We start from the raw sequence: 71,763 nt of genomic DNA, 5'->3' as shown, positions 1-71,763 counted from the left end.
TTTTTGTTTTACCATACATTGCACAATCTATAGGTATTTTTTCTTCTACCTAAACATACATATATATATATATTTTGTGAAGTGTTTTTTTGTTTACATACATGCATATCTAAGGTATTTTCACTACCTAAACATACATATATATGTTTTGTAAGGTATGACTACCTTCCGAGCTTGCGCTTGTTTTAATTTAAATTCCCAGGATCATGAGCAACTAGGTGCGTCCTACTATAAAAAGTGATCAAATAGCAGGCAGAAATTTAAAAGGTACTAGGTTGCCTCCTAGTAGCGCTTCTTTAACGTCTTGAGTTGGACGCCTTATGACTTGTCGGTCACTGACCTAGTACTTTGCTTACCTTTGGCTTTGGACTTGGTCGCCTATGGGTCGGCCATGTGTCGTAGGCAACGCTCTAACTTTTTTGTGGATGAGCAGAGGTGAACTCTAAAGGTGGTGGCGGTGCGTCTATTGCCCGCTACCGGCCATCCTAATGCTACTGTGGTGTCTCGCCCTGCGTCTGCCTGGGGGCGCAGTACTTCTTGATGAAAGCTCGATTAGTAGGGGGCCTGATGCCCTTGCTGGAGGTGACAGGTACTCCGTAGAACTGACAGAGACCCGTAATTAGAGCTTGACAACTCCAAGACCCTGTTGGACTTCTTCGGGTCCACTGGGTGTCTTGTGGGTGCGATCCCTGCAAACAAATAAATGGTATCAGAAATCAGTTGAACCATATGCATACTTACCCATGTCGGGACGGCACAGACCAACTGATACTTCCGCAGGGGGAGATTGGCATTGCGGTCGCTGGGCAGAATGTTGCTAAGTAGCAATGTCATCTATATCTGTGTAAGAGTGGTCATGTTGGTGCGCATGGTCCGCACTCTTCTCTTTGCAGCGGCACGGGTGAAATCTTGCCCCAGTATGCATAGTAGCTGTGTGATAGCCTCCCTCTCTGGTTGTGCTCGCACAGTTGGCCCTCCTCCAATATCAGGGGGTGGCCCATGAACCGTTAAAAGGAAACTACTGGTCCCTTAACCGGGAGTGCAAGTCTCGGTTAAGCATTTAAGGACAGAGGACCTTAAACTATCTTAAGGTGTGGATATGGAGCCCACTGAAAGTGAGGACGCGTAGTCCTCTAAAGGCGAGGGTGTGTAGCCCTCTGAAGTTCAGGACGTGTCGCCTTTCGAAGGCGAGGGAGTGTAGTCCTATGATGGCAAGGACGTGCAATCCTCTGAAGGTGAGGGCATGCCCCCCTTTGAAAATGGGGAACATGTAGTCCTCTGATGGCGAGGACGTGTAGTCCTCTAAAGGTGAGGACGTGTAGTCCTCTGAAGGTGAGGGCATGTAGCCCTACAAAGGTGAAGGCACATGACCCTTTGACGGCGAGGACGTGTAGTCCTCTGAAGTTGAAGGTACATGACCCTTTGAAGGCGAGTACGTGTAGTCCTCTGAAGGTGAAGGTAACTAGTACCCAAGGTGAGGGCGTGTAGCCCTCTCAAGGCGAGGACTTATAGTCCTCTGGAGGTGAGGGCGTGCAGCCCTCTGGTGGTGAGGAGGTGTAGTCCTCTCAAGGCGAGGACGTGTAGTCCTCTGATGGTGAGGGTAACTAGTACCCAAGGTGAGGGCGTGTAGCCCTCTCAAGGCGAGGACATGTAGTCCTCCGGAGGTAAGGGCGTGCAGCCCTCTGATGGTGAGGACGTGTAGTCCTCTCAAGGCGAGGACGTGTAGTCCTCTCAACGGTGAGGGTAACTAGTACCCAAGGTGAGGGCGTGTAGCCCTCTCAAGGCGAGGACATGTAGTCCTCTGGAGGTGAGGGCGTGCAGCCCTCTGATGGTGAGGACGTGTAGTCCTCTCAAGGCGAGGACATGTAGTCCTCTCAACGGTGAGGGTAACTAGTACCCAAGGTGAGGGCGTGTAGCCCTCTCAAGGCGAGGACATGTGGTCCTCTGAAGGTGAGGGCGTGTAGCCCTCTGTTGGCGAGGATGTGTAGTCCTCTAAAAGCGAGGACGTGTAGTCCTCTCAACGGTGAGGGTAACTAGTACCCAAGGTGAGGGCGTGTAGTTCTCTAAAGGTGAAGGCATGTAGCCCTACGAAGGTGAGGACATGTAGTCCTCTGAAGGTGAGGGTAACTAGTACCCAAGGCGAGGGCGGGTAGCCCTCTCAAGGCGAGGACGTGTAGTCCTCTGGAGGTGAGGGCGTGCAGCCCTCTGATGGTGAGGACATGTAGTCCTCTCAAGGCGAGGACGTGTAGTCCTCTCAAGGCGAGGACGTGTAGTCCTCTCAAGGTGAGGACGTGGAGTCCTCTGAAGGCGAGGATGTGTAGTCCTCTAAAGGTGAGGGCGTGCAGCCCTCTGTTGGCGAGGACGTGTAGTCCTCTAAAGGTGAGGGCGTGTAGCCCTACGAAGGTGAGGACATGCAGTCCTCTGATGGCGAGGGCGTGTAACCCTCTGAAGGTGAGGACATGCAGTCCTCTAATGGCGAGGGCGTGTAGCCCTCTAAAGGTGAGGACACGCAGTCCTCTGATGGCGAGGGCGTGTAGCCCTCTGAAGGTAAGGACATGCAGTCCTCTGAAAGTGAGGACACACAGTCCTCTTAAGGTGAGGGCGTGCAGCCCTCTGTTAGCGAGGAGTGTAGTCCTCTGAAGACCAGGGTACTAGTACCCGAGGGTCCATCCTTATGAGAAAGCAAGAGATCAACTTATCGAGAGAGCCGGTCATCCCAAATTCAAAAGATTTGGACATCTAGATGTAGGGAATCTATGTAGTTAACATGATTTTGAGGGATGCAAATGCATGCAACCTTTGTTGTGAAATTTGGGTAAATGCGGACTTTATATGAAACAATGCAATGTAATGGAAAGTTGTACAATGTTCATGGCATTCTTTCCCTATTTTGTGATTTTGATTTTGATTTGATTTTTTTTTTTTTTTGGAAAACATAGATTGACTGCCCTTTTGAAAAAGGTGATAATTCATGCAACCTCATCCTATCTTTTTGCAAATCTCTCCGGGAACTCCCTCAGAGTGTATGTTCTTTTTTATTTAGTCACTTGACCGTTTTGGAGTGACGGGAATGGAGTCGTTTGATAATTAATCAATCTATTGAAATTCCAGGGCTTGTCCCCCTTTTTTTTTGTTAAAAACCTCGATGGGTGAGAACTTTTAATCGGCCCCTATGTTCACTTGAGGCTCATGAACGGTGCCCCTCATTGCCCCAGTGTAAGGCTTTGAGGTACCAATCGTTGTCTTTCGTCATGACCTTGTAGCTGGGAACCTATTGAGTGAGAACTTCTAATCTGCTCCTAGGTTCACTTGAGGCTCATGCATGATGCCCCTCATTGCCCCAGTGTAAGGCTATGAGGTAACCATCGTCGTCTTGTTTTCACAACCTTGTAGCAAGGGAGAATGAAAGAAGCAGCTGATTCTTGCAAAAAAGAATTTTCCAAGGACGAGAAATAATTGGAGGATCTTTCAGTTGATGGATTAAGTCAAATGACTCCTATGTAGAAGCAAGATGTTTTGATGTCTTGATGATGCTAAAGGATCAAGTGCTTCTAAGTTTTATCCAAGAAAATCAAGATATATGATCAAGTTTGATCTCTTTAGAATCTTTAGGAAGAAGTTTCCAAATTGAAACAAACAAAGGTTTGACCAAAGAATTCTATCATTTCAATTTGAGATTTGCTCTCTGGTAATCGATTACCAGTAGTTAAAAATGTTTTTATTCAAATTTTTAAAACCTGTAATCGATTACGTAGGTCTTGTAATTGATTACCAGAGGGGATTTTCAGAAAATAATTTCCAAGAGACATATCTATTCAAATGTTTTATGAACGGCCATTCAAATGTTTTAAAGAGAGTTTTCATTGCCCAAACAGTTTTATCCTCTCGAAAGATCAAGAGTTTTTCTGAACTGAAATGTCTTATCCTCTCAAAAAGATTCCTTGGTCAACCACTTGCATATTCAATAATGAATTTTGATTGGTCTTCATTGTACAATCTATCCCTTTTAAGAGAGATTTCTTCTTCTTATTTCTGAAAAGGGATTAAGAGACCGTGGGTCTCTTGTAGTAGAGGATTCTTGAACACAAGGGAAGGGTTGTCCCTATGTGCATTGTTAATCCAAAAAGAGAGAGTGAAAGTTTAATTGGGGAATAATATTCGTATCTTAATTCAATCCCCTCTTCTTCTCAAGGTAACTGAGGCCATTTGTCCAACATCCTATTCTTGATAACTCACTTCTCTCTAAAAAGACAAAATGAGGTCACATGAACGTCTATATTTTTACTTGAAAACACAGTCAATCAAATGCCTTTTTATTTTTTATTTTGAAACTTATTTTTTATTTTGAAACTTATTTGTTTCGAACTTTGCTCGTTGTTTTACGGCACCCCCACCAACGTGTAAGATGAGTAATCTCTGATTGAACGGTCTTGAAAGTCAACACTCAGGAGCGCAGGTTGCTTGAGCAAACAGACCAATGGCTTACACTCACATTCCGGTGGAAGTTGAATAAGCAAAGATGTGTTCGTGAGAGGATGTCCATTTTATCTATATCATTTAACATTGTAACTGTGGTTTATGGCATAAACTTGAAAATCCTGATGAGTCATAACAACAGCTTCTAGAATTGCCCCATGTATGGTGTTGCTTGTTAATGTTAGGATTCAACAAGCGATTCTCCTCAAATTTCAGCCAGCCCGTATCAATTAGACCTTGCACCTTACGCTTCAGAGCCCTACAATGCTCAATGGAACGCCCCGGGGCTTCTCCATGACAAGCACACGTTGCGTTCGAGTCGTATTCTCGGAGAAATGGAGGTTGATGAACCTTGGCTAGGGTTATGGCTACCATTGAATTATCAAGTAGATATGGGATCAAGTTTAGCATATGACAACGGAATTTGGGGTGAACCCTACAGGCTTTTTGCTGCAAAATTCCTTTTTGTTGGTGTTTTTGGTTTGTGCTAAAGGTGGTGTTCGTCATTGGAAGTGCGGTAGACAAACTTTGTGGTAGATTTAGGGATGGCCTTTGTGGATACCTGGGTGGTGGGTAAGGAGAAGGTTTGTTATTGGCTGAGTAAAGATATTGTTGGGTTGGTGGGAAACTTGGCCGTACAGGAATGACAGTCACAGCATGGGTTTCTCCCTCATCCTCACCCTCTTTATTTGCCCCAGTTTTCTCAGTCGTCCTAGTAGGATGATCAAATTTGCCTCTTTTCAGACCCACATCGATCCTTTCACTGGCGAAGACCAAATCCGCAAAGCTTTGAGGGTGCGTAGCCCACCATCTTTTCATAGTAGAGTATCGATAATGTGTCTACCATCACGATCATCGTCTCTCTTTCCATCATTGGGGGTACCACCTGGGCCGCCAGATCCCTCCACCTTTTGGGCGTGTTCTTTGAAAGATCCGTCCCCCTTTTTGCAAATGTTCTGTAGTTGCATCCTATCCGGAACCATATCAAAATTGTACTGATACTGCCTAACAAAGGCAACCATTAGGTCCTTCCAAGAATGGACTCGGGAAGATTCCAAGTTAGTGTACCAGGTAACAGCTACCCCAGTAAGACTTTCTTGGAAGGAATGTATTAGCAATTCCTCATCTTTTGCGTATTCCCCCATCTTCTGACAATACATCTTTAGATGGTTCTTGGGACAAGTAGTCCCCTTGTACTTGTCAAGGTCCAGCACCTTGAACTTGGGAGGGGTGATGATATTGGGTTCTAGGAACAACTCTTTTAGGTTAGCAAAGGCATAATCTTCACCTCCTTCAATGGCCCTGAGCCTTTCCTTTAGATGATCTGCCTTTCCCTTTTCGGCCATAGCAGGAGGGGCTCTTCCCACCGCAAAATGCAATGGTTGTGGTTGTGGGCGAAACTGAGGGCTCTCCAAAGTGTTTTCAAAGGGTATACCACCAACTGCTTGCCCTTCAGTGGCATATCCGAGCCAAGGCTCGAAGTTGGCTAGATCGTGGTGGGGAATTTCATGTGTCTCCTCCATGGGTCGAGAGACATGTGCATGATCAGATTGAGGTTGTTGGCTTTTAATGAGTATGGGAGTGAAGTTATTGACATCCCCATTAGGAATGTACGCCACATTGGGTGGTGTATAGTTTGGGAGGCAAGCTATATGGCGGGAAGGCGTGCTTGTTTTGAATTTGCACATCATGGGGTCATCCGCACTTCCCAAATCTTTGCCTACCATATTTGAGGTTGGATGATTCATTTGCTTGAGGCCAGATGGGAGCATCGGGTTCACCTTAGCGATAGCGCTAGTAGCGGCAACTATAACCACATTAGCTTCCATTATCTTCTTCATGCTCATCATGGCCTCCATCATTGTGGCCATTTGCTCTTTTATGGCCTCCATTTCCGGCCTTCATCTTCTCTTGCACCTCCTCTGCTTCACCCATTACTCTAGCTCTGAGTTCGGTAAGGGCGCCGTAAAGCGTGTCCTTTTCTTTTTGATAAGTTCATTTTATTTTATTTTATTTTATTTTTCAAGGAAAGAATGCAATGAGCAATGCAACCAATGAAAAGCATGGATGCATGCGAATGATGTATTCTTGAAGATTGCGAATTTTTATGCAGGATATGGGGTTGAATCAATTTAGATTTTCAACATGGTCCATGACATCTTTGTCAAGGTGAAACTGGAAGTAACAAGGACATCAACAATCCTAAATATGTTTGACAGTAGACGAAGCAGTGATGTGACTCGATTCATCTTTTGCCCCAATTTTGCAAGACGGTTACTTCCATATTTCAACTTGACTTGATGAACCTTTTTATAAAAGCATGAGCTTGGTTCAACCCTATAATCCAAGGAATGGCAATTCTGATCGCCAATACTTCAACAACATCTCATAGGGATGAATGACTCGGGCATACTTTAAGCTATGCATGGAAAATGCAATTATGAAATTGAGATGCCCGAAGAAACACCATTTCCTAGTTAACCATGCATTAGGTACCATGTTCAATTATTTTGTTTTTAAGTGAAACGGGTTTATGATCCCAACATGGTTGGCTCGTGGTGCCTAACACATGAAACTAAGAATGTAGTGTGAAGTTTCACGCTTCCCCCTTTTATGTTTTTGTTTTGTAGAGGAAAACGCAAGGATGAGCAAACATGAAAACAAATGGTATGCAATTTTGCAGATCAAAAAGTTTGTTGAACGCATATGCATGATGATGCCATGACTCATGCAAAATGTGAGGCAGGAATATGATAACGGACAAATGCAGGATATGTCCATTATGATGTTATGAAGAGATGCTTATGCGATGCATGATATGAATGCATTTTACGGACACGAGAGCCCGGAAAATTATCTCTTCTTACTTGCGCATTTGGGGGCGCAGTGCCCCATGTGTACAATTAAGAAGGTGATATGGACCTTCCGGCTTCCCGTGACAAAGGACGAGACCAACATACAATGCATGCTAGAGATAAAATGCGGGAGTGACTTGATTCGCACTGATTTTTGGAGTAAAAACGTGGGATAAACTCATTTTATTCAAAAAGTTATAACTAGTCAAGATCTGAGCGACAATACAAACTTCCTAGCGGTTTCTAATCATATGGTCCATTAAGTCTATCATATGTTGACAATAGCTGAGAAGTCCGTGGATCTTCTTGGGGGCGGAGTAGGTGTCCGCCATTTCTTTGGCTTTGGCTAGCAATCGGGGAAGTTCTTGACTCTTGTTCAAAGTAAGAGCAAATCGGTTCGTCCACATTGTTGCCTCTTGGTGCCATGAATCAATTACCCTCTCCCTTGCTTCGCTTTCTGCTGATATCTTGGCGTACTCATCCTCTAGCCTTTGCTCGTGAGTCGCCGCTAGATTTAGCTTCTCTTTGCACTCATCGATGACGACCCACATATTCCCTTCAGTCTCGCTTAACTGTTGGGACAAATTTCTTTTCGACCTAAGGTAAGCCTTTAGCTCGTCCTTCAAGATCATGCCTTTGACCCGTGACGATTCCTTTCACCTCTTCGGAGCTTGAGCTTACTATTGCTGCCCTATAAAGCCCCTCAAAACTTTGCTGGCACGTGTTCTTCCTTTCGGGCCTTCTTGGTTTCTCGTTCCAAGGCTTCAGCGGTGGCCATATTGACGTCCCTTAGTTCATCATACTCTTTTCAGACTTTGATGGCTATGGACTTGAACTTCTCTTCGACTACTCGGGCTCTTTCAAGCTCTGCCTTTAGGGCTTGTACCTCATCACTTTCTTTCGAAGCTTTAACCTCATCGTCCCTCACAGTCTTTAGATTTGGGAGCCAATCCAATCCTTGTGTTCGGACTCTCAGCCACTTATGATAGCCGCCGATGATCCCACTACTGCTTCCCCTAAGCTCTCTGTCCTTTCTTCACGCCGCATCCCATGCCTTGTGAACTCCTTGGAGTACCCTCGCGTTGTGGTCACTGAAACCTCGTGCGATGAAAGGCGTGATGCTTTCGTCTGATGGCACTCCTCTCATGGGACATCCTTCGCATGAAGATAGAATCCTGATTCTTCCTTCCTTCTAGCGAGGGAACCAATTAACAGACGCCCCCCCATGCTAGCCAAGAGTTGGTCCCAATTCGCCTTTCCTTTTTCGACGCACGAGCGGTAACCTTGTAGCGGATAGACGGGCCTACCTTCTTGGAGAAAAAGGTGTGAAACCAGCCCCCCATAGAGAGCTGGAGTACAGCAAACAATCCTTGCATTGCTTTCTTCACATCTTCGGTCGAAGGTGTCATATAGGTCGGCTAGCATAGCGACAACCGGACCTTTTTTTTTTATTATTTTTTTTTATGATAGGCGAGAAAAACGTCGATCGCTGCTAGGTCCACCAACCCATCCACATTTGGAAAGAGGACTCCCTCGAAAATCAACAGTGTGAGAATATCTATGAATGGGGTCCACTCGCCTTTATCTGCCAAGATTCTTGCTTTTACCTCCAAATATTTTCTCGGTATTCCGACCACCCCATTTTCGACTTGCCTTTGGCGGTCTAATTCCTGCGCCGAGATTTGGACTTTTTTTAGAAATTCTGGCCAATGAGGGGTAGAACCTTGAGAAGAGGTATGGTTTCCTTCCCCCTAGAGGACATCCTAGGATCTCTTCAAATTCTTCCACCATTGGTGATAGCTGGAAGTCCCCAAAGATGAAGCACCTCAACGGCTGATCATAATACTGGGCGAGGGAGGCAATTGGTTCCATGGAGACTTCTACCCTAGCTAGGTCCCAAATGCTTACCATAGGCTTTGCGGAAGGCTTGCCGTTGAAGTTGACCCATTAATTGCCCCAACTTTCGTAAACTGGTGACCTCTAAGCTCTTGATTTTGACTTGATAAAACCTCTTTTTAAGCGAAGGCTTTTGACTTGATCCCATGTTTTACTAAAGTGAAATAAAATCTAGTGCGAATCAAAACTCCGACATCTATCATGGGTGGAATGGATGAATGCATGAAGGAATGCATATGACACGGATGCAATTTATGAATACGGGAGCTCAGGAAATTGTCTCCTTCTTAGATACAACGTCTTGGGGTAGCAAAGTGCCCAACGTATGTATTTAAGAAGGTGACACGGACCGTCCGTTGGTTTGCCCAAGAGAGGGGATTAAGACGGAACCCACACATGATGCACATGCGAAAGGTACAATACGGGGATGTACATAGTATGATAATATTCACTGAACATAAGCAAACGGGTATATGATACTTATGCATGGCAGTGTGAAAAATGGCACGCAGCGTGTTTGCTCCGTGCCCCTATTTAAGGGACCTATAAGGGAGAGAACTAACTAGGCTTTTAGCAATAATCCCCAAGGTAGTCATATCTCTCTTGATGGTTTCTAGAGGTATCATCCCCTTCGAAGAACATATTGCAGCAGTAGGGACTACTAGCAACAATAAGTTTTCAAAGAGAAAAGCTCTAGATGAGGGTTCACTGTAATCAAGCAAGTCGGAGACCTAGCATGATCACAGATTCACCTCCACTCCTTATGTTCCCATGAACCCGGGTATAGGGCCCTTTTTCACTCACAGTGTGTGCAAATAGTGTTAGTGTTTGTGTGCATCAAATGAATAAATATTTACCTCATGCATACATTCTAAAACACACTAAAAGCAACAAATAGTTTATATACACAAGAACATAAAACAAATAAAGGGAAACCAACAAAGGAGAAAGTCATGATAAAACATTGCACAAGATTAAATGGCCTAACTCTCTAAAAAACAGTCCCCAGTGGAGTCGCCAACTGTTGCAACCTACCCTTCGGCGGGAGGGCGACGCGTGACTCGCGGGATGCGTGTTCCACGAAAGGAATACGCGCGGAGTCGCCACCAACGTTTATTTGAGGAAAACGTCGGAAAAACCAGAAAAGACGCGATCTACGAACTTTTAAGTGAAAGGTTCGGGAGTTGTATTTACGCACGGGGGAGGTATTAGCACCCCACACGTCCGCCCCAAGGGACGGCAGCCTTTAATCGAATGTGCAAACATGACTTTGATTTTTTATGTTCCCTTTTTATGTCTCTATATCCTTTATACCCTTTTTATATTTTCTCTTTTTGTGGTCGACAAGGGTGTTTCCCTTTGCTCCTACGTATTCCTCAATTTGGGATGAGAAAATCAGACCTACGTAGTTCTTTTTTATCAAGTGATTCTTTTTACTTAAGACGTGATCATTCTAAGGCGTTGGACCTTAAAAATGATCCATTTTACTTAGTGAGAAATTGAAATGACAAACTTCCAAAGCCTATTTTTGTGGACGAGCTTGACTAGGCGAGTTGATTTTAGCCTTAGTTTCACTTTAGTTATTAATCAATTCGATTAAGAATGAGAAATCCCAAAGAGAAAACGTCCGATTGATTTTCCGCTTTATTTTACTAAAAGATGTTTTTTTTTATTATTATATTATTTTTTACCTCTTTTTGATTTCCAACGTGGTTACGGCACGACCGAACGGTCGGAATTCATTTTAACCGAAGTTAACGGATAATACAATTCAAACGTTCGGTGGAAATTTATTTTATTTTTAAGTTAAGCGAGAAATGACTTAAGTAAAATGGCTTAAGCACGTCAACAGGGGGTATAAAAAGTAAACAAAACGAGAATAAAAATGCACGAAACACAATGTGGACCACTACGGGTACATAGAATGAATCGAAAAGCTTGGTTCGAGGTACTTACCCGTTGAAGATCGAAGAACGATGAAGAACGAATGAAGAACGTCGAAGAACGGTTGAAACCTTTGCGAGATTCTTCACGGAAGACGTTACGGAAACGTTTCGGAAGCGCCTCGGCTTAGATTTTCTTCACGGAAACAATTTTCCCAAGCAAATTCGAAAGAGAGAGAAGTGCCAAAGGGGCTGAACCCTTTTCTTCTTCACTTCCTCCCCTATTTATAGCAAAATAGGGGAGGTGGTTGCCGCCCAGCTCGCCCAGGCGAGCTCAGCTCGCCCAGGCGAGCCAGGTTGCTTCCTCCAGAAGCAACAGCCTTCTGGAGGAATATTCTGGAGGGCCCAAGTGGGCCTGGGTGCTATTTGCACCCCCATTTTTACTAAGTACACCCCCCTCTGCTGTTTTTTGGTGATTCTTTTTTTCGTAAAGTTACGGAAACTTACGAATTTCGTAACGATACTTGTTTTCTTTCCGTAATGTTACGGAACCTTGCGGATTACATAATCATCCCCTTTTTGACTTACGGAATGTTACGGAACCTCACTTAATTATGCAACGATGCTTCCATTTGATTTCCGGTGTGTCACGGAAACTTACGGATTGTGCATCAATATTTTTTTGGTTTTCCGGCATGTCCTAGAATTTCACAAATTGCCTAATGATGGGTACCAAGCACCTCACAAGGACCAAAGAAAGGTCGCATGTCATCAAGCAAAGGTCCCCGGACGAAATTAGGGTATGACAACATATAAGAAAAAAATTAGTAAAATCTGAAGGATAAATAGTTAAGAAAGTTGTTCATTAGCTGCAAATATCCTTCCCTCCTCAAGTGCAAGCTTCTTGCATAGCCGCTGTTGGTGCTCAGAAAATCCCAAAAACAAATCCCTCTTATTACTAGCTATTTTGAATTCTTTAGTTCCTGAATGTACAACCTTCAAATTGTTGCTCGTTCTCCTCTTTCTTTTCTGCAAAAAAGAAAATCAATATCAAAGAAAACATGGATGAAGTCCTAAGGATGCCATGTACATGTGTATTTCTGAAGATATAGTATTTATATTCCATCAAACATACATTGGTTGTTGATTACATGTAATAGACTTTTTATAACATGGTTGCCCCAAATCACAATTAAAAAGCACAACTACCAATCTTTCAGAGTCCTTTGGTTAATTTGTCTTGTCTCCTTATGTGGTGGGGTTTTGTTTAATAATATTATACTTTTGCCTTCCAAAAATAACTTATGGCTGATCCTCTTTTCATTAATCATATTTTGTATGTTATTGTATAACAGATCGTGGGTTCTCCACCTGCCTCCACTCCTCCTCCTCCTCCTCCTCCTACTTTGGACGCATCGGCTTCGACGTCTGCCGTGAAGCGGACACGCAAAGCCTCACGTTTACGATCGTTGTCCACTAGACCACCTGGTATTGAGAGACCAGTGGTGCATGTTGATCCTGCTACCGGGAAGGCCGACGGTCCCCACAAGAAGAAATTAAGAACATATTTGGGGATTGTGGCACGTGATAAGGTGGACATCACCTACGAGAACTGGAAAGAGGTCCCTACTGCTCAGAAGGACCTGATTTGGGAGGATATTCAGGTATTTCTCTTTTCTTATTTGATTTTGTGTAATTAATAGCCAAAAAATACATTATTGTAACAAATAAACTTTGTTTCATGTTGTCAGACAGAATTTGATATCCTAGAGGCTTCTGACAGTAGGACGAAAAGGAAGTTACTACACACCGTGGGGGAGAGATGGAGGCAGTTCAAATCAGACCTCACGAGGAAATGGGCCCTTGCAGCCGATCAGGACAGTGTCGAGGACACTGTCTGTGACAAATACGGCATCAGCAAGGAAAAATGTGTCCAGTTTTTCCAGACTCGCAGAGACCCTTCTTGGAAGGTATGTTCCTTGCCATTGAAGTTGTTTTTCATATTAAACATGATGTTGTTATACTTCATTCTACCCATTTCAAACATTATTGTTTAATTTTTTCAGGATGTGCGTATCAAGGCACAGGCCATCCAGAAGCAGAATACTGCTCCCCATGTTTTGTCTCGTGGGGGTTATGATTATTTGGAGCAGAAGCTCCTGGCTGAGAAGACAAAGAAGAAGTTGTAGGAAGCTACACAGTCAGGAAGCATTGATGGCATCATCGACCCTCCATCCCCGGTCAGACGCCACGTGAAGTGGAAGATGGCCCGCACGAAGAAGACAGGGGAGATGACGACTGAGGCCGCAAAGGAAATTGCTTAGAAGATTGTAAGTCATTTTCAACTAACCATTACAATTATGTTTCAATATTTTGAGAATGCCATGTACCACTGTGTGTTTTCTATGCAGGATTCGTTTGAGGAGCAGGCCACACAGGGATCGTTCGTCCCCCATGGACGTCAGAATGTTCTGGCCGTTGCTATTGGACGTCCAGAGCACCCTGGACGTGTCCGTGCTGCTGGAGCCAGTGTCACCATCAAGCAATACTTTGGATCGGCTCCATGGATGTCCCGCAGCGCTTCCTTCCTGCCTCCTGACGAATTACAACAGTTGACCCAGCAGATCAGGGACCAGCTAGAGGAGTCCATCACAGAGAAAGTGACGAGGCAGGTCATGGCATCCTTCAGCCAGCTTCAGTCACAGATGCAATCTTAGGGACTTGCAGTGCCTCCTGAGCCTTTGGTTGGTCCTGGTCCCTCCAATCCTTGAGTCAGCACAAAGGGGAGTTGTGTTGATCCCTCAGGAAACGATCCTGAGACGGGTGACTCTGACAGGTGCGGCTTGTACATAGAAGCAGATCCTGCCCGCCTGGTTGCCATGGGGAGAGTTTATGAGGGATCCACTCTTGTTCATAACACTCCTTTGTTGCCTGGCCAAGTAAAGGTGAGTGTGGATGAGGTTACAGATGCAGATGCTCCAGTTCCTGTACCCACTGATGAGGTTTCCTTAGTGGGGCAGGCACTTCACACCTTCCTTGCTTGGCCGACACATCTGGTCAAGTCTTTATCACAGCAAGTACTTATTGTCCTTACTATATGTTTCTTCTTTTTAAATTAATTCATTAAGCGTGCCTCAAATTTGGCTATTTAACTTTGTTTTATGAACAGGTAATTGTGTCTCTGCCAAAACCACCTCCGAAGCCCGATCCGGAGGTCGATGATCCGCTTTATCTGATGACATTGATTATCCCAGAGCTTTTCTTGAGGCCTTATCAGGTTAGATGGGATGCCACCGTGTTCGGGGTTGTTAATCCAGATTTCCCTCTGTACATAAAGCACGAAGACCTCTCCGAAATCGCACATGGTGGTCAATGTCTCAGCATATTAGTGTTACAGTCGTGGATTCTGTAAGTCTTTATATAAAAGGCTTTTAATTAATTACCTTATGGCTTTAAATTCATAAATATTTAACTTTGACTTAACATAAACAGACATCTCACTGAAACATGTATGCGAGTGGGGAATTCTGTTATCTATGGATTCCTCGAGCCACAGTCCATTCAGAGGTTTGGGCAATCGCAGTTTGAATCTGAAAGTTACATAAAGAGTTGGATGCAGAGTTCACAACGCGATGTGTATCTTGGAGCTTACTTAAATGGGTAAGTCACAAAATAACAAAATTTAATTAATGTTTACTAATGTACTAACCCATTTTAGGTTCCACTACAGCGGACACTGACAGATGGTGGTCATCCTGCCCAAGGAACACTTAGTTGTCTGGTTTTGTTCATTGCATAACAGGCTAGACAACTACCTTAAGGGGATTATTAATAGGTTAGTGTTCTTTTCAATACATTTGCATTGTAATACCTCAACGTACAACACCAGTTTTTAATTGTTACTTATATGGAACAGTGCTATCAAGGGTCTTGATGATGCTCCACAGCCTAAATCAAAGGCTTCTGCTAGGTGGATTGTCGTCAAGGTACGTCATTTACATAAAACTTCCACTTATATATATTTCTTTATGTGTCTGTACACTAGTTGTTTAATTAATATCCAAATTTCATTATGTATTTAGTGTAATAGACAAAAAGGAAGTACTGAGTGTGGCTACTATGTGATGCACTGGATGCCCACCATCATTTTAGGAACTTTTAGAAATAATTGGAAAGCGGTAAGTTTATTTCAAAGAAAATCGATTTATTTATAATTTGTATTACATTATTAACTTATTATGATTTATTTCATCATGCAGTATTTTAACGATCCTAGACCATTGGAGTCAGAGAGATTAAAAGCATTGCGGATCCAGTGGGCACAGTTTTATCTCCGAGTTAGAGATCAGGCTTAGGATTTAGGGACATTTTTTAACATTTTTTACATTTTGTATTTAACATGAACATTGAATTCATTTGATCATTGTTCTTTATAATAAATCAATTATTTGATGTTTATTATCATTAAAACTGCTTGAAAGCAGAATAAAATGTTTATTTGCTGTGAATTGGGCCTCCTGAAATTGCATTTGACAAGTACAATTTTGGCTTTACTATAAAAACAGAAAATATATATAAAAAAAAAATACTTGAAAACAAAATCGGTTATTAACAAAAACCGATGTTAATATCATAACCAACATCGGTTATTTACAAAAACTGATGTCGATATGAACCTTAACATCGGTTTTCTATTATAACTGATGTTAACGTTTGTATATTAACATCGGTTATTTGTGTATAACCGATGTCAGCGTTTGTATTTTAACATCGGTTATCTGTAGATAACCGATGTCAACTATTGTACATTAACATCGGTTAATTATAAATAACCGATGTGAATATTTGAATATTAACATCGGTTATGTACACATAACCGATGTTATACACAAAGAACTACACCAAATAATATGCATCATCAACGTTGACATCGGTTTTCTAGCAAAACCGGTGTTAAGGGCATATATTAACATCGGTATTTTTAGAAAATCGATGTTAAACTAACATATTAACATCGGTTTTACTGGAAAACCGATGTCAACGTTCATCATGCGTACACTTTTTTTGCTGTTGTTCATTGTGTTTAACATCGGGTATTTAGAGAACCGATGTTGTCATATGTATGTTAACATCGGTTCTCCAAAACCGATGTTAACATTCATACATTCAACATTGTCACTTTCAACATTGATTTTAGAACCGATGTAAAATGTTCTAAATAATCGATGTTGAAAGTGTATTTTCTAATAGTGATTTTAAAACAAATACTAAATTATTTTGTTACTAATATTAGTAACAATATATAAATTTATTTGTTTTAAAATTTTAGTTTTTTAAAATTTAAGTAATTTTTATTATTTATTTCATTTACAAAATAAATAAAATTCAAAAATATTATTAAAAAATTATCTAAATTTTAAATATTCAAAATATATTAAATAAAACAATTTTAAAAAAATATATAAAATATTTTAAATAAAAAATATTTAAAAAGTATATAACATATTATATAAAACCATATAAAAAGTATATATAAGATATTAAATAAAACTAATAGCAAGTAAAATTAAAATTATTTATTTAATAATTAAATAAATAAATAAAATTATTCACAATTTTTTTAAAAAAAATTAAAGCAAAACAAAAGAAAATGAAAAATCCAAAAAAAACTTTGCACTTTAAAAAAATTACGATTTAAAAGTCAGAAAATATAAAAAAAAAATAAACTTACACATAACTTTAAAGTTGTAAATAAAAAATAATTAAATTAAATTCATAACAAATTTTACGACTTCAATTAAAAAAATAAATTCTCAAAAGTTATAACACTTATTATATTTATCTTATTTTTAAGAATAATTCAAAATTGATCTCATATCAAAAAAAGCATAAAAAATTTATATTCATTTGATAAAAAATGTTGAAATAGCATGTGAGACAGATGAATTTGATTGATTCAATCCCGACTCACTCACTTAGTCACTTTCTTCTTATCCTAAAACTCGAGCTCAATTTTCTTATCCTATAAATTAACTCGAGTAAACATTTATCCTTTCATAATATTTTATTATAAATTGAAGTATTAAAGTACGTGTTACAAATATATATTTTGCGCACTTTGCAAGAAATAAATAGCTATATTAACAATTACTGAACATGAGGTAAATATTATTTTGCAAATGCTTATTTACAAAATATGCTTCTCTTTATTTACCAATTTGCAATGCCGATTTACCCTTACAGAAATAAATTACACTGAAATTAATTTTTGAATCAGCTAAAAGAAAACATATATAATTATGGGTAATAAGAAATACCTTGAAAGTTTTACATGTCCTGGCCAAATCCGGGAGTCCTCTGAAAAGTAAATGCCCATCAATGATTACGCCATATTTACCACATAAAACATGAAAATATTAAATAACCATGCAACATAAACCCAATCTGCATGTATATAACGTGATTAAGTCAATCTTTTTTTTTGTTGTTTTTTTTTGGATTTGGAGCATCTTTTAGTTAGAAATCAATAGTTAATTTCAAAAGATAATCAAACTTATTTAACGATTGATTTATCTTTTAGTATAATATATATTTTTATATCAGAATATAAAAGCCCATGAGGGCCCACAAAGCCTATGGATAAAATCCATTAAACTCACGGTTAAAAAGTTATTAATTTAAATGCATTTAAGATATTAAGGCTCATATATTGTGTGGATTGTGAATTTTGCAGGTAGTACATGAAGTTGAGTCCGTTTATCCAACTCTTTTCATATGTACAAAGTAGGGATCAAACATTTCACATATTTAATGAAAATGATTACTTGATAACCATGTCACACCATTTTAATTTATGATTAAGTTAATATGTATATGTATAATTGATTTTTAATTGGAGATGAACTATAATCATCATATACTTAATATCAAAGTAATGATTAAATACATTCTTTATTGTTTAAAATCACACTTTAAAATATTCTATGATTTTATTATGATTAAGAAATAATCTTATTTTTTAAGTATATAATAAGGAGATTGATATTTGTATCCGCATGCATAAAAAAAAATAAACATCAAGAGATGTCAATCTCTTAAATATATTTTTATATCTTGAGAGATTAATTTTTTATTTTTATTTAAAAATAAACTGAATTAAAAAAACACCCGTTTCAATCTAATAGAATTGATATCCAATCATACCTTAAATATTTTTTTAGATTCACAAATATTAATTATTAATTTTTTTTTATTAGTATGAGATATCAAACTCGTCATCTTTTCATCCTTCCTCTCATTCTTAACCATCTAACTATTTTTATATATCCCAATGCTACCTTCAATAAAATAATTTTTTACATCAATTCTTTTTACTACAAATATCCTTTTGACAACAATAAAGCTACGAACAGCAAACCCACAAATCTCACCGCTAAGGTGGTAGTTCAAATCGAAACCAAATACGCCCCTTTCATCATGTGAAAAAAATCAAAAAAATGTCATAGCCCTGCGGTGCACTGCATGTGAGTGGCATTTGGAATTTACACACGACATGACAAGTGCAAGGATGGGTTTCTTGGAAGTCTACAAAATGTTTCACAGACGATGTCCACGTTCTGCTCCCTCCAAATCCACCTTCCTCACTCTCATTATTCCACCTTCAATGAATGGTTCTTGTCCTAAGAAAAATGGTTAGTTTCACTATGGGGTTGCACTAACGTGGTGACTATTATAAAGTATTAAATTCTTTCTCAAAAAACAACATAACTACATATTAAGGTGTTAAGTTAGAAGAATTCAATATTAATTATCCCAATTGATCCACTTGATAATAATATATATTTTTCATTTTTTTTAGTAGTTATGATCTTTTTTCTTTTAAACACATATTTTAATACGTTTGTTTTATAGATATTATTTATTAAAAACAGTCCTATTTAATTTAAATAAACTTATTATAAATAATAATTTATTTTTTAAAATATTTAACTTAATTACAGCATTCGGTAACAATATATATACGTTTGTCAATCGTTAAGTTGTTACCCACTTTTTTCTTTTGGTGTAACATTTCAAAGTGGTGTGGTTGAGTGATGAAGCATGACTAGTCAAAATCAAACGTTGGTTCCTTTTGGGTACAACGAATCTGATCAGATTTAAGTACACCCCGAGATATCAACCTCACGTAAAAAAAGAAAAAAGTAGAAAGAGGGTTAGAACAACTTAACACAGATGGGTCAAAATCAAAACATGTTGTTCAGCTTTCCATTTTCGTAGTGGGATTCTTCTCTTCTTGCTTTCTCCAGTGTCATGAAGAAGAGTTCTTCATCATCATTCCAGAACTTGGGATCTTTCCCAAGTCCAGGGGCACCCTATTATAGGGAGAGAAACATTAGGAGCCAAAAGGGTTGGTGCTCAGAGAGAGTTTCAAATTCAAAGCTTTCAACTAGTGCTAGTAGCATAAGCAGAAGACACACTATGGCAGGGTTAATAACAACACCCTTTTGTGGTGGAAGAACACTGCCATCTAAATGGGATGAAGCTGAGAGGTGGATTTGTAGCCCAGTTTCTGCGTATGCTGAGAGCAGAAGTTGTTCACATGCACAGCTTCAGCGAAGGCCAAAGTCAATAAGTGGCCCTATTGTGCCTCCTGGTGTGGCTTCTTTCTACTCAAATCAGGGTTTGGTTGTGAGAAACTTGGTGGTGGGTTCACCCTTCTCAACTGGGGTGTTGGCACCTGTTGCTGTTTCTGTTCACCACTTTGATGCACATGATGGCAATGTTTTTGGCTATGACTTGGACAGTGGAATGCAGTTTTCTAGGCCTGGGATCAATGAGAATGGCGTGGTGCTTTCTTCTTTGTCCAGTGCTGAACCCACGTGCTCTGAACAGCCCTGTGACCAATCATCTCCCATCTCTCAAGGTAAATCATTGTCTTTTTGTTTTTTAACTACTCTAATTAGGACTTTTGGTATGAACCGAAATATACATATATATGAAGTGCAAACAGTTCTCTTGTTCAGAGAGTAGTAATTGTTCAACATTTCTTATTAGATTTTCAATTTAATATTAATTTTTTTTCTTGAACACTTAAACCAACACTTTTTTACAACTTACACACTTGCAAAATCATAAAAAATAGGTTTAAAAAGATGAATATCTCATCAATTTAAATGTTTTATTATGTTACTCATATTTCATTTCATCTTTGTGTGTGTATGTGATGTTTCTGTGTCATATATTTTAGATAGCCGTGTTAAAGGGTTTGTGTTCATGTTAGAGTCTATGCTTCATACCTTAAGGCTTTGGTACTTTAAATCAACTATGACATTAATGCCCGGTTAAGAACTTAGTCACACTTGAACTTTTCACTCTTTCTCTAAAAATATATTATGTGAAATTGAACCAGAATTTTTTCTTTCCCATAAATTTATCATGTATTACCTGAATTAGTTTCAATAAATACTATAATTACACGAGAGTTGCTATGTTATCCTTAAAAATTTGAGAGTCTTGGTATTTCGTCCAATAGCTCATGAATTAGTTTGAACAAATGTAATAGGAGAGATAATTTCTGTATTAGTACTGTATGTCTTAAATTTTCTAAGGTAGAATTTCTCTAATTACATTGCATATTCCGTATATAGAATATGCTTAATATATGTAATCAATTTGATTAGTATAAGGAGAAACTGTTTCTGACGCGTGATGGCTACTGTTTGTGCCTAGATTTCAGGGGATAATTAATGCGACTGTGCTGTATTCAGATAACATTGGCCAAAAAGACAAATTCATTCATTAAAGAAATAAAGATTTTTTCAAAGTATATGCATTGTTTAATCATTTGCTAATATAATTGGGCAACTTTGGTCTTGGGTTATCCACCGCTAGCCGGTAAATCGGTGAAGTGTTGCAAGTGCTTTTATATTGTTATAATCACTAGGATGAGGTGGTCGCACCGAACTTTTTTTTTAATAATGATAATTAATTTATTTTACTCTCCTTTAGGACATTGAGGTATCTCTATAAGTTTCTATCAGCTTATTATGAAACTCATTTTCAATTGAGTTTCTACTATTTTATCACACTTAAGCTTTATGTCTTTTCTTAATAATGTATTTAGTGAGAATCAAATTTAAATCTTTTCTATAAATTTTGGCATGTAATTGTTAATTGAGTTACGCTAATTAGATTCTACCGCATAATCTATACACCATTATTAGTTGACATTCGAGAATCTACACGTTCAAAAGGATTGTTGTTTGAATTTACAGATGAGAAACAAGGAGCGATGAATGAGGAAAACGTAGCATCTCATTCCTCAAGGTGTGACAAAGGTACCCAAATGAGTCTAGGAGAGGCAGAGAATGATTCACATTCATCTCCTAAATCTTGTGCCACTTCAGTTGTGGAACAACAAGAATGGCATTCTCCTAAATTAGAGGTCAGAGATGTGGAAGTCGACAGCCAATCTACAATTATAAGGTGGTCCAAGAGGCATGCAACCAAATTGCCCAAAAAAGACACTTTACACAGCAAAGATTCAAGAGAGATTAGGGAAGAAGACCAAGCATCATGGGATATTGATGAGCCAAACATTGACACTTCCAAGTATGTGTTGCTTAAATACTAAATACCACAATTTTTAAAATTCATGTTACATTAGTCATTTTGGTTCCTTGGCTAAAAGGTGAAGGTCGACCCAACATAAGTGAGACCTAAAACGAAAATTGAGAAACTTTTTCTACTTTAAAGAAAATAGTGAGATATGTGGGGTCTTTTAGTCAACATATGTGACCTTTTTTTTTTTTACTTTAAAAAACTAATACCAAATGTTGATAAGCTCAAGCTTTAGTTTCTTTATCCTTGGGCTGATCCTGTAAAAGGTTACATTATTCATTAGGTGTTGTTTTTGCTGTTATCCTATCAGAATTGAAGCTTTACATCGTTCATTTGTCAAATCTTTTAATGTAAATTTTGTTATGCAAATTATCGAGATAAAACTTCAATTCTGATTGGAAACAGTACAAACAATAACTAAAACACTATCTAAGTTTTCTCCTTTCTGGATATAAAATCAATTTGGAGGCTGCTAATGAATGCTTTTCAGTTCCTTAGATCATCATGGACATGATATTTGAATCTCTTCCACATTCATTCAGAGAGCAACATGCATATAATGCTAGTGTTTTACTTCTGCATTTATCCATGAACTTCTAGCTGTTTTGGCGCAGGTTACAGAGAGAGGAAGCCAAAATCATCGCATGGGAGAATTTGCAGAAAGCAAAGGCTGAAACTGCAATACGGAAACTTGAGGTTTTTTCTATTCATTAGTATAGTGTATTTTCTTATATCATGTATGTTTGGGGTCTAACACAATCAGTTAAAAGAAGATATTAAATTCATTGAAAGAGGTTGCTATATTGCAGTATAGACTATAGTAAAGCTCAGAAAATATACGTAGAAAGTGTATATATAACACAACACCAGAAATGCTAGGAACACATTTCCTTTTATTGGTTGAAATTTATTGAAAGTCACAAAATTTTGTGGTTCCCACATCATATTTAACAATTCTATCCTTATTTTGTAATTCTTAATAAATTTTAACCAATTAAAGAATGTGTTTAAAGGAGTGTGTTAAAGAGTATGTTCCTAACGGTCTTCAACACAACAATTTAATCTCTTCTAACCATGATAGTATTTAACACAGATGAAATTGGAAAAGAAGAGATCGTCATCAATGGATAAGATTCTAAACAAGCTGAGAAGGGCACAGTTGAAAGCTGAAAATATGAGAAGCTCATTACCTGTACAACAGGGCCAGGAGGTTTCCAAGTGCACAGTATTTTCGTTCTCCAAATATGCTCAGATATGGTCTCCAACCACTTGCTTCAGAAGCCATGATCAGTGAAGGATCCTATGTAAAATCCCTCAATTCATTGAGGTTTTTTTACCACTTTATAAAAGAAAATACTACATTGTCTTGATGACAGACAATTCCACGCAATTGGCATGTGTTAGAAAGCCTTACACCATTATTTGCACCTAGGTACCTATGTATTATTCTGTGTATATAAGAAAGCACAATGGTTGTGACGAACTTTTTTCCTTTTTCTTTTATAAACATTTTTTTTCTCTCGTTTTCTTTATGAACACACCAAGTACTCGTAGATGGTGATTGAGGATAAATTATTGCATTGTCTAAAGAGTACCTTAATCTCAGTTAATCTTTACATAATTGAATTTTATTAACACTTTTTCTTTACATAATTAGTACATGGTAGTCATGTATTAATTAATGGTGACAAAGTCCAACACAGCAGATGTCTTGATATCGTGCTATCAGTGTGTTTTGATATTCAATTTTGTATCGTACTTGTAATTTGTAAACTCACCAAGGATCTTCCACCTCAGAAAAGTCAGCATATCAGTAGTGTTGTATACTTCTTGTCAAGGTGTAATCACGGTTAGAAGTATATGAATTTATTCTGCATCGTGAATGACGATAGTTGTCCTTGCGATCCTAGAATAAATTGAAACCAAAAAAATGTGTATATATACACTTGAAAGATTTATAACAGACGCCAACATATTTTCATCATATATGAACTATACAAGGTCAAACATTTAAAGAGATACTAGTATTCTATCCGTGCATTCGCACGGACGTCCTTTATATTTACACATGTGTACATTTTTTATTATCATCCATGTAGTACTTTTAAGAGTTTAATTGACTTATAATAATGTGTGTAGTGTCTTTAACTCAATTCAATTATCTTTTAAGTTAGATGTGGAATCATATTATTTATTTGGAAAAAATATATTATATATAAGAAAGTTTGTGATAAGAATAAGAGAATTGTCGATAACTCATCCAAACTTAAAACATTATACGCTAAGGTAATAAAAGATAAGAATAAGAGGGTTGCTGATAATTGATCCAAATTGAAGATATTATACCATAACTTATATAATTTATAATTATTATATGTATGTCATTGTAAGTCAGACATGCTGACATTTTAGAAAAACCATTTTAGCAATGGCAAATCAAAAGAGATACACCGATAATCAACACCAAATGTTAAGTGAAACTATTGTTGTAAAACAGAACATTAAACTCAAACTCAATAACTCTTAGTTAACTTTTATCACTCCAATCACGTTTCCCATTGCAGCATCAAAGGTAAAGAGAATTTTGTCTCCCTTCTATAGTTTGTTATATTTGCAGTAACGCTTCCAACCTTTTTCAATCTTCATTGTGTTTTTGTGAAGTTGATGGATCAAGCCTTTGCATTCAGTAATAACTCCACCCAGGAACTCAAGAATGACTGAATCAGACTTAGCTTGCATTAAGATATTCACAACATGGAAGGGTAAGTTCTGGTAAAAATGAAATATAATAACCATTAAAATTTTTGGGTATGCAAAGAATTGAAATAATTGTATTCCAAATTAAAAGTGAAAATAAAATAAGTGAAAGACAAAAAATTTAACCATATGAATTGGCTTCATATTGCTTTGTACTAGGTCAAGGTTGCTTCAAATAAGACCTCTTCTTAGTTGGTTGCATCAGGTGACTGAGGTTTGGGAAATTAATCACATTCTCCACCCTCTTGAGGTTGAAGTTGTTCATTTTTTAAAATAGTAATTAGGAACAATGAGTGAAAAGATATACAACAAAATAAAAGATTAAACCTCAACAGTTGTTCTATTATGAAAATATAACTCAAAAAATTAATCATTGGTAGTCTCGTGTTTTAATTTCCTAACCTGCAAATTCAAATACCTAATTGAGTAAATCATTGTATTGATCAGATTCATAAAATCTTATGAGTAATTCTTTTAGTGATAGTTCAAGATGAAAACTAAAATTAAATTTAATTAAATGAAATAGTACTAGAAGTTGCAGTAGATGTTTAGAACAACTTACATTTTTAGAAGAGTGTGAAACTGATAAATTGGACAAAACATCTCCAAAATCATCCATCACATTCCTGAAAGTAGAACTTGAGAATTGAAGTAAGACTTAAGTCAAAGTAGAATGTACACCTCAATATTAGTTTGAACTACTAAAAGTTGGAAGTCATAACATAAAGTGCTTTTCATGTGTGATATAATCAAAATTTTACCAGTTAAAGATTACGGAACACTTCTTTGAAGACTACATTTGTCGTAGTATTCAATGGTCTTCCTTCCTTATCATGTATCAAGATCTTTAATCCTTGTTTACTCTTAACTCTTGAGACTGCTACATATAGTTGACCATGACTAAAAACTGGTCTAGGCAAGTAAAGTTCAACACATTCCAATGATTGATCCTGAGATTTGTTTATTGTCATGGCATATGATAGCATGATAGGAAACTGCCTCCTAATCAGTTTAAAAGGTTATGGTGACTATGATGGAGACATAAAATTCTAGGAATATATATCTGATTTCCATATTTGTTTCCATCAATGATTTTTTGTTGGATGACATGGTTTGCTGATCTTGTCACAATCAGCCTTGTGCCATTACACAAACAGCCTTGTGCCATTACACAAACCTTCAGATTGATCTATATTTCTTAAAAGCATGATCAGACTTCCTACTTTAAGTTTAATTTTATGATTAGGAAGTCCTGATGTCCCAAGAGAGTTTAGAAATTTAGGAGTAAGTGCTTTCCATGCTTGGTTGTCTGCTGCATTTGATTTGTATATCATATCTAAACTTAAATATTCTTTTTCACCTCCTACAATTATTAGAAAAATGGACAGATTAATGCAGGATGTTTTATGTTTGCAACACTTATTTCTAATTGAATTATGCATAAACTATAATAAATAAGTTAGTACCTGGCACTAATGATAGAAAAAAATCATTTATCTCATCAACAGTGTCAATTGTAGAAGCCAAAATAGCTCTACATTGCAAATACTCATTATTGTATTAGTCCATTAAATTTGGGTAAGTGTTGCTGACAATGCCCTGTATAGGGCCATTAAAATCTAAGATGAGAAGCTCTTGCGAGATCTCTATTATAGCATAACCATCATTTGGTTCAGAAATTTTTCCATCTCCAATATCAAGTATCCACTGGGAAAAACTGTTGAGTTCACTTACAGATAAGTTGTTCATACCAAACTGTAAATGCATGTTTTTTTTTTGTCAAAATCAACACCTCACAATGATCCCATATATATGATGCATTAATCGTTGAATGAACAATATCAAATCGGCTTCCTCTTGGAATAACTGGTAAGATTTGATGAAAATCTCCACCAAAAACAATGACGTTTCCTCCAAATATTGTAGAGATTCATTACCAAGTCCCATGATGTCTCCCAGGCTTTTATCCAGTGCTTCAAAGCAAAATTTATGGGCCATAGGTGCTTCATCCCATATAATCAACTTTGTCACTTTCAATAGCTCAGCTAATTCACTACCTTGGTGAATATTGCAAATTGAGTCATCAAAAGTAGAAACATGAATCTTGAATTTAGAGTGTGCAGTTTGCCCTCCAGGTAACGCCCTCCAGGTAACAACAATGATGTTATTCCACTTGAAACCACTGTTAAAACAATCTGTCACTGACTTCTTAATGTCAAAGTTAATGTTTTCCACATCAAGGTTTTTCCTGAACCACTATAGTTGTATAAAAAAAACATCTTACCTTCCTGTCTATCCACAGCTATCATAATTCTGTCAAATATATTTCTTTGCTCATATTTAGAAGTAGTTAAATAAAATACATCATATTAGAGAACAAAAAATAGTACTTGAAATGAAAAATTTAATCAATACATCCTTTATTTGTACATTTAAAAGTTTTCTTTTACCTGTAAGAGATTTAAAGTAATTATCGAATTGAGATTTCAATTCAGTAACATCATAATCCAACTCTGCACAAATGAGCCTATGTCCCAAATGTGTTGTGACATAATGTTGTGATTGGAGGAACCCACATCAACCTTCCAATTGTATAACCTGACTTGTGTGGTTTCCAAGTTCTTCTAGTTTTGACATAGACAAACTTGGACACAAACTGAATATAGGTTAGATTCTTTGCCTCTGGATATTTTCTATTTGCATCCATCCAGGAGGTAAATATCAATTTGGTAACACTTGGGTTTAAAAGAACATCATCAATCACTTCGTTATCTTTAAAATAGACTGCTTGTTCTACAGGTAAGAGAAATAATAACCTTTCAATTGTGTACATATCTGTAAACAAAGCAAAATTAAACATATTTCAGTAACTTATAATTTTATTGTTAAAAGGTCAATGAATAATTTTTAATTTGTATTGAAAAAAAAATGTGACATGCATGCAACCACTTTTCCCAAAATATGTTTCTTTGTCAAGTCTGCCAAAAGTTCTTCAAATTTGATTCTGAATACTCTTGACACTATATCAGGCCGGTCATGTGCTTTCAAATCCATAGACTTCAACAACCTTTCAATTTCTGGCCAGTAGAGATTACATGTAAAAGTAACAAATAAATTTGGAAATCCAACATGGATACATATAGACATTCCATCAAAATAAAGTTGATCCATGAAGCGTCGACCTCCTATGAACGATGAAGGTAAAATCATTATTTTTCCTCTGCTTGAACCTTCAGTTTGGACACCTTGTTGTGATTCAGTCAAGTTAATATATTTGTCAACTTTTAGTTTTGCTTGATTCCTTCTAAAGAAATTAAGTCTCTCTGCCTCTAGTATTGCATAACCATCTACCAGGAACTGCTGAAAAAGTCTCCTAGACCGAATCAAAGTTTGTGCCTCATTTGCTCGAGTTTGGATTCTAAAACACAACCACTCCTTGCTTGTAAGTCGAATCCTTTTTTGAGAAGTATATGTTGATCGGTGAAGAACATCGTGTCTGTAACCATCTTCACCGTAAGGAAACAAAAGAGGGTATTGAAAACTTAAATAGCTAGTATGCAATTCATCAATTCATTGAAGTTTTCCACTCTACGTCTCCATAATAATATCTCTCTTTGAACCTGTATCAACATCCCCAACAATTAGGGCAACAACTTTAGATACAGATGGTATGCTATATATTCTACCATCTTTATTTTTGTTAGAAATTAGCACTAGTTTTAGATCATGAACAAGTTCAGTTTTTAGCCTTTCCTTCGCCATTCTAAAGGACTTTGCATGTACATTGTATTCATCTAGCATGGCTGATAACTTAGACACAATTTCCGCATCTATGTTCTTTTGGTTCCTACATTAATTAAAGTACTATTAAGGCATTGCTAGTATAGTATCTGACACTAAGATAATAGAATAAACTACATTAAAATTTTAATTACTGTTATCAAAAGGTTTATACATACCCGATTGATTGAATCCGATTATGTATCTCATTTTTTGTATCATAAATGTAAAGTTGTGCAAACTTAAGCGCATGGCCAGGAAGAGGTAACAAACTCCCCATTCGGTGACATGATTGACCTTGTATCCTTATGGTTGGTGGTCTTGCACCATTGTTAATAAATCTATCAAGCTTAGCCCTAGATGATGTAAATGCAAACATCATGTTATAGATCCTAATGTGTTGTTGATAATTTCTACTATCATTAGCATTGTTATCAAATAGAAGACGCTGGAGTAGAGGAGTTGGATCTTTCAAAAGAGGGAGTTGAACTTTGCCATCACCACAACAAAGATAAAATTTGGGGATTGTAGTGTGTTTGTGTGTTCGTGTTCTTTCTTGATACCACATATAAGCTTGGCAATGTGTACATTAGATTATTGGATCTCCAATATCAAAATATCCTACAATGAATAAAATTGATATTAGATACTAAGACTCAAGTTAAATTGATAACCAATATACAATATACAATACCTTCTAGTAAGTCGTCAACAAAAATTGTTGTGGGATTGGTAAATAGGTCATCTTCCTCAGAATCAAAATTATTTTCATAAATTAAGTTTGCATTATGAAGAATTTTTTTTAACATAGATAAACTAATCAGGTGATAAAAAGCATACCAAAGCTCTTAATTATTTTCAATCTTGTACCTTGTATCTGTTCCAACTGAGGAGAAGATCTGATATATTCTACATTGTTATCAGCATCAAGATTAATGTTTTCATCTAAAAAATTGGTATTTGTTGTTCCTTTAGAAGATCACAGTGTTGATGTTGAACAATTCAAATTTGATAAATTTTCCACCAGATTACAGGTTTTCTCAGTGTAATCAGTAGTGGAGTTATTCACATTGGAAGCATCAAACCTTGACATTAAATTAACCCCTGCCAAGTGCATCACAGTTGTGCATCAATGACTTTGAAAATAATTATAAGTGTGACTTGGTTGAGTGAACACTTGATTAATATGATTATTAATCTTAGACTGCTGGCTGATTATCTTTGAAAATAATTTCTAGAATATGTCTCAGCACATAACTTTTTTACTTTTTTCTCCAGCTGAAGGTTTACAAACACGTTTGTCATGTAATATAATTTTCCTTTTCAGTCGTGCTTAAGCTGCATCATTGTTCCTGAAATTATTCTCTTTATCCATTATCCTGCACAATAAAAGTATATTAGTTCACTTGGTTTAGTTTATTTTCACATATGTTCAATCTTAATTCTGAAATGCAAGTTGTAACACCTTGAGATATTATAAATTATAAATCGATGTTTGATTGTGTTTAGCTTGTTGTTTGAATATATGTTTGACTTGAATGATTTGAAATATGACTTGAATTAGTCATGTGTGAATTTCTTGATGTGGAGTTTTGTTGAGCGAAGTTGAAATTATGAGATTTTAGATTTTACCAAAACCTAGTTCAGTGAAATCACGATACCGGATTCGTTAACCGTTAGATCGTCTTTAAATTTTGTCTGGATCTCTCTAAGATATTTTTCTACAGTCTGACCGTTGAGATTTTGAAAATAATACATTTTGATCTCCCGCTAAGCGTGAATGGCGCACTAAGTGCAATTCCAACCGAGGGGAATTGTGCTGAGCGGCCCAAAGGTGCGCTAAGCGAGCCCTAGTGCAGAGAGGGCTGCGCTAAGCCTAAATTCTTGTGCTAAGCACAAGAAGTGGATTTTGGCTTAGCGCGACAGGCCCGTTAAGCGAAATTTGCAGGTTATAAATACGTTCTCAGCGTGAAAAACATGATTTTCACTCTCTTCTTCTCCAAAAACGTCTCCCAAACCCTAAAACCTCATTTTCCATCACCCAAGATCACCGATGGCCACCGTAGGCCGCCGTTGCTTGCTATTGGACCCCCACACCAAGAGGAACACTTTAATCGGAGCGAAATCCTCAAAATCCTCCTCAAAGATTCGGTGGAGAAAATCCTTCAATCCTCCATTTCAAAGTTTCTCTGAGGTAAATCTTGACTTCTAAACCTTCTCCTAGCTAGTTTGATTTCCTCTTAGTGTCTCTTATGTGCTGCTATAATAGGATGTTTTTACACTTCCTTTGAAAAAACCTAGAGAATGAAACATTGTAAAAGTTATCTGTTTATAACATTGAGGTTATTTTTGCGCCATTCACTGAACCTCGATCATATTGGCATGATCGGAATTTCAAAATGATGTTTTCATTTGTAGAATACGAAACACCCCTCAGCCCTTTATGTTTTGACAGAGGTATTTGACCCCGAATGTTGCCTTTGACCTTATTTTTGAAATCCATATTAAATTCCTTTCGTTTTGGCGTAATAGAGACTTGCGTTGGACCGACAAGCGCGAACGAGAGAGGGATCTCTAAGTGACGCAAAGAGGAACCGATGGGGAGTTCACGATAGGTGAGGGGAGTTATTATAAAATTTACCGTTTTGACACCATAGTTAGGGTCAGGGAACCTAACTATGAGAATATCTGTTTGTCCCTGTTGCATGCTGATTTTCTTTCAAGAAAACTTCGTTTTTAACCAATGGGATGTGATACATTTGGTATTGATGTGAATGTTGGTTTTCAAGAAAAGCTATGTTTTTAACGAATGAGATGCAATATATTTATTGTTGATGAATAACATTATTGTTTATTAAACTTGTGTTGTTTGAAGATCTGGGGAGTGTGAACCTCAGGCATGGAAAACATATTTATATGCGGAATGCGACTCATTGTTGATGTTGCTATTGGTGACTTTAATTGATATGTGGTGATGTTGATATTTACGATGATATTGATTTGAGATGACGTTGTTAATGGTGATCATGTCACCATGAATTGATGTTATTGTTGATGATTATGTGAATATGAAATGAGGTTGTTGTTGTTGTTGTTGTTGATAACGTCATTGAGACGAGATGATGTCTATATTGAGAATGATGTGAACATAGAATGTTGATTGATGTTGGAAATGCATTGGCATGTGCATGTTGTGTATGTTCATGGGGGGTGCATTGACCTTGTCGGACGGCCCATTCGTGGGGGACTAGAGTGGTTAAAGAATCTAAGCATTCGTTGCGGGGATGCTTAGGCGCTTTAATTTGTCCATGGTCATCGTACTTGATGGTGCCCACGTTCATACGTCGTATGTTGTCTATGTCCATGGGGGTGTGCATTGACCTTGTCGGACGTCCCTTGTGTGGGAAACTAAAGTGGTTAAAAAATATAAGCATTTCTAAGGGGATGCTTAGGAACTTTAATTCATCCATGGTCATTGTACTTGATGGTGCCCATGTTTCATACCTCATATGACATGGGAAATAGTATAAATTGTGGCAGTATATAATTTGTACTAGGGGGTGTGTCACCTGGTAGGGAACTCCTTGTGGCCCCAGGTTGATCACCTAGGGGGGAGGGGAGTTACGGTGCACGACTGGGTAGCCTCGACAAATACTGCATGGTTTCTTAAGTGAGGTGTTGGGTAGACACGCTTAGGGCTATTTCCTTGGTATTGGATACAGTATATACCGCATTGCATCCAAGAGTTGAGGTCGGGTGCATGCATCATTCTGAACAGTCTTGATTTGGATCCATGGATGGATGATGAATAATGGTTGAATGTGTATGATGAATAATTGTTGAATATGAGTGTTGAATAATGAATGTTGTGTAAGCTCATGATGTTTACTTATGTTTTCTTGCTAATTGTGATTATTTGGATTTAACATTGGTTCTTTTTATAATGAACTCATCCTTGCAATTTTGTATCGTGTGGTTGATACCTGTGATGATCGCGAACCTTGTTCATGGGAGCAGAATGACAACAGTAGGGTGCAAGGATGAGATTTTGTTGAGGAGCCGCCAAGCCGACGTGATGACGTTGAGATTATTTTGGGGAGAGAGTTGTGTTTTGTTAATCAACTCCTCCATAGTGGTTCATGATTTCTTTTTTTGGATTAAGGATGTAAATCACATATTTAATTATATCTACGAACTGATTTAATCTTTATTATGTGTATGATGTGTACTAAACTATTATATTAATATTCATGTATTTAGTTAAACATTGGTGCGTGTTTGGGAACATATATATATATATATATATATATATATATATATATATATATATATATATATATATATATATTTGTAAAATTCAAATTTACTATGATTTTCATAAGCAAAATAATGGAGTTTTCATAAAAGAAAAAGAAAAAGAATTTAATTTCTTGAGTTATTAGAGTGATGATATCATAGCGAGGAGGCGGGTCGTTACACAAGTTCCTAGTCTTATAAACAATGAAAAAGAATAAAAATATAAATCGAAAGAATGAAATAGAAACAAAGCTTAAAACTTAGTATTTAGTATATCATATGCCACTAAACTGAGAATTATAATACCACATGACATTTTGTTAAACCTAAATAAAAAGAAATATTTAAATGTTTTAGGAATATATGAAACCGAAATAGGTATTTGTTTTCAAAACAACATAACCACGAACGTCGAAAAAAAAATAGAAGAAGAAAAAATGGTAAGCAAAGAAGGTATTTCTCACACCGATTTCAACCGCAACAACATTCGGTGAAGTAAAAAATCTTTGCTCCATTCCTGTGCTTCTTTGCTTCGCTATTTAACTTCTACAATTCTAAATTTTGATTTTTAAACAATTATGAGTAGAAGAAGAAGAAGGAGTTGAAAAGAGAACGCCGAAAAAAAATAAAAGAAGAAGAAATGGTAAGCAGAGAAGGTATTTCTCACACCGATTTCAACCGCAACAACATTCGGTGAAGTCAAAGATGTTTGCTCGGTTCCTCTGCTTCTTTGCTCCACTAGTTAACTTCTACGGTTCTAAAGAAGTTGAAAAGACCAAAAAAACCCAAAAATTTAATACGTGTCAATCAACTAAAAGAGGATAAAAGTGACTTTTCAACAGACTAAAAAATGTATAGATAAAAAGTATATATGACCTATTATTTTAGTTTATTAGAGTATTGTACTAATAATAATCCGAAGGTGGCTAGAAATTTGCATGGGCCATTTTATTATTTTTGTCAAAGTTTTATTAAAAAAAGATATTTTGTAACGGACAATTATTTGGCACGCATTATTTATGTGTAGTTGTACTTAAGTATGTACTACTACAGCTACATGGTTGCTCAAGTTTCATAAGAATGAAAATGGATGCAAGAGGGTGATAATGCACGATAAGTACGTACCTAATATATATGTCCACACATCTCATGAGACCTTCGAGAGAAACAGAAACTATATGTATGATCTATCTCATAGCCGTAGTTATCTATCTCAAATAACAGGATAGTCAATAGTGAATATAGTAGGATAGTTATCTAATTTGATCTTTTAAATGCAACAAAATACTTTCACTTTTTCTTTTCAAATGGGAGAGAAAAAAAAAACATGATTCCAACATAAATTTCTATCATTCCTACCAATTTATAAGCATACCAAATAAGGGAAGGAAACATATTTAATCTTTTCCATCTCTCCTTTTCCTTTCTCCCCTTTTCACCACTTCCAAACATAATCTAATGAGAGTCACACCCAGCAACTGTTGCAAAATCATGTAATTTTTGGCACTACAGGCAGCCGCCCAACATGAAAACGGTTTGTAAATTGACAATAGGAGTGTCAAAACGAGGGAACTAGATGGACCGATTAGCTTAGATTGGGGTAGGCAAATTTAGGCCTAAACTTATCACATTTCTTCTTGCACCCTACAAATTCAAGCAGCACCCACTTTACTTGTCAAAATTCTGAAGTGGGTGTTTTTTGAGTTTTACAGGATCTAGGAGGTTACAATAATAAGTTTATTTTGACCCGGTTCAGCCCAATCTCAACTCTTACTAGTCTAAAGTTGGATGACCTGTAATCGGCCAGGACACCCCCTCTTTATAATTTATTGATAAGATCATGTGATATTTTGTGCCGATAGAATTTTGTTTTTAATTTGTAACACTTGTTTATTGTTATAATTGATGCACTATATTTTATTTCTATTACTATGTACTATTATTTTTGTAGTACAAATGACAACCTATATAGTATTATTTTTAGTGTATAGTTATAAGAAAATTTTATAAACTTGATATAAAAGTTAATTTATTTTAATAGTTTATAAATTTTTAAAAATTAAATGGATGGTTCATGAGCCAGCTCATTAATTTGGCTTACAGTTTGTTAATAACTGTACTGGATTAGCAAAATTTTAGCTTGTCACTTAATTGGCTTGACATAACCTGATTCGCACAAAAATGTGTTGATCCGTGATGGATTAGCTCAAATGGGTCAGTCTAAACGGAATTGACAACTCTATACAATTTAATGTAGGGACACGACACTCTAGGCCATGATGCTTAATGTAGAACCGTGTTCTTATGTTACCTTTTTGTACATATAAAATAACTTTTCTTTCATTTTTTTTCCACATCATTGAATTTGATATATATATCATTGAATAGTTTATATTTTTTATTTTCATTTCAAAATCGAATTGAATAATTTTTTCAAAAGAAATTATCAATAGTTAATATATAAGCTTATATTATAATTTAAATTATTTATTATAAATCTAAAATATAATTTATATATCTAAACATATTTATTTATTATGAATATTGTATATGGTTAGTTTTCTTATATCTTGGTCAAAGTCGTCCTAAGTTTATAACAATGACTCAAATTGTATTTCAAAAATTTATAATCGACCTACAGATCTACAAACAAAACCCACACGCTCTAAAAAAGAGTTCTCTTGCACAGCATATGTAAGAATAAGCATAAAGATAATTTGCATTCAAGGGAAGTAGTATCTTATTTCACAATATATATAAGCCCTAACAAGAGCTATTTATTACATAGTATTATGAAAGTCGGTAATCAAAGGCAAATCTTATAAGAGAATTAAATGAAAAGATAGAAACTCAATTCTGCTAATCAATCATGACTTTTAGTCTTCTTCATATGTAGATGAGTGCATGTACCGATTAATCCAAATGTGAGGGAAGCCCTAACCGGGTAACATTAACATAATCCTGGGGGCAATGAGCTGGTAATCCTGCAAGAAATAATAAGCCCAAAACCCTAATGAATCTTAGAAGCCATCCTTCTTGATACTCAGGTCCATGTTTATGCACAATAGTGAAGCTCCTCACAAGTTCCCGGAAAGCATTCACCTTCTTCTGTATCATCATACCTTTCCATGGCCACGAGAAGTAGTTCTTATTCGGCTCTTCTTTCACTTTCTACAAAAATTTCGTACATAAAAGAAGTTATTTTTGTACTCATCAACTATTAACTTGAATTAATTAATCTAATACGAATTATAGATAAAACTGATGAATACATGTTATTTAATGTACTTCTCTAAACACGTCCTTTTTAATTGATTTAAATTTATTAAAAATAATAGAATTATTAAATATATATGACATGAGACTCATAAAATTTTATTTTAAATAAATTTTAATCAAAAAAAATATTTTTATTAAAAAAGAGTATATCAGAAAGTGTATTTCTAATATTTTCTAATATAAATGGTCTGTTTATATATACTTAATGTATAATGATCAAGAACAAGAGAAAAATATAAAGTTGATTACAATCACGTATATACGTACCTTGCCTCTATAGAATCTGTCATAATAAAGACAGGTTCCAAAATGCTCAAATTTCATGATATCATCATCGAAGGGCAACCTTGGAACAATATCATTGCAGTAAACAAACCTGAAATACTTAATGCCATAATATTTCAAATTTTTTTCCATGTAATTGGCAAAATTTTCATCTCCAACCCTAGGTTGTCCAAATGTGTACACCCCTTCAAGTCTTTCCAAAAGAAGTCTCTCATCATGCATCATTAGCATTGCGGTAAAGAGAATTGCAAGAGCTCCACCAAGACTATGACCCGTCACAATAAACTTTGCTCTATCATTTCCATTCAGATGCTTCCTTAGTAAATTCCTTATGGAGTAATAGGCACGTGGACGGTTCTCATTGGTTTCGATTTCCTTAGGCCATCTCAACTCTTCTTTATTGAAGTCTAACAGTAACCCTAGGGCTTTCATGAAGCCAGCATGGGTTCTTCCTACACCAGGAATCTCAAACCATGAGATGTCTACATCGGTGGACCATGCATCAGCATCAAAGGGTTCGGTTCCTCTGAAAGCCACAACATAGGTATCTTGGTCTTCACTTTTGTCTAGCATGATGAAAGCCTGAGTTGTAGCTTTTTCTTGATGATCTGAAAAATTTCAAAACCACCAAAAAATAATTAGGGGGTGCTTGGCAACACGTTTAGCATGATTGATTTCACGTTTTGGATGTAATTTTATTCGTTCCAGATTGATTTTCAGAAATTAATAATTATAATAACTTTCATGTCTCAAATATGATTCCTTCATCCTCAGTGAATTTTCAAACACGCACAAAAACATGTTTGTTATTTCAGAAAGTCATGTTGAGTGAAAATCAACGTGTTACCAAACACACGTACTATATATTAATATTTTTTATGTTTTGGTCAATTAAAAGGATGCACAGAATTTTCTTTTTTAGGGATTAGGTAAAGAAAATGTCTTATGCTTTTACTTTAAATACACAAATATTATATTATTTACACTTGTTTAAAAAAAGTATAAAAAATAATGTTTTTTTTTTCTGTTTTCACTTTTTTATATAATTTTTTAAAAATAAAAGACAAAATTAATATACAAAATATATGACAGTGTAATTAAAAAAATAGAAATGAAAAAAGTGCTTTTTCTCAAACTAAAGTGCTTCTTTAACTTCTTACCATTCCAGTAGTCACGACATTCAATAAGCTCCATCTACACGAGAGCAAAAAAATTGCATGAGTGAAAAATAGAGATACTCCAATGCAAATTAATAGCTTAACATCTTTCTAATAATTTAAAAAACACAAAAAAGTATCAATACCTAGAAACTGGGAAAAGATTTGTTACTTACCAGGCATCCTAAACATTAATATCGTTGAGTCTAACCCTTTAGGATGAAATGGTAGTTAAATAAAATCCTTATGCAGTATATTGATATTCGAGGTAAAATTGTATGGTTTATTTAGCTTCTACTTCGGTTAAACACTTGTAAGATATTATTAGCTTCTTCTAATGATCCTTTGAAAATAAACTAATTAATTAATGAGTGAGAACGAGATTATGGCCCTGTTTAAATTGGTAGAAAAGGATGGTATAGAAAGAAATGAAATACAATTATAACCCATTTTTGGATTGGTAAAATGAGCGAGAATTATATAATAGAAATAATTAATGAAATCTCTCTTATTTTGTGTTTATCTTCATTTTCCCCTAATTGGAGAGGAATGAGATGGAAATTCATAATATATTCAAGCAACAAAACAAAGGTTTTTATTTTATTATATTCTATTTCACTTCATTTAATTTTAATTCATATATTTTATTTTGTTTCACTTCTTTCCGCATTGAAACCTAACCTGAAAGGTTTATTATAGAAGAAATTTAAAATTTATATATTTAGACTAAAATATATTTTTCATTTTTATAAAGATGAAAATATTTAAAAAATTTTAAAATTTTCAGTATATTTTATGTCATTACAAAATTAAAATGTATTATTTTTTAATCAAACTTATAACGATGATTTTAATGTAACATTTTTTATATTAGTTATGTATATAACCAATGTAAAATGTGATTTTTTTTATATTAATTATACATGTAACCATATAAAAAAAATTATGCATATAGGTTGGAATATCTGAATTCTATTTTAAGAAAAAAATAACATATTTTAATTTTATGAAGATAAAAAATATTAAAAATGATGTAAAGACAAATTTTAAATATTTTTATATTTATTAATATGAAAAATATATTTTTAACTATATTCTATGTATATACCGTCCAGCGATTTACGACAACAGCATGAACGTAAGCTTGATTCTCGTACGATACTTTAGAAGCCATCATAGACAAAGCAGCATTGTACTTGGTTGGGTCGTCACGCTTGATGCTATTGTCTAACAATTCCAGTCGATTGTCCAAATGACCAACTATAGACTTGTAATATTCAGAATTTTTATCCAGTATCTGCTTACCTGTTGTAATAATTAACAATTTAAGAAATTATAATTAAAAATGAAATGAATCAAACATGTAAATTGTAATATCTATGTTTAATATATAGCTTCACGGCAAACTCATGATCAGTGACATAATTATTTCTAACACATTGGTATACATTGGTAAGGCATATTATCACTAGTTTGAGTAGAAAAATGTTATTTGTACAAAAAAATTGTATAATTATGAGAAAGAAAGAGGGAAAAAAAAAGAGAAATTTAAGATATAATAAATGATATAATAAAAATTGTTCTTTCATATCAATAGTTTCATAATGAACATGAATACAAAATACAAATAATGTTTATAAATTATTGAAATTATTATGTTTATCGCATCTCTTATCCATATCAGTTTGCACGAGCCGTTACACAGGTATCAAAACATAAATTTCATTAGATGTTATAAGGTTTATTGTGTGGTAAAAGAAGAAGGAAGAAATGGAGGAGAGGTTGAAGGTTCAATTTCTTTCTCTAACAAAAAAACTAATAATAAACAAAATAATATCGATAAAAAAAAACATAAACATCAGCACACAAGAAAGAAAACAACAAACCTCGGATACAGTTAAATACAATAATGAAGAAATTTTTGTTGGAGGAAGCTTGTGGGTTCAAAATTGACTCAAAAATATCCCCAATACATTTTAATATACGAGCACACGAGTTCAGAACCTTTTGTACTAAGAGCGATACAAATATAAGCCACTTATGGTAGAACCTTGGCTCGATAATGGGATCAAGGCAGTGCACAAAGTCTTTTTTATTTAAGTCTCTTCCAAACAAGACCATAAAGAGTTGAAAGAAACCCATCTTTTCGGGTTTCAAGAGCATACAATTGGAAGAGGAAAAAGGCTTTTCGTTAATATGACTCATGACTAACAAGAAAATAATTGGGTTGGGAGGAAGAAATGAGGATTTCCAATTCCAATGCCTTTGCTTGTCTCAAGACTTGAACGTACCCCACGTTTATATAGAGTCACGAATGCCAACAAGAACGAGCATAATTTGTATGGGATGAAGAGTAACAAACATTATTATTGCACCCTAAGAAGAAAGGAACAAACAAGTAAATAAATAAAAACAAGGATATTTTAAAGAGAGTTGACGTTAGTTGAATAGTAATAATGCATGTGTGCTGATATAATAATTTGAGTATGAAACGATTGATTTACGAATATCTAAGAAATTAGACTTGAAGGTAATTTTATTTTAAACTAGTTGATACATATAACTTGGGGCAATATTTTTATTAAATATTGTTAATTTGTTCCTCGAGTGGAAAGGGAAGTCAAGACCTATTAATTAAGCACATACGGTTTGAACTCCATCCAGAAACTTAAGTGTATGGAAAAAATTAGTTATATATATTATTTACATAACATTTTTTTCAATAATTTTTATAATACTATTTTATTTTTCTTTTTACATCTTTCTATCTCATTTAGTGACAATAAAATTCATTTATCTATCAAACATCTCATCTATTCAAACAATTTTATAAAAGTAAAAATCAATGAATAAATCTTTGGATTGAACCACCATTTGTTGTTGGAAAAATAACTGTGCAACATATTTTTGTAATTGGACAGAATAAGTAGTCCAAATTAAGTTTATCGGTTGAACATAGAGTCTTTTTCTTGATATATATATGTCGAAGTATGATGGGATATTAAATATAGGTCTTTAAGTTGGTGGATCTTAAACTCTACTGTATTTGAATATAATAATGTACACAAATATTAAAATTTATTTTTTGAAAAAGTATATTTGCTAAAAATAAAATATAATCTTTAAATGGATGGGTTGAACATTCATCCAAAAAAAGATTAATGGATAAGTTGGATAGTTTTCTTATTGAGTGTGTCATGGATGGATTATATTTTTAATAAACCATAAATAAATTGATGAGTTATTCTTAACCCATCTATTTTAATTTGATTAAAATTTATTCAATCAATTCGCTTAACACCTCTCTTTTTTTTTTTTGGAAAATTTGACGATATCTAAATATATTAGTCTCTTATCAAATGAAATGATACTTTAAAAAATTATAAATAACATTAACATTTTTTTTGCTTATTTCAAATAAAAAATAATATATACTTCTTGAGCTCAAAATAAATATTCTTATTGATAATTTATATTTTAATCTCTTTTATTAGTTATTTTTATCAAATTTTAGTAACTTTTTAGAGTCTTGTATGATATTTGACAATACATGTGTTTCACGACCACTTTTTTCCAAAGCTACCGGTTAAGTAGATTCTTGCAACTTGGAGAAGGAAAGCACAGATTAAATACCTATTTTTTGAGTGTAAGTTTTATGCCAACCTTTCGGATTGAGTGTCGTAACTCGTGAGACTACCTTCTTGCAACAATAAAGATAAAGAATTATCTTTAACATATCGTTTTTACGTAAGCCAACATATCATTGATAAATAAGATAAGTAACTAAAAGCACACAAATGTCTTTAACTACATTACAAAACAGAACAAAAAAATACTTCAACAAATTATATAATTTTTTAAAATATATATTATAACATTTTTTAAAATCTTAACTACTTTTTAAAAAATTAAAAGCTTTGATATTTCTTTTCGACCTGTTTTTGTGTATTATGACTACGTACGCTACTTTAGGTAATATTTCTTTAAAAGTTTTTTATATTTTATTTTTTTATAACTACATTTTCTTATTATCCATTTTTAAATAAAACATGGTTTTATTTTTTTTTTTTGTTTTTTTTTTCACCCATTCACACGTCCGATGTATCAATGTTCTTGCTCATCACTCTATTTTTTTCTCCAATATTCTTGGTCACTCTCCTTTTGTTTTTCTGAAGGTAATGCTATTTTTAATTTTTTATCAAATAGTTTTTATTGTTCTTGTATGGCTGTTAAAACTTAGAAGAGAGAATATGAATAACGCACTAAAATGAGGAAAATTGCTCTTTTACTGCTGCTATATATTTTTGTACAAATCAGACGCGCATTATATAGAGGCAATTCCAAACAGAAAATAACATAACAATATGGAGAAGTGCACCCACTAACTCCTAGATAAAAGTAACGTGCATAACAAACCAAAAACAAACTATAAGCTGATAACAAGCTCCTCCATTCTAGGAAACTAAAAAACTGACTCAATACTTAGTCAAAGAAAGAAACAAACATGACTCAACACATGAAATTGATACCACACATGCCAACATCAAATTTTATTTTGTCTCACAACATTTGCTGCCTTTTATCTTTCTCACTCTCAATGAAATTAATTAATTTATCGTGTTCTTTTCCTATCGGTGCAGTGGGTATATTTTACTTAATTTATTATTTTAATATTATACTTCACCAAATTGATAATGATAAACATTACATTTATTTTATTTTTTTGAATAATTTTGTATTAGATTGATTAACCTAATAAAAGTATAATATTTACTTACGTGTAAATTTTCTTATTTTATTTTAAATTTGATTAAAAATCAAAAACTAAAATTATAAAACCTCAAAATATATTTTTATCCATAAAATAAAATTTAAATTTAAATAAAAATATCATATAAATTATGTCAATTTATGTTATTTTATATTTTTCAGTTATTTCAACAAATTATTTTAGTCTATGTTTGACAAATTATTTCAACTAGTTTTAAGATTTTTTTACTATCTAAAAACCCTTTTGATAAACAATTTTTTTAACTTCTAGTATTTTTTGAAATACTATTTGTAATTTTTGAAATACTAATTGTAGTATTATTTTTTAAAACAATAATTTTTAGTTTATATTTTTTATACTTTATTACCTTTTAATCTTTAAAATACTTATTAAATTTTTGTATGAGTTTAATGGTCATGTACATAAAATGATTTTACACTATCAACTAATCACAAATCATTATTAGCATGATTTTTAAGAAAATTTTATAAAAAGTTTACAAACTTATTATACATAATAATTTATCATTGGACGACAATATAAAACTATTTTACATATGTCATTGCATAACTCTTTTTCTTTTTTCTTATTGTCTTTTAAAAAAAGAGTTTTATTTTATTATTTTAATCATAGTACTATTAATTTTCATACATTTTTATAAGATATTATTTATTTTAATCATTGTACCATTTATAATATATAATATTTATTATTTTGACATTATACTTCACGAAATTGAATTATTTTATTTTTCTATTATTTTTTGATAATTTCACATTAGACTATTTATTTTAACTATGATGCTAATTAACATAATAAAAATATAATATCTACTTAAATGTATTTTTTAAAATTTTAAGCTTGTTTATAAATATTTTAAGAATAGTAGGATTAGTAGTAAAATACTTAATATGAAAAAAATGTAATAATTAAAATTGAAAATATAATAAAAAAATTTATCCATAAATAAAAAATTACAAGATTTTTTTAAATTTTTTGAATAAGGGCTAGTACTAAAAAAAACATCAGGATAATTCCTCACATCCCAACTAGGTTGGAACGTAGGAAATTAAATTAGCCATCCCTTGCCGCCATCCTATGCAATATTATTAGAATAAAAATAAGTCAAATAATAACTATTATAAGACTTTAAAATTAATTGAAAACTAAAATCATAACACCTCAAAATATATTTTTGTCCATAAAATAAAATTGAAATTAATATAAAAATATCATGTAAATATATCCATTTATGTTCTTTTACATTTTTCATATACTTTAATAGGTAATTTTATAGAATAATAAAGTAGCTAAAAAACTTTCATCTAGCAATTTTAAGCTTTCAGTTAGCCTTGGAGCTTTCAGCTACTAGCTAGTCTTCTAGCTTTCCATTCGTTTTCAACTTCTTGCTAGTGTTGCTGAACACAACTTACCAAACACTTGTTTATTAATGAGCTAGCTTAAAAGTTTTCAACTACTAACTATCAACTTTCAACTATAACTAGTTCTTCGATCAACTAGTTTTGCGAAAAAGCTAACTAGACTTAAGGCTGAAAAGCTAGAAGGTAGCTAAACATTATTAAACTAGCTTATGAAATTATAAGTGTTCAATAAAATTACATGTTGAAGTAGCTGAAACTCTCGTTGAGTTCATTACCTTATGCAAATATCACAGAATATGTATCAATCAGAGCATACATAGTATCAACGCATATATGTGTAATATATGAAAGACACACATATGTGACAACCAAAACACTTGTTTTATTAAAAAACATGAGTACAAGTGTGTTAAAAAATCAAAATTCCTATTCTACTCCCATTTGTCATTATCAAAAGACATGGGTCGAAGAGAAAAAGGAAATGATTCTAAACAGCAAAATCAACCCTCAGTGGACGGAGGTGGAGGATTGGATGGTGGTGACTAAGGTGGTGAAGGTCGAGGCACAGACACAAATTTTTTAGAAGTTGTGAGTGTGGAAGAAGTAGCTGGTGGTGGCAGAAGGGGTTGGACGGTTGGAGGCAGTCGTTGTTGCATTAGCATATTCATATTGAACAAAACAAAGTCGTTGAAGGACTTGAGTGAAGCTTCCAAGGTGTTCTTGATAAGCAAATTTGTTTCCATGCATTAAAAGAGGAAACTCTTTTCCATGGTTTCTTCTAGGTTGGCCTGTTGAAGGCACAACATTTCTTGAATCCTTTCTTTAGACACACCCGTTGAAGCAAAGGTGGTTAAAGGAGATATTTTATATGGAATACTGGAAGTGCTAATTGTTGCAAGGACATCTTCAGCTATGGGTTGGGAAGTGAGTTCAGCAAGCTGAGGTTCAACTACATCGACTTGAGGTCCAAGATAAGCTTGTAAGTTGTTGAATAGCTCCTCAAATTCGAGCTTCTCCTACTATTACTTTGCCTCAACTTCTTTTTGCATCTCCATGAGCTACTGGTTGAGATTTTCTTATTTCCTTTTTAATTCAGCAGCCATTCCTTGACCTAGAACCCAAGGGTTCTGATTAGGAGATAATGGATGCTCTTTGAGTTTAGGATGGCGCGCCCAAGCAGTGACAATGGCTCTTCGTATTGCAGCCTCAGGATACCGATGTAAGTTAAAAATGAAGCGAGTGCAAATAGGAGGGAGCCATCAATAAGGTGCTTATAAAACTCATCATATCCCTCTTACCTCAAGAAGCACATCTACCAATTGTTGAATCTGTAAATCTTTGCTGGACTCAAGATTTGCACCATGTGCATATGATTGGATGTGTCTTCCTTGTCATACTCTGATGTGGATGCAATACGTGAGTTTTCATACATGTCTTTGAAGTAAAAGAGCATGGCGTCATTCTAATTGAACTTAGTGTCTGGCTTCAGAGTGACTGTCTTCTTAGCCGTGTCCCTAGTAAAGTACTTGTTCCAATCATAGGGAATTGGACGCAAGGTAATGTTGTCTTTGGGACTAAGGTGAGGTATTGGCTTTGTGTGAGGAGACACCTTTCCTTTCTTTTTCCTGAGGTCCAATGGAGCCAACCTCAGAGTAACTTTATCTGGCAAGAACTTGATGGTTATGGTTGGGCAGATATGAATACCTAGAGGGTAGCTTGGCCATTAGTCAGTTAAACCACACTACATCATAATCATCCAAATGTTGAAGATGTCGTCCTTAGTCAAAGGAATGACTTGATAGCCATAGACCAAGGGAACAAACTGCAACATTGGAGTGAAGAGTTGGATGTGCTATGGATGCAGGAATAGTGGCTGAAATTCATCAGAAGATAGGTCAATATGTTGAGCATCAATCTTCCTACACTAACCAACGATGTCCTTATCGTAACTGGCCACTTCTCTACAAGCCTTGGATGGAATCTTGTAAACACTCTTGCGCAGGGCTGCTGATGATGAAGGCTTGGATATCTTCAGGGGAAGACGCTTCTAAGTTGGTGGAGGAAGGACTTCAATCCCTATAGATGATCCAATGCAGCAAAAGATGGTACAATTCATGATCTTTGTGCATGGATGGAGGGCATGTGACAACTTCTTCCTCAATATCCAGTGAAAATTTTGTCCAGTCTATGAAGGGTTGGAATTCTGCATCTAGTCTCTATTGAATGTTGTAAGCATTCTCAGAGAGAAAAGCCACAGGAAATCGTAACCTTGCTATGTCTTCAGCAGTGAGGTTTGGATCGATGACGGGTGGTCCTTGGTGTTCAAAGTGATCAAGGTGGATGGGTGATGGAGATGATTGGTATTGAAATTCATCGTCCATGTCATCAGTGGACTCAACTCTCTTTCTTTTCTTGAGGTGAATAACCTCAGTTCTTCTCAAGCTTCTTTCAAACTATAGAACAGTAGAGGTCTGTTCCCGAATGGGAAGAATCTCAGCAGGTTGAGGATCATTAACAACAGTAACAATAACTTGCTCATCCGTTGAACACTTGGTTCTTTGAGCCCCTTTTTTCTCTCGCTTGCTGGTGCGAGGTTGAGTTGGAGGAGGAAGAGTTTGTGGTGTTAGTTTCACCTTCTTCACTTGAGGCGTAGTGGTCTCATCTGAAGGTGGTGCAACTTTCTTTTTCGTGAACACCAACCCATCTTCATCATCATTTGTCTCAGCTCCTTAAAGCGATCTGCAATGGACGATGGTTGTTGTTTCTTAGGTGCTGTCCTTCTTGATACATGGGCCATGACACTTGTTGCCTTAGGAGAAACTAGAGAAGGTGGTGGACATTGTGGTATAGGGGCAACCTTGGATAAAGGTGCATTCGTATTCTTTTTGGTTTTCTTCTCAACTTAAGAGGCGTCTGCGTCCACCCTATCTTTTTCCTCAATTGCTTTTTCCCACACTGCGTCCAGTTGGTCATCTCACCCAGTGTTGAGTCCAAACTTCTGATGAAGTTCAGAAAGGATGGAGTCTGTTGTACAAGAGGCCTAAAAAATTTTAAGAATGGGGGGTTGAATTAAGATTTTGTTGACTATTCCTAATTGAAAAATTTTTCTTTCTTAGATATTCCCTAGATTCAATTATTTCTTTAATTGTAAGTTACTTGAATAATAAATAAGGAGAAGTAAACTTAAAGAAATATAAACACAACAGAAAGTAAAAGAGATTAAGGAAAAAGAGAATGCAAAATCGGATTTATACTGGTTCGGCCACAACCTGTGCCTACGTCCAGTCCCCAAGCAACCCGCTTGAGATTTCCACTATCCTTGTAAAATCCTTTACAAGCAATGAACCACAAAGGACTTCCCTCTTTTGTGTTCAGTGATTACAACCAAAAAGTTATTCCCACTTCTTGCAATGAACCCCAAGGAACGTTGGTCCCTTGTGTCCAGTGATAACAACCAAGAAGTTATACCCACTTCTTGCAATGAACCCAAAAGACGTTGGTCTTTTGTGTCCAGTGATCAATCGAGAAGAAAATCCTGCTTCTTGCAATGAACCCAAGGAACGTTGGTCCCTTGTGTTCAGTGTTTCAACCAAGTAGACTGTCTCTTGAAAACTTTTACAACCCAGAGTCAGTCTCTTGAAAAACTTTTTGTAAGAATGAAGGAGAGGAAGAAAATAGAATAACACAAGTTTTTGCCCAATGAACTTTTCTTGACAAAGCAAGTGTTGAGCAAAAACCTTTAGAAAGATGTTGAGAAAATTTGCCTTAATCAATATTCTAAAATTCGTGCCATGGTCACATATTTATAGTCATTTGATGGCTCTTGAAGAACCATGTTAAAAGTTTTGACTCTTGACAAAAACTAATCACTTTAAAAGTTGTGACTCTTTGACAATTTATTTTTCAAAACCAGTCACTTTAAAAGTTGTGACTCTTGACAATTTCTTCAAAACTAGTCACTTTAAAAGTTGTGACTCTTGGCAATTTCTTCAAAACCAGTCACTGGTAATTGATTACCATAATAGTGTAATCGATTACACAATTTATTTTATCAAAAGCTGTGACTCTTCATGTTCAGGTTTGAAATCAAACGTTCAAAAACCACTGGTAATCGATTACAAATATTGTGTAATCGATTACACTATTTGAAAATATTTTGTCACAAGTTGTGACTCTTGAGATTTGAAATTCAACGTTCAAAAATATTGGTAATCGATTACATGCCCATGGTAATCGATTACTACTTTGTAAAACAATTATAAAACTGTTTTGGGCTTCTGGTAATCAATTAATGCCTTATGGTAATCGATTACCAGAGAGTAAAAACTCTAATAAAAGATTTTTCTTTGAAAAATTCTTTTGGACAAATCGTGCTATTCAATATTTTCTTTGAAAAATTCTTTTTTATACTTATTTTGATGCTTTTCTTGAGGCTCTTGCATATCTTAAGTCTTCTCTTGAATCTTCTTGATTCTTTAATCTTGTTTGAATGGATCTTTAATAATCTTTGGCATCATCAAAATAATCTTGGAAGCTTTGCTTCTACAGAATCATCCATCGGAGGAGTTTGCTTGAAGGAGCAATCATCAACCAACCTCATCTTTGAAATATTTTCTTGACTGAAGGCCTTTTGTTTGGGCAAAAACACCCATAAAAATAAATTATGTCTTGAACTTCTTCAGGTGTCTCGTACAAGAACTTTCTGATGACTCCACGAGCCTCAAAGACTTTGGTCAAGACAATTGTATGGTTGATGTCCTTCGCAATGCTCTTGTCCTTCATCACTTTAGTGGGAAGGCAATTGAAGAGAATCTGGGGAAAGTCAAAGGGAGTGCTTTTCATCAAGTGGTATAGAATAAACTTGTGGACATTGGACAGGAAGTCCTTTGAACCTTGTTTTTGGATGATAGGTTTGTTGACAATCTGCTGAAAAATATTTGCTTTGCTTAGCAAGGTGCCATACTTCCTTGGCATGCTAGCCTAGTTGGGTCCCCATAGAGAGTGCCCAATGTGTTCTTCAAGTTCATTGTCTCAACTATTCATGAACTTTGTTCCCTACCGCTTACACCCAATGGCTTGGGGAATCGTTTCACCAATCTGTTTTACTGATATACCAAGAAACTTACCAACGAAGTATCCTCCAATGACCTCATTGCGGTAGACTTTGTCTGTTCTCCATAACTCGCATATGAGTTCAAGCACCACCACCTCGAGGTTCTCAAAGAAGTTATGAATGCCACATAACATGAGGGGTGCTTTGATGACATATCCAGCATTTTCCAAAGACTCAATATCCAAAAAGTGTTTGATATGAACTTTGGGCTCTTTGTCCTTCAAACAGACTTCTGTAGTAAGAATGAAGACTAGCATAGGTCTGACGATATGTACAACTTCACCATCCTCACACGAAGCAGATGGTAGGTTATTCCTGAAGTCATGTTTAGCTTGGGTGGTTTGGGTTTGGTTCTGTCTCTTGGCCATTGCTAGGGTTTCTCAAGGTAGGGGAAGATTTATGCATAGAGGATTCTGAGAGAGAGAGAGAAAGAGAGAAAATGTGGAGAATATGTAGAAGGTTGAATGTGAAAGGTCGAGGTGATTTTATGATGGTGATGATTAAGTGTTTGGGGGGTGAAGAGAGAGAAAACATAGGGGGAAGATGAAACAAAGTGGGCTTTTTTTTTTAAAGACCCGCTTTAGGTGACTCAGAACAAAAACACTCAAAATGTTGCATTTCACTAAACCTGCATCTAAGGTCACAGTCCATATGATAGACAGACATGTGTAGTGCACAGATACTGGCTAAGCTCATTGGATGATAGGTCCTTTGGACACTTAGTGATCTATTAAAGCTATACACATAGATTTGAAGCTTCATTCCATAGGAAACATGCCAAGCCTTTCTCTTAACATGATTAGCCTGTCCTCAATAAGGGGTTTTGTAAATAAATCAACAAGTTGATCTTCTATGGATACAAATTGTAATTCCACAGTACCTTTCTAAACGTGATCCCTTATGAAATTATGTTTTATTTCTATGTGTTTGGCATATGAATGCATGATAGGATTTTAGAAAGATCTATGGTAGCAATATTATCATAGAGACTAGGAATGTTACACTCAAACAAGTTGTAGTCCTCAAGCTGATATTTGATTAACAAGAGTTGAGAACAACAACTTGCAGTTGATATATACTCTGCCTCTACTATTGATAGAGCTATTGTTCATTGTTTCTTGCTCGTCCAAGAAACTAAACATCCACCAATGAAGTGATGACCTCCACTGGTGCTTTATCGTTCCACTCTATCTCTAGTGAAATCCGCATCACGCTATCCAAGCAACCCGTATTCCTTTTATTTCTTCATGCATAAACCAAGGCTAGGAGTTCCATTCAAATATCTGAATATGTGTTTAACAACAAATAGATGAACTTCCCTTGGTTCCTTTTGGAATCTAGCACAAAGGCATAAACTAAACATAATGTTAGGTCTAGACATAGTGAGATATGAAAGGGATCCTATCATTCCTCTAAATGTCTTTTCGTTTGCCTTCTTTGATTCATTGTTGAGTCCAAGTATAGTGGTTGGATGCATAGGGGTTTTGATATGCTTTGCATCAACCAGCTTAAACTTCTTCAGAAGTTCTTTCACGTACTTGGTTTGATGTATGTATATGCCTTCGTCTGCTTGCTTGATTTGTAGTCCAAGGAAGAACTTCAATTCTCCTATTATACTTATTTTGGACGCCGCTTGCATAAGCTTTGAAAAATCCTTATACAAAGAGTCATTAGTAGCACCAAATATCATATCATCCATATATATTTGGATGATTAGGAATTGATTTCCATAATCTTTGTGAAATAGAGTGGTATCTACCTTTCCTCTTATAAAGCCATTTTAAGTTAAAAAGGAACTTAACTTTTCATATGAAGCTCGAGGAGCTTGCTTTAGACCATACATGGATTTATTAAGCTTGAAAACATGATAAGGTTAAATAGAACATTCAAATCCTGGCGATTGTTTCACATAGACTCCTTCCTTAATAATACCATTGAGGAACGCGCTTTTTACGTTTATTTGATACAACATTATACTATGATGGGCAACACAGGATAGTAGAATGCATATTGTCTCTAGATGAGCAACAAAAAAAAGGTTTCAATATAATCTATACCTTCCTGTTGTGAGTAGCCTTTGGCGACAAGCCTAGCCTTGTTCCTCACAATCTTACCTATTTCTTCGAGCTTGTTTTGGAACACCATTTTGCTCTGACAACATATTTTCCTTTGGGGAGTTCTACAATCTTATAGACATCGGTCTTCTGAAACAAGTCCAGCTCTTCTTGCATTTCTTTAAGCCAATACTCATCAGGCATAGCATCATCTATGTGTTTTGGCTCGATCTCTTAGAGTAATGTTGTATGCTTGAGAGAGTTCCTTGTTTAGACTTTGTCCTTAGGATTACTAATGATCTGGGACACTGGATGATGTTTCCTCAGTATTCGTCCAATTGGTTCTCTGACTTCTTTAGGTTGATCATCCACTGGTGAGTTGGACACATGTTTGTCTTGACTGGACGTAGCAGTAGATTTCACGAAATTTTCTATCTTCATCTCTACGAAAGACTCATCTAGCTCTGACGTTGTAGTGTCAGGCTTATTGTGGTTAAATCTTACATGAATAGTCTTTTCCATAGTTAAGGTTCTAGAGTTGTACACTTTAATACCTCACGCCCCTTAAGCTTATAGTTCAAATCAGAAGATATCTTTTTGTAATGATAACATTTCGTCCAAAGATTCGAGTTCTTCTTTTTCATCTTATCAAGTTCATTATAGTAAGGATGCATTGTTTTTGAAGTAAGAGTTTTTGTTTAAGCATTTCCTTGCCTCCTTCTTTTGAATCTTCAAGAGTTGTGGTTAAGGATTTTAACTCCAAGTCTTGTAATTCCTTAAGAAGAATTTTGCATCCATAATATACCTTTTTTTCTAGTTGTTCTTTGACTTCCTCACAAATAGAGGTGTCTTGTGCATTATCAGGTGAAGTGGTTTCTAGGAAAAATCAACTAAGTGAACTTGATGAACTTTCTTGAGATCCTCATTCAAGATGTTGAAAATGTTTGTTTAATTTTCTATATGCTTTAGAAACTTGAGTAGAGGCAGATAGAAGTTGATTATACCCTTTAATTAATTCTTCTATCAGACTGAGAGTCCTCGTCATTTGAACTTGGGTCCAATGCTGGTTCTGCTTTATTGGTGGAAGCATCAACCATCAAACATAGATTGGATTCTTCTTTACTATCTTCGTTAGATGAGGAATTGTCTAGGTTCTTCCAAGTGCTCATAAGGCTCCTCTTTTTGGACTTAAAGAATTTCTTCTTTTTATCCTTTGGCTTTTCAAGCTCAGGACATTCTGATTTGAAGTGCCTTGGCTTTTTGCACTCATAGAAATTGATTGAAATTTTTTCTTCCTTGTGGAATGATCTCCTAGACGATCCATTAAATCTGGAGGAGTTCTTATTTTTCCACATTTTTCTGATCTTTCTTGTGATCAGACTCAACTCACCATCTTCTTTATCACAGTCATCATCATCAAATTCTTCTTTTGAGGTTTCATTTACGGCAAGGGCCTTGGATGATGACTCTTTGAGCGTAGTGCTACATTTTGGTCTTTGAGCTGCAAGGGCTAATGACTTCCCTTTCTTTGTTCCTTTATCTTGAGCAAGCTCTTGCTCATGGACTTTAAGAATCCCAACAAGCTCTTCAAGAGTCATAGAGTCAAGATTCTTGATGGCTCTTAACGCTGTAACCTATGGTCTCCACTTTCTAGATAAACTTCATAAGATTTTATCAATGTGATCATAATTATCATAATGTCTACCTAGAGAGCGAAGCTCATTCATAATGGTTTGGAAGCCTCCAAACATGGTTTGGATATCTTCTCCCTCTTCCATACTGAAGAGTTCATACTTACGTGTGAAAAGGTTCAACTTGTTACGTTTTACCTCAGAGGACCCTTCATAGGTACTGGCTAAGGTGTCCTACATTTGTTTAGCACTTTTGAAGTTGTGAACTTTGGAATACTATTCTTGAGATAGAGCACACAACAAAGCATTTCTTGCTCGAGAGTTGAGAAGAAATCTAGACATAAGTTCATCCATCCATCTGTCCCTGGGGATCTCGTTTCTCTGAGCCTCTAAAGGAATATGATTGCCTTTTTCTACAACATCCCACATATCGATGTGAGTGGATTCAAAGAAGGCAATCATTCTTTCCTTCTAGTAGTCGTAGTTTACTCCCTTGAACATGGGAGACTTGTTCATTGCATATCTTTCTTCCATCATTTTAGGAGGTTTCTTTTCTCTACTCTGCCAAGATCTCAACCTAGAGGCCAAGCTCTAATACCAACTAAAGTACCTAAAACACACTAGAAGGGGAATTGAATAATGTGATGGATAAAAACTTAGTCTTTCAAAAATTGTTAAAAACTTTTCTCAAATAGATATCAATGGATGAAGGGTTTCATCCAAGGGGTTTGAAATCAGGTTGCGCAAAAAAAAAAAAAATAGTTTGCAAAACTTGGATATAGTAGTGTAAAAGAGATTTATAGAAAAGAACAAGTTATATAGAAGCAATAAAAAAAACACATAAATTTTATATTGGTTCACCTCAACTCTTGGGCTATGTCTAGTTTTCCTTCAAATCTTGAAGGGTTCCACTAATCAATTCTTTGATTATAACCAAGCATTCTCTATGCTACTTTTGGTTACAATGACTACTCTTTAGGCCAATCCTGACACTATCCTTAATTTTCCCCTGAGATTAAGACACAAGTATTATTTGCCACAAAGTCACTCCTAGCTTTCATAAACAATGTATGTTTGAAATAAAATGTATTCTAATCACTCAGAGAGTGGTTACATAGTAAGCTCAAATACAATGAACCTTGCTAGCTTAGCAGAGCTAAGATTCAATCAATTCGCTCAAGTTTCTTTCGTCCAATGGTCTGACAATGTTACGACACTTATTCATTTTGTCTCAGAATGTTCCCTTCTAATTTGACAACCTTAACACAAACATCTTCAAGCTTTTTATAGACTTCAGAGCTTCAATCCACTAAGAGATCCCAACTAGCCATTTTCTAATAGCTTTGGTGCTTGACACAAGGATGCTGCTATGCAGAGAGAGAAAGAGAGTGGGGACCACAAACGCTTTCTACAGAATATCTTTAGAGAAGTACAGTTTGCTAGTGCTGCCTAGTGCTCAGAGCTGACTTTCATCATATAAATCGAAGGAAACATTAACAACATAAGATAAAAGGAATTAAAAATGTCAAGACAAGATAATTTAAATTTTCCTTTTTGTGCACTATGGTGCGAGTTTCTTATTGAGCCTATGGACGTTACGTTCTTGTGAATGTTTTTAGTACTTGAGGATTGAGTAACTGTTCCATTTCTTTTGTATTGTGAGCCAAGCGCTAAAGCACTTGCCTTCTTAGGGCTTGACATTGAAGCAGTATCGTCCAATGACTAATACTTTATTTTTTGTCCAGAGTCGTTCAGTTCATGCTTTTCTACTTGTATCTCATAGAGATATATATGAACCTGTAGCTTAAGCATGAAAGATTAATACAAAAAAATTATACTTTGTTAACATTAAAACCTTAGGGATTTAATTATTTAGTACAGTCTAATTTGACTTGGATGTAGCCAGATTTAATAGTATAGTTGATAAAGAAGGATTGTGAAGTATAATGTTGAAATAATAAATTTAATATTATATAAAAATTACAATAGATAAAATAAATATTTTAATTTAAAAAATTTATGAAAAATAATAATATTATGGTTAAAATAATAAAACTCTATTTTATTTAAAATGGATAAAAAAGAATATAATATAAAAAAACTTAGAATTCTGAAACTAACATTTTTTAAAAGCTTTTTAGCTAATAAAAAAACTAGAAATGAACTAAAATGACTTGCTCATGAACATATCCATAACCTATAATAACATATATTTAAATTTTAATTTTTTAGAACTTTACTATTTTATATAAATGTTTATTTAAATAACTAAACTGTGTCAAATTTATTTAGTTATATATTTATATCATCGTTAAATGACTAATTGTGAGAGAGAGAGAGAGAGAGAGAGAGAGTAGCAAATATAAAATAAAATTCAATGAAGCCAATAAACTTTTACAAAACCAATTTTATTTAGACAATATAATTTTTTCATTCATTCCATTATTGCTCTGATAAATATTAGTCATTTTTTAAACCGGTAAGTGTACTGGATTGGATAGGGTAAATACATCTTTTACTCATTGATAACAATATAACTCAAGGGAAAGAAGTCAAATTGAAAGTTGCGATAACTTTATCATCTAAAATTGCAAGATGCGATTATGCATGGTAAAAAAAAAAAATCTACAAGTAAATTATAAGATATAGATTGAATTTTCTCACATTAGGGATGTTGTTTAGCTGTCAAAATAAATAAATAATTGCATGAAACATTGGGTACATCAATCTTGTTGCTAGGTCAAGGTTGGGTTAGGCCAAGTCGTATTGATTCACACTAGGTCAAATGTGTGTCCAAACCAAATGATGACTTAGATTAGTTGGGTGTTCAATTCTCAGGCCAATGAATCGACCCAATTGGTCTGAGTCGAGTCTGATCACTATGGTTGGGAAATAAAAACTAATATTTTTAGGTACTATAAAGAATACATCTTTTAACATATATAATTTTTTTAGTGAATGTATGGGGGAAACCCTCCTAAAAGAAACTAGAAATACTGTGGAATTACATTGATAGGTTACACTTACATAAGCCAAAACAACATTCAAAATGAATGTAGGAATAAGATAAAAAAAAAACTCTCAATTGACCATCTAGATTATAAGCAAAATCAGCTAATAATTTATCCACGACCTAGTTTACTTCTCTTAAGGTGTGAGACCACACAAAATGTCCACCTTTACTCATTAAATTCTTGATCATCTTCACAATCCCAAAGCAAGGATGAGAATTCATGTTGAGAAGATTCATAGCAACAAGTGAATCTGATTAAACAACAAATGACTTGAAACCATGAGTCCAAACAACCGAGATACTAATATAAATTGCCCATAACTCAGAATGAGCAATAAAGCAGACTCCAATATCAAAAGAAAACACAAAAACCACTACACCACAGTGATCCATGATGAAAACACCACCTAGACCAACTTTAGCTACCTGAGTGATTATAAACTTAACCATTACTTATATAAAGCACGAAGACCTCTTTTTCATCGTGTCGTCATGTGGGATAGGTTTTCAATATCGACACACTCCAACACATGTTTGACAATTCTTATTAGGTGTTTAATTTAAAAATTATTTTTGTTGGCTTGAACACTTAAGTTGTCACCTTTATATAAGTTAAGTTGCCTTTCAGGTAAATAATCAAAGGTCGGAGGAAAGAGTTGGTTGTGGAGGAGATGTGGATTGGAGAGATATAGAGATTTCAACTCATTTATAAATGATTTGGAGTTGGATGATTTTCCTTTTGTTGGAAAAAATTCTCATGGTTTTGGTCAAACGGGGTAGCTAGAAGCAGGATCGATAGGACCTTGGCATCTAAGGAGTGGCTTAACCTTTGGACGGATAACTCACAATATATACTAGAGAGGAACATTTCCGACCACTGTTCTATATCGGTGAAATCCTCCAATATGAATTGGGGACCTAAGCCATTTAGGGCATTGGATTGTTGGTTTCTTGATAGTAAATTCATGGAATTTGTGAGGTTGGAATGGAAGGCCATCAAAGTGGAAGGATGAGGGGCTTATGTGTTGAAGGAAAAGCTAAAATCTCTCAAGAGTATTTTGCGTAGGTGGAATAAGGAGCAACTTTGGAAATGTTGAAAAATGACAAAAGTTGATGATATATGAATTGAATAAGATTAAAGCTAAGGAGGATGTGCAAACATTGAGTTTGGAGGAGTATTCTAGAAAAAAAAGGTTTGCAAAAGGAGTTTTGAAAAATGGCTAGGTGTAATGAGTCCTTATTAAGACAAAAATCTAGGGCAAGGTGGCTTTGTGAAGGAGACAAAAATTCAAAAGTCTTTCCACACTTTGATCAATTGGAGACCGAAAAAGAATATGTTGAATGGCTTGTTTGTGAATGGGGCTTGGGTGGATGAACCTTGCAAGGTTAAAGAGTGGGTTAAAAGCTTTTTTCGGGGAGAGGTATATGGAAATGGATAATGTAAGACCGCAATTGGATGGAGTAAAATTTAAAGAAAGTTCTTAGGAAGATAACACCTATCTTTTGGAGAAATTTAGCTTGGAAGAGGTAAAGATGGTTGTGTGGGAATGTGGAAATGACAAGTATCAGGGTCGGATGGACTTAACTTCAAGTTCATCAAAAAATTTTGGGATTTATTGTGTAAGGATTTTTTGTAGTTTCTTGAGGAATTTCATGAAAATGAGGTAATTCCAAGAGGCTGTTATTCATCCTTCACATCACTTATTCCTAAAGTGGACTTGCCAAACCACTTGGGGGACTTTAGGCCAATTTCACTTGTTGGTTGCATGTACAAGGTATTGGAAAGAATCTCTCAAATAGATTTAAGAAGGCATTGCCTAATGTGATTGATTGTAGGCAAAGTGTGATCATAAGTGGAAGGTCTTTGCTTCATAGTGCTTTGATAACTAATGAGGCAGTGGAGGAAGCAATAAGGGGGAAGAAAAGGTGTTTGATTTTCAAAGTGGATTTTGAGAAGATCCTTGATTCTGTGAGTTAACATTTTCTATTGTATATGCTTAGGAGATTGGGGTTCAATGATAAGTGGATTTCTAAGGTCATATGCTTGGAAAGCTCCAATGTATCTATTTTGGTTCATGGGAGCCCTACAAATGAGTTCAAGCTTTCTAAAGGATTGAGGCAACAGAATCCTTTGGTACCATTCTTGTTCAATGTGGTGGCAAATGGGCTGTGGACTAATGAGAGAAGCAATAAAAAAGGATCTTTTCACTAGCTTCTTGGTTGGAAACAATAGTACTCCAATTAACCTCCTTCAATTTGCGGATGATACTATTTTCATTACAGAAGCCTATTGGAGCAATGTGTTGACAAATAAAAGTATCTTAAGGTGTTTTAAGATGGCTCTATAGCTAAAAAGTTAATTTCTTTAAGAGTAGATTTGGTTCTCTTTGGGTGGACCCACACATTGTTATGAGGTACGCAAAATTTCTAAATTTTAAGTTACTCCAATTTCCTTTTATTTATCTTGGTCTTCCTGTTGGAGTTAATCTTAGGAGAGTGACCATTTGGAATCCAATTGTTGAAAAATATGAGAAAAGATTATCTAGATGGAATGATAGAGTGCTTTCATTTGCCGGGAGAGTGTTCCTTATAAATTTCATCCTTTCATCCTTTTTATGAGGAAAAAAAATTGAGTATATCCAAACAAATTTCTTGTGGGGTGGTGCAGTGGGGAAAAAGAAAGTGTGTTGGGTAAGGTGGGAGAGTATTTGTCAACCAAAAAAGCTCGGGGGATTGGTAATAAAAAACTTGGAATTGTTTAATTTTGCCCTTCTTGCTAAATGGAAGTGGAGCCTTTTTGATGGGGTCGAAGGAGGTTTGTGGAAACATATTTTAATATCAAAATATGGAGGATGGAAAAGGTTGAGTAAAGGCCAGGAGGGAGCTAGGAAATCTTCCTATTCATGGAAAGACCTTTGCAAAGTGTGTGGGGGAAGAAAATGTGTCAAAATGGTTTGATAATACTGTGGAGTGGAAGGTCGATGATGTAGGTTCAACTAACTTTTGGCTTGATTGTTGCGATCACTATTAGAAAATATGCTTTTTACATTGGTTATTTATGACTTTATACATCGGTTTTTAACCGATGTTGAAAGTATTATCGTTAACATCGGTTTTAAAAAAACTGATGTTAACGTAAAATTGACAACATCGGTTATTTGAATAACCGATTTTATATAATAAGAATTACACAAAAAAAAATGTATGAATGTTGACAGTTCACAACGGTTTTTATACAAAACCGATGTTAACGTATAGATTAACATGAGTTCTGTATAAAAACCAATGTTAACTTCCAAACATTAACATCGGTTTCAGTCAAAAACCGGTGTTAACTTATATGTTAACATCAATTTTTGTAGAAAACAGATGTTAACAATTTTTATGTTAATATTGGTTTTTAACAAAAACTACTGTTAACATATAAGTTAACATCAATTTTTTTACAAAAACCGATGTTAACGTTTAGGATATTAACATCGGATTTTTGAAAAATCGATGTTAATATACACAAACAACATCGGTTTTTCAAAAAACTTATGTTAACTTATACGTTAACATCGATTTTATGGAAAAACTGATGTTGTTTGTGTATTTTAACATCGGTTTTTTTAAATAACCGATGTTGTTATTAGAATTTTTTTTTAAATACACTTTCTATTTTTACAAAAAACCCAAAATTACACCTGTAAATTTCATATCAGACCATACAACACAACATATATCATTTGTATTTTGCTTTCAAACAATTTTTAGCAGAAAGCTAGATAGTAAACTACCAATTCTAAAAAATCAATTGATAACTATGAATAAATAATTTATTAATAACTATCGATAAAGAATATTCAATGTTAAAATGAAACAAAAATTGTTAACAATGTAAAGCAAGCTAGTAAAGTAATTAAGGAACCTAAAATTACATAGTTCCCTAACATCCTAAGTTCGCTAACATCCTAAGTTTGATTTCTAACTTTGAGATAATATTGTGCCCACTGGATGCGAAACACCTTCAATCTCTCTGCTTCCAATGGTCTAACATCATTAAAATATTGCATGATCAAATAAAACATAAGTTAATAATGTAATATCAATGATAAGAAAATCAACTTTGTTTGAAATAAACAATTACCGTTTCCCAATTATTCCTGAAACTTCCTAAGATTATAGTGGAGATCCAGTGCATGACGTAATAGCCACACTCAGTGCTTCCTTTTTGTCTATTACACTAAATACAAAATGAAATTTGGATATTAAATGTTAACTACAATGAGTGTACACACACATAAAATATATATAAGTAGAAGTTTTATTTAAATGGCGTACCTTAACAACAATCCACCTAGCAGCAACCTTCGATTTAGGATGTGAAGTATCATCAAGTCCTTTCAAAGCATTGTTGAATACAAGGAACATTAAAATATTGATGTTGTTGAGTAATGCTAATGCAAATGTATTGAAAAACAACACTGACATGTTAATTATTCCTTTAAGGTAGTTGTCTGGCCTGTTATGCAAGGAACAAAACCAGATAACAAGATTTTCCTTAGGCAAAATGACGACCATTTGCCAGTGTGCACTGCACTGGAGACCAATATGGGTTATTGTAGTATTATACATTATTTAAATTCAGTTATTCAGTTTTACTTACCCATTCAGGTAGGCTCCAAGGTAGACATCCCGTTTTGAACTCTGCATCGAACTCCTCATGTAACTTTCTGATTCAAATTGCAATTGCCCAGATCTCTGAATGGATTGTGGCTCAAGGAATCTATACACATTGAAATTCCCTGCTCGCATACTTGTCTTAGTCAAATGCCTATTGTTGTTAACACAAAGTTAATTATGTATGAATTTAAAACAATAACTTAGGTAATTAACAATAATCTAAATTGACTTACAGAATCCATAATTGTATAACAGATATGCTGAGACATTGACCATCGTGTGCAATTTCAGAAAGATCTTCGTGCTTTATGTACAACGGGAAGTGTTCATTAAACACCCCGAACACGGTAGCATCCCACATAACCTGTAGAGGCTTCAAAAAAAGCTGTGGGATGGTCAAAGTCATCAAATATAGGGGATCATGTACCTGAGGATCTGGCCCATTTGCAGGTTTTGCTGGAGACACAGCTGTCTGTTTATCCAACATAGTTAATTAACATAATTTAATGACTGTGAACAATTCAATTGAAAAAAAGAAACATATAATGAGAGTAAAATATCTATTTTGATAAACGCTTCACGAGATGTGTCGGCCAAACAAGGAAGGTGTTAAGTGTCTGCCCCACTAAAATAACCTCATCAGTAGGTACAAGAACGGGAGCCTCTGCATCTTTAACCTCCTCAACACAAACCTTCACTTGGCCATGCAACAAAGGGATGTTGTGAACCGCTATGGATCCTTGATAAACTCTTCCTAGGCCAACTAGGCGGGAAGGATTTTCTTCGATGTACAACCCGCATTTGTCTGAGTCACCCATGTCTGGATCGGTTGGTGAGGGATCAACACAACTCCCCTTTGTGCTGACACGAGCACTTGAGGGACCAACCTCAGGCTCCAGAGGCAGTGCAAGTCCCTGTGAATGGATCTGTGATTGCAACTGGGACCATATCTGGCTGAAGGATAACATCAATTGCCAAGTCACTTTTTCTATGGTCGACTCCTCCAGCTAGTCCTTGATTTGTTGAGTCAGCTGCTCTAGTTCTTCTGGAGCCATGGAGGAAGAAGTGCGGGAGGTCCGTGGAGCCGATCCAAAGTATTGCTTGATGGTCACACTGGCTCTAGTAGCATGCACACGACCAGGGTGTTCTGGTTGCCCAATGGCAGCAGTGAGCACATCCTCACGTCCATGGGGGACAAGGGAACCCTGTGACGCCTGCTCCTCCAAAGAATCTTGCACAAAACACATATATTTGTTTAGTCATTCACAGAATAAACAAAGATAATTACAGTTTTTAATTGAAAATGACTTATAAGCTTCTCAACAATTTTCTTTGTAGCCTCATACGTCATTTGCTCAGTTTTCTTAGTGTGGGCCATCTTCCACTTCACGTGTCGTCTGATGGGAGATGGATGGTCAATCACGCCTTCAGTGCTTCCGAACTGAGCAGTTTCCTCCAGTTTTTTCTTTCTCTTCTCAGCCATAAGCTTCTATTCTAAATATTCATAACCCCCACAAGTCAACACGTGGGGGGGCGGTATTTTGCTTCTGGATGGCTTGTGCCTTTTTCTGCATATCCTGTAAAAATCGAACATTAATGAAAATCATTACTACAATGTATTATAAGAACTAAATTTTTAGTGGAAAACAATTAAAATGACAAAGTACATACCTCCCAGGAGGGGTCTGACAAAACTGGGCTCATTTCTCCTTGCTAATGCCGTATTTTTCATAAACAGTGTCGTCCACACTGTCCTTGTCGGCTGCAAGTGCCCATTTCCTCGTCAAATCAGATTTAAACTGTCTCCACTACTCCCAGACAGTTTGAAGTACTTTTTTCTTTGTCCTACCATCAGAAGCTTCAGGGATATCAAATTCAGCTTGACAAACAATAAATTAGGTTTTATTGTTAGTAAATTATAAATTTTGGCTAATAAAGAAAATGAAAGATGAAAACTAAAATACCTGAATATCCTCCTATATCAAATCCTTCTGGACGGCAGAGACTTCCTTCCAAGTCTCGTATGTCACGTCGACCTTATCACGAGCGACAATCCCCAAATATGTTCTTAATTTCTTCTTGTGGGGACCATTGGCCTTCCCGATTGTTATATCGACGTGGACCACCGATCTCTCTGCCCCAAGTGGTCTAGTGGCCAAGGATCGTAGCCGTGTGGCTTTGCGTGTCCGCTTCAAGGTAGACGGAGACTGTGATGCTACTGCAGGAGGAGGAGGAGGAGGAGAAAGAGGAGGAGGATAAGGCGAGGCAAGTGGAGTAGCCATGGGCCTATATAGAAAAAAACTTGAGTTAGTTAACATTATCAAAAAAGTGAATTAGTTATGTAAGTGAATGTAGTTAAGTGAAATACATAATAACAAAATTACATTAGACGATGTTAATTAATTCTCCTTCATTATGATCATTACGATTAGCATGAACATCGTCAGTTTCTTCTTCTCCGACGACGTTAGGAGTCATTTGTGTGGATAAAGGACTAACATAACTATGAATGTATGAATCATCATCTTCTACATTAACACCAATTGTTTTCCCGTGTAGAACCACAGACCACCTTTCATCACAAGGGTCTTGAACATAAAATACCTGTTTAGCTTGTTCTTCCATGATGAAAGGGTCATTTTGGTAAGCTAGTTTCTTTAGGTCTACCAACGTAAATCCTACATCATCGGTCCGTACATCGGTGTTGCTGTCAACCCATTTACATTTGAAAACACAAACAGTAAATTTGACATAGTTAAGCTCCCAAATTTCATCAATGAACCCAAAGTAAGGGATGGAAGCTACAGAGGAATTGTCATCGTGTACACTTGCGATGTGTTAAGATTCAACCCTTAGGGTGACCCCGTTGTTTTGCATTGTACTTTTCTCGTCTTGTGCTTTTGTATAAAAAAATACTTGTTTATGTCGTACCCTTGCCAAGTTATAACATTTTTTTAGGCCCATCAACTAGCTTTCTTAATGTTTCAGAAGCATTTTCGTCATCAAAGATTGTATCTTTAAACCAATCAAAGAAAGTCTTGTTATGCTTTTTCAAGACCCAGTTCTTTGACATTTTTGGATTACTTTATTTGACTAAACCTTCATGCTGATGTATGTATGGCAAAACTTCATTACTGTTATTCAAGACATATAAGTGAGCTTGTAACAAATCTTCTAGGCTTGGAGTGATAACATGCAACCCTCTTGAACCCTTACTGCCCACTCTGTCATCATGGCGAGACTCAAGAAGCCCAACAGGTTTAGCCTTTTCATTGTACTCTGAACAAAATTCAATGGCTTCTTCTACAATGTACCTTTCAATAGTATATGCTTCCAGATGATGTAGATTCTTGGTATACCCTTTTAAGATCTTCATGTATCGCTCAACCAGGTACATCCACCGCAAATAAATAGGACCACAACATTTGATTTCTCTGACTAGACGAACAATTAAGTGAACCATGATGTCAAAGAAAGCAGGAGGAAAATACATTTCCAATTGGCACAGTATAATTGCAGCCTCATTTTCCAGGTCATCAAACTTGATAGGATCAAGGACTTTGCTACATATGGCATTGAAGAAAAAGCACAGGCGAGTTATGGCTAACCTGACTTTATTAGGCAAAATGTCTCGTATGGCCCCGGCTAACAATTGTCAACACGTGACAATCGTGAGACTTTAACCTTACCAGCTTAAGCTCCTTCAACTTCAAGGCTCTTAATATTTGAAGAGTATCCTTGTGGGACTTTGACCCCCCGCAGGCACTGACAAAAACTGATCTTCTCCTTTTTTTGACAAAGTATGACAAGCTGGAGGCAAGTATATCTTTTTCCCATCAGACCTTGGATGCAACTGCGATCGTATGCCCAACACAGCTAGATCTTGACGAGTATTCAAACCATCTTTTGTCTTGCCTTGAATGTTAAGGAGCGTCCCAATGACACTATCACATACATTTTTCTCCACATGCATAACATCAATACAATGCCTAATATCAAGGTCAGACCAGTACGGAAGATCAAAGAAAATCGACCTCTTCTTCCATATGCAACTCTTACTTTTTTCCTTCTTTTGGGTCTTTCCAAATATAGTATGCAAGTGTTCAACCCGCTGTAAGACCTGCTCACCAGTCAACAGTATCGACATTATTTCGTGCTCTTGACTTCCATTAAATGCTTTTTTCAATCGCCTGTAAGGGTGATGAGGTTTTAGAAAATGCCGATGCCTGGTGTAAACTATTTTTCTACCATATTTCAGTTGTATGTAGTTTGTGTCTTCTTCACAGATGGGGCATGCATGATGACCCTTAACACTATAACTGCTCCAATTCCCATATGCTGGAAAGTCATTAATGGTAGAAAAAAGTATTGCATGCATTTGAAAAGTCTCATTCTGAAACCCATCAAACACTAAAACCCCTTCGTCCCATAACTTTTTTAGGTCTTCAATCAACGGACTTAGATAAACATCAATGTCATTTCCTGGCTGTCTTGGGCTCGATATCATCATGGGCAACATCATGTATTTTCACTTCATGCACAACCAAGGAGGAAAATAGAAAATTACTAGTAGAACTGGCCATGAACTGTGTTGACGACTTAAATTTCCATATGGATTCATTCCATCACTGGCTAGTCCAAGCCTAAGATTTCATGCCTCTTTGCCTAAATCCGGAAACAAACGATCTATCTTCTTCCACTGGGAGCAATCAGCCGGATGCGAACCATTCCATTGCAGTTTCTGCCATTTGCATGCTATGTAAGGTCTTTAGTGTCGTCTCCATCAGCAAAAAGACGCTTAAACCTTGGAACGATCGGCAGATACCACAATACCTTCGCTGGGGGGCCTTTCTTTGAGTTTTCATCACTACTACACTCCTCATCATCCTTGACTTTGTACCGTGATACCCCACACCTAGGGCATTTGGACATTTCTTTAAATTCATGTCTGTACAGTATGCAATCATTGGGGCAAGCATGAATCTTCTGATACTCCATACCCATCGGACACATTATCTTCTTGGCCTGATAGTAACTTTTAGGCAATGTGTTTTCCTCTGGAAGCATATCGTGCACTACTTGAAGCAGTGAACTAAAGCTTTTGTCACTCCACCCATATCTGACCTTCACATTAACTAGACTTAACACCACCGACAACAACGCCAACAAATTGTTGCACCCCGGATACAAAGGTGTCTTTGAATCACTTTGTAATGTATCATACATAGATGTGCTTGCTGAAAAAACTCTTGTCCAAGGTCACAAATCATATCCTCCAAGCGATCTCCCATTTCTACATCAAACGGTTCAGATTGGGGCCCACTCTGCATGTTTGTCATTTCACCATGTCATATCCACGTCGTATAATTCTTCTTAATTCCATCACACAACAGATGGTCCCGTATGTCGTCGATTTTTTGCCGTCTCTCGTTCAAACAATTTATGCATGGACAGAAAAACTTCCTGCTTTCATCCGGTCGACTTCTTTCTGAAGCAAATTGTAGGAACTATTTCACGCCTTCCTCATATGCAGGGCTCAAGCGGCTTTCATTCATCCAATTTCGATCCATCTAAAAAATAACTCCTTTATACTCCGAAACTCATTCAATGCATGATATCTCACTTTTTCATTTAAGGTGTGGCCATATCCCATTCAGGAAGACACATTTTTATGGTACATTCATGCGTCAAGGTTAATCTTATTTTGTTAAATTTGATGAAATTTCGACAGCATTTCGTATTGGTCTCCAAGTACATGACATGAAATCGGTGACATTAATTCGCCGATAATCAAGTATGCACTCAGAGAACAACTAGAAATGCATTGTACCATAATTTCATCAAATTAAAGAAAATAATGTTAACATTAACACATGAATGTACCATAAAAATGTGAGTCTCCCCAAATTGTCCAAACGGATAATTCAAGATTCAATACAATGATTAATGCAAACTTTTTGCAAGAATCATTGTATTCAATCTCAAACAGGAATCTAAGGTTCACTCATCTTGAACAAAAGTTGAATCTAATGCAAAGCACATTAATGACATACAAATTAAATATAGTGAGATATAACACAACACAACAAATCGGGAGGAACCCTAACCAAACAAGCAAGCAATGGCTGCGGAGTTAGGGCAACAGACGGTGGAGCTATCCACCCTCGTCACACATGCCACTAATGATGAGTCCTCTGATTTGTTAGCGCCGCTAACATATCAGCGAACTTATCGTTAGCACCGCGTGTGACGAGGGTGGATAGGTCCACCGTCTGTTGCCCTAACTCGACAACCATTGGTTGCTTGTTTGGTTAGGGTTCTTCCCGATGTGTTATGTTGTCAATTATATCTCAAAAGTCTAGTCTGTGATAATAATAATATACATACTAGTCTGTACATACATACTTGGAGTTGCTATAATCAAAGAACTTCCATAACAACACGAATTACCAATATAATGCTATAAAATCTGCAATAAATTAAAACTTTATGGTTTATAACTATTTCAGGCTTTCTCTCATTCATGCAATGTTGTTGAACCTAATAGGATGACGGTGCCCTGATGGGAAAAAAAAGGCGAACAAAACAAACATATGAAGCTTAGGAGGAACCAATTGTTGACAACCATTTGTATCAGAGTCTAGTGGAAAAACTAATATATCTTGCTCACATAAAGCCAGATACAGTACACTGATCAGTGTGTGTGATCAACCCATTTGTGCATAATTTGAGACAATTTCATCTCTAGGCTAGGTATAGGGTACTACAATATTTAGCACCAACAATCTACCTACAACTACCAATTATATGTTCATTGCAGGGTGTAAATTATGCTTTTATAACTCATGTACAACTTAATAAACTAGTGGGACAACCCAATACTTCATTCCAAGACCAAATCATTGCTCACAGCAGGAGGAAATTTCAGCACTAAGACAAAACATGCATCCTTAGCTTAATGGGTCAGTTGTGGCTAAACAAAAAAATAGACAAAGTTCATTCAAACCTCCATTTTAAAGAAGTAACAACAAAGGATAAAATGGAGTAGTAATTTGCTCAGTTGGCTTAAGTCAATGTTCACTGAAACTGAGGAATATATGGGATTTCTGGGCCCTATACATATATGGCAAGTGAGTACAACTATGTTTAAATTCCCTGACTCCCCCCTTACGTGTGTTCATTCACATAAATCATCTGTGATATTATCATAATAGCTTGCATGCATTCTTCTATCCAACCAATTTTAACAAAAACACATAACATCAATGTGGAATATGAAGATATGAAAAATATTTGATAATATAGGATACAGGTGCAATAGACTATGCCAAATAAAAAGATTAAGAATGTTGTGTTCAGTAGCAAAAATAGTAGTAGCAGTAGTAGTATTATTAGTAACAAAATTGTTTTTACTTTGCATTGTTGTTGTAATGCTTTTTCTTCCTAGCTATTAGTGGAACAAGAAGAACAAGACCAAGAGCTGGAGCTTTTTGATGTTATATTCAAGTATGAAAAGGAGGAAATAGAAGGGTATGTGTGTCACATGTTTTGGAGCTAGCATAGAAGATGATGGATGGTGTTGGAGTATGAGACAACAATATAATTAGAGAAAGATATGTGAAGATATGATTAGAGACACATGCAATAGTTGTGGGAATTTTAATTTGTTTGGAGCTAGGCTAGAGATTATTAAGAAAGGGGAGTGAGAGGAAAGGCTTTCTCCTGGGTTTGGCTGTTCAGAAGCAACAAAAAGAAAATTAAGGAACATGTTTTTTCATATTAATAGAATTGTTTATCTCCATCCACCTAAACATTTTGCTAATACAAAGTTCAGTACATAAAGAAGTAGGTATACCTTGTATTCAAGACATGATTTCCAATCCAAGCTACAAGTCCAAAAGCATATATGTCTATTGGGTACACCTGACAAAACATTAAAATCAACCATGTTATAAGTTGCATAATAAAGTGTCAAAACATTAAATTAACAAAGAATCAGTACCCTGTCTAGATAGGTACAATATTAATTCCCAGCTGCATATTAGAAATAAGGTTATAAGCATCAGTGGATTTGTGTTTCGTACATGGACACAAAATTGTGTGAAGGGTCCTTGCCAAAGTTCTACCAGGGTCATAGGAACACAACAGTGCTTGATTTGCCTCTAACTGGTCAAGCACATGATGCAAGTGGTTTGGTCAATAGAATTCAGGAGTAGTTGCAACAGACCAACAATGTTCCTCTCAATCTTAAGGTGAATTAGCCTGTGAGAGTTAAGCTTGGTAAGCTGAAGCTCTTCAAAGTCAAGTTCAGGGTTAGGTGTAGGCTTGAGGTGGATAATCTTGGTGCTAGTAATGATATTAGAATTTCTAGCAGTAGTTGTAAGTTGAAGCTCAGGCTGTGATGAATTCACTACTACATATATTATTATTATTATTATTATTATTATTATTATTATTATTGTTTATTAGTATAATATATATGTGGCATTGTTATATTATATTACTATTACTATTTTGTTTCATCTTTTTGTGGTTTGTTTGATTAAGATTTTTGTGGTTCCCCCTAAGTTGAGCTTTTATCATGTGAGATTTTATTTTACCTCAATCTTTTCGGTCTTGTCATAGATTATTGATCTTTATCTTTTCTACTCCACATTAATTCATTACATATAAAATTAGCTTCTTTGATTAGCAGGATGATATAACAAAGAAGAATGTCATGTTAGAAGTGAAAAACACTGAATTGAAGATGAAAATAGACCAAGTAATGGAGGAAAATGAACTTCTTTGTACACATTTTATCAAATACCTGATTTGAAGAGCAGAACAATGACTTAAAGAAAGAGTTGGACTTGTTGAGTGAAGAAAATAGAATTTTAAGACTGTCAATAAGTAGTTTTGCAGACCGGATTGATAGACATATTTTGGATTTCGAATCTAATGCAACTAAGTAAACATACTATCCTTAAATTTCACCCCATAAATGGCAGGAACAAATGAGAACATATGACTTACTGTTATATCATAAATGGCAAGAACAAATAAGCACATATGACTTACTGCAGAAACAAAACCCTGAAAGAAACACAACAGTAAATATTACACTATAAATATTACAGAGTAAAAATAGAATTACTTTCCTCAATCTCGTAGCAAAAGTAAATACATGCATGAGAGCTAACAAACAATTAGACAACATGTTTAGAGCTCAAACAGAAACAATTATTAAATTTAGAATACTAAGGAGATCATATACACCATTCTAATTCAATCCTTATGTTGGGTGAACTGGAAATCCAATCCCAACGCCAGTCTAATTGGGACCCAAAATTTGCAACAAAGACTAAATTCCAATGTATACAAACAGTTCTTCTCAACCACCAGTCAAGATAAGTCTATGTATAAGAGACACTATGAAACTCATTTTTACTGCTTAGCTTCCCTCCTTGCAAAATTATTCTGTTTTTAGAGACTAATCTTCCTAAGAATGGCAAGGGAGGAGACTCCTGCAGAGTGCATACATTAATTTCTGAAGATAGAGGACATCCAAGGGAAGCTGAGATTTATTCCAAGATTGATGAAATCATAAGAAGAATTAAGGAAGTTGGTTATCACAGTGAGAAATTGGTTGTTGCTTTGGGATCACTTGCTTCTCAAATAGGTGCACCAATTCAGATGTTTAAGAATGAGTTTGTGGAGATTGTTCTGCTATAAAGAGAGACAACTTCAAAACTAGGACTTCTATATCCAAGTTTTTTAGTGTCAACATAGAGCTTAGTAAGAAAAACTCTCACGTGTACACAGTGAAATCCACATTTTAGATTTTTGAACAACTAATTTAATGTGAAAACTAAAAACTGCTTATAGTAACATTGAGTAACTTCGTTGCAATAAAAAATTCTAAAAGGTCAATAATGTGTTTGTTTCGGAGCATTCCACTTCTTCTCTCATCTTGGATTGACTTTCATGTCTTTTTCTTTCACTATTGCATTAACATTGTTATTTTAAATATTTGATTTTTTTAATTAAAATGCAAATGTATAAAAACAAATAGGATGATATAAACTATAGCTAATGAATATTCTTTTAGACTCCTCAAGTTTAAATGACTGTTGCAATAATCTATACTAACTTTAAATGGAATACAAAATCAATGAAGCTGAGATTAAAACAAAGTATACAATAGTCTGTAAGTAGTTATGCAATGCAATTGCATTGGCAAAGTCTCAATGTGTACAATTACCATGCCATTGAAATTTCAAATGGCTACTTTTAACTTACATGCAGTTTGTTGCTTCAGCCACGACAAAATCAGAATAACACCTTTCAATATTTCATTGCATTGGGTTTTCAACAAAGACAGTATAGCAGCTTCTGCTCCATAGAGAGCTATGACAAATCATAATAGAAGAAATTGATTTTGCTTTGGACCAGTATTATGTGTGCAATGATGGCAGTTAAATTTCCATTATACAAATACAATCATGCACATTTTTTCACATGTCACCTCTGCAACCAACTAACTATCACGCAGTGGAGAACAACACCATTCAACATTCCAATGAAATTGCATTTTAAAAATAGAAAGAAAAAGGAAGAAAAATAAAAATCAAAGGTAGTAAAATAAAAACTACCATCACAGTTTCACATTACTAGCCAAAAAAATAGAAAAATAAAATAGGGTTATGGAAACGCTCTACAGTGATCATTCTGTGTAACCACATGACCAAAACTACTATTTTTTTGAAACTAATAGCATTTTCATGGACAACCATTCTATCAAAACACAGTGAACAACATTTTAGGTCTTCACTATGTTTTGTTCAAAATCCTATTCATATAAAAACCCTCAACTAATTATAGAAATAAAACTATTTGAATGTTTGACATAAGCATTCGAAGAATCGATGACTAAGAGTGAATGGAAACCACATTCCTTATGCACACAATGTGGTTGCAGTGACGCACCTCAATCGCGGTAAAGACGAAGTTGTTTGCAGTAGTCACAGCTTCAACAACAGTGGTAGCTTCAGCGCAGTTTCTGGCAATCACAGGGTCTGAGCATGCAGAAGATAGGACAAAGGAGAAAAGGCTAGGGTTTGAGCGCGCGGGGGCCAAAATGAATTTGTGTTTTAATTTATGAAAAGAACAACATCGGTTTTTTTAAAAAAACCGATGTTAACCTGAAGTACTTAACATCGATTATTTAAATAACCGATGTTAATATCAAGTAGTTAACATCGGTTTTGACAAAATTGATGTTAACTAACTCGACTTATTTACAAAAATACCACTGTGTTTTTCTTAACATCGATTTTTTTAAAAAACGATGTTAATTGTGCGATGTTAAATCTATATTTTGTAGTAGTGGATGGACATGAATCGCTTGCCCATGTCTATCCTAGATTATTTTCAAATTTGAACCAAAAAGATGAACTCATTGCTAATGTGGGTAAGTGGGTAGGAGATGTGTGGGAATGGAAATTTTCGTGGAGGATGGAATGGTTTGTATGGGAAAGGCCTTTATTTTTTGAGTTCTTCACTCGAATTTCAAATAAGAGGTTTTCTAAGGTTGGTTGTGATAGATGGGTGTGAAAAGGCAAATTTCCCCATCTGGGGTAGTTTTACAAACTATTTCCCCAGATGGGGTTGTTTTGATATTATTTCCGGCAGGGGGCACTTATTTACGTGATTTGCATGGGGCTGCTAGCAAACCGCCATTGCCAATGGCAAGTTTGCTGTGCAACGCCCATGTGGCATGGAAACCGCCACCATGAGTGACGAGTTGCTTGCAGGTGGAAATCGCCAGCATGACTGGCGAGTCTGGTCCTGGTTTTGGAAACCGCCAGT

General features: G+C 35.5%; 2 protein-coding genes across 2 annotated transcripts; one reads left to right on the top strand and one right to left on the bottom strand.

Annotated features, from left to right (window-relative positions):
- Positions 1 to 19,165: 19,165 nt before the first annotated feature.
- LOC114391395 lies at positions 19,166 to 23,319 on the top strand. The gene is made up of 4 exons (XM_028352397.1): positions 19,166 to 20,033; positions 21,385 to 21,721; positions 22,345 to 22,426; positions 22,824 to 23,319. Exons 1-4 carry the CDS (start codon positions 19,421 to 19,423, stop codon positions 23,022 to 23,024), a joined length of 1,233 nt encoding a protein of 410 aa, XP_028208198.1. The 5' UTR covers positions 19,166 to 19,420; the 3' UTR covers positions 23,025 to 23,319.
- Positions 23,320 to 35,258: 11,939 nt separating this feature from the next.
- Positions 35,259 to 39,546, bottom strand: LOC114392818. The gene is made up of 5 exons (XM_028354043.1): positions 39,171 to 39,546; positions 38,393 to 38,589; positions 37,288 to 37,321; positions 36,110 to 36,735; positions 35,259 to 35,734 (listed from the first exon to the last, which is right to left on the bottom strand). Exons 1-5 carry the CDS (start codon positions 39,487 to 39,489, stop codon positions 35,477 to 35,479), a joined length of 1,434 nt encoding a protein of 477 aa, XP_028209844.1. The 5' UTR covers positions 39,490 to 39,546; the 3' UTR covers positions 35,259 to 35,476.
- Positions 39,547 to 71,763: the final 32,217 nt, after the last annotated feature.

This window comes from Glycine soja, chromosome 17, assembly GCF_004193775.1.
Source record: "Glycine soja cultivar W05 chromosome 17, ASM419377v2, whole genome shotgun sequence".
NCBI lineage: Eukaryota > Viridiplantae > Streptophyta > Magnoliopsida > Fabales > Fabaceae > Glycine > Glycine soja.
Note: the sequence above shows the minus strand (reverse complement) of the source record. Positions and strands in the feature narration are given on the sequence as shown.

What these genes read in the sequence shown, in the direction of transcription:
- LOC114391395 (XM_028352397.1), top strand. Translation starts at nt 19,421, where the DNA reads ATGAAGAAGAGTTCTTCATCATCATTCCAGAACTTGGGATCTTTCCCA. An exon ending in CCAAACATTGACACTTCCAA is followed by an intron (nt 21,722 to 22,344) that starts GTATGTGTTGCT and finishes GTTTTGGCGCAG; the next exon opens with GTTACAGAGAGAGGAAGCCA. An exon ending in CTGCAATACGGAAACTTGAG is followed by an intron (nt 22,427 to 22,823) that starts GTTTTTTCTATT and finishes TATTTAACACAG; the next exon opens with ATGAAATTGGAAAAGAAGAG.
- LOC114392818 (XM_028354043.1), bottom strand. Translation starts at nt 39,489, where the DNA reads ATGAGTCATATTAACGAAAAGCCTTTTTCCTCTTCCAATTGTATGCTC. An exon ending in TGTATTTAACTGTATCCGAG is followed by an intron (nt 38,590 to 39,170) that starts GTTTGTTGTTTT and finishes TTATTACAACAG; the next exon opens with GTAAGCAGATACTGGATAAA. An exon ending in TTGTCGTAAATCGCTGGACG is followed by an intron (nt 37,322 to 38,392) that starts GTATATACATAG and finishes GCTCTCGTGTAG; the next exon opens with ATGGAGCTTATTGAATGTCG.